Source organism: Glycine max, chromosome 16 (assembly GCF_000004515.6).
Source record: "Glycine max cultivar Williams 82 chromosome 16, Glycine_max_v4.0, whole genome shotgun sequence".
Lineage (NCBI taxonomy): Eukaryota > Viridiplantae > Streptophyta > Magnoliopsida > Fabales > Fabaceae > Glycine > Glycine max.
Window position 1 is genome coordinate 26,299,904 of NC_038252.2, and position 72,089 is coordinate 26,371,992.

The 72,089-nt window shown below is 35.1% G+C and overlaps 4 protein-coding genes and 1 long non-coding RNA gene across 9 annotated transcripts; all 5 read left to right on the forward strand.

Annotated features, from left to right (window-relative positions):
* Positions 1 to 4,000: 4,000 nt before the first annotated feature.
* LOC100819738 (heterogeneous nuclear ribonucleoprotein H3) lies at positions 4,001 to 6,065 on the forward strand. Its single transcript, XM_003547845.5, has 2 exons — positions 4,001 to 4,283; positions 5,096 to 6,065. The coding sequence occupies exons 1-2, from the start codon at positions 4,267 to 4,269 to the stop codon at positions 5,871 to 5,873; spliced, it is 795 nt and encodes a 264-aa protein (XP_003547893.1). The 5' UTR covers positions 4,001 to 4,266; the 3' UTR covers positions 5,874 to 6,065.
* A 13,644-nt stretch (positions 6,066 to 19,709) lies between these two features.
* LOC121173657 (uncharacterized) lies at positions 19,710 to 28,944 on the forward strand. Of its 3 annotated transcripts, none has more exons than XR_005888917.1 (6): positions 19,710 to 20,719; positions 21,015 to 22,633; positions 23,085 to 23,174; positions 23,883 to 23,994; positions 24,081 to 24,152; positions 27,693 to 28,944. It is a non-coding gene; the product is annotated as an uncharacterized lncRNA (long non-coding RNA). The 3 variants fall into 3 exon arrangements; XR_005888918.1 differs by having other exon boundaries at positions 24,121 to 24,152; XR_005888916.1 differs by having other exon boundaries at positions 23,883 to 24,152.
* A 2,479-nt stretch (positions 28,945 to 31,423) lies between these two features.
* On the forward strand, positions 31,424 to 41,642 carry LOC100815119 (uncharacterized). 2 transcript variants are annotated; one of them, XR_003264932.2, is made up of 17 exons: positions 31,424 to 32,627; positions 33,426 to 33,654; positions 33,766 to 33,813; positions 34,294 to 34,472; positions 35,631 to 35,697; positions 35,943 to 35,980; positions 36,082 to 36,217; positions 38,000 to 38,073; positions 38,999 to 39,162; positions 39,240 to 39,960; positions 40,037 to 40,127; positions 40,241 to 40,379; positions 40,526 to 40,683; positions 40,755 to 40,875; positions 40,977 to 41,147; positions 41,236 to 41,295; positions 41,387 to 41,642. XR_003264932.2 is itself a non-coding variant. In XM_041010227.1 (5 exons), exons 1-5 carry the CDS (start codon positions 40,568 to 40,570, stop codon positions 41,405 to 41,407), a joined length of 489 nt encoding a protein of 162 aa, XP_040866161.1. In that variant the 5' UTR covers positions 40,403 to 40,567; the 3' UTR covers positions 41,408 to 41,642. The 2 variants fall into 2 exon arrangements, 1 of the variants encoding a protein (XP_040866161.1); XM_041010227.1 differs by lacking the exons at positions 31,424 to 32,627; positions 33,426 to 33,654; positions 33,766 to 33,813; ... (7 more) ...; positions 40,037 to 40,127; positions 40,241 to 40,379 and having other exon boundaries at positions 40,403 to 40,683.
* A 7,355-nt stretch (positions 41,643 to 48,997) lies between these two features.
* LOC100305411 (protein kinase) lies at positions 48,998 to 54,051 on the forward strand. 2 transcript variants are annotated; one of them, XM_041010160.1, is made up of 6 exons: positions 48,998 to 49,305; positions 49,399 to 49,766; positions 52,019 to 52,154; positions 52,246 to 52,388; positions 52,801 to 52,924; positions 53,470 to 54,051. In XM_041010160.1, the coding sequence occupies exons 1-6, from the start codon at positions 49,233 to 49,235 to the stop codon at positions 53,844 to 53,846; spliced, it is 1,221 nt and encodes a 406-aa protein (XP_040866094.1). In that variant the 5' UTR covers positions 48,998 to 49,232; the 3' UTR covers positions 53,847 to 54,051. The 2 variants fall into 2 exon arrangements, with proteins under 2 accessions (XP_040866094.1, NP_001234995.1); NM_001248066.1 differs by lacking the exon at positions 48,998 to 49,305 and adding an exon at positions 49,876 to 49,899 and having other exon boundaries at positions 49,707 to 49,766; positions 53,470 to 53,846.
* Positions 54,052 to 54,932: 881 nt separating this feature from the next.
* Positions 54,933 to 56,256, forward strand: LOC106796437 (uncharacterized). Its single transcript, XM_014768716.1, has 2 exons — positions 54,933 to 55,088; positions 55,441 to 56,256. Exons 1-2 carry the CDS (start codon positions 54,933 to 54,935, stop codon positions 56,254 to 56,256), a joined length of 972 nt encoding a protein of 323 aa, XP_014624202.1.
* The last annotated feature ends 15,833 nt before the right edge of the window (positions 56,257 to 72,089 follow it).

The window sequence follows — 72,089 nt, forward strand, 5'->3', positions numbered from 1 at the left end:
TGGACTGGTCAAGCTTTATGCTTATTCATTTGGTTCAACCTATAAAGGAAGTACATGGTCATAACTTAGTTAAAGGATACTCTATCCTTTATGAGCTATTTCTTTTCTAAGGATACTTTATCCTTTATGGTCATAACTTAGTTAAAGGAAGAAATGGAAGCAACTACTCATTTGGTTCAACCTATACTGGCAGTGAAGTGCATTCCTATGAGCCCCAAGCAATATTAATTGAAATATTAACTACTAAGTAGTTTGCCAAGTATTTTTATGATTCATTCTAATATCTCATGCAAGTTGTGATAAAATAATGTTTAGTGTAGCCCAAAGTCAATTCAAGGATCTCGAGGTTGTGATTAAATTTAAAGTCCCTTTTATTAATTGAGAATTTGTGTTTTGTTTCTCTACCTTTTATGTTTTCAGTTTTTGAAATTTTATTGATGATTATGATAGGGTTTTGGGAATTGAATTAGTATTAGCATTAGGTGATAGAATGGCTGCTTAATTGATGACCAAAATGCTTATTGCTCTAAAGTTTGATATAAAACCATTTGTATGGAATAGTTGGTTCATCATTTGTGATATTATATTATAGCCGACCATGTGGCTTAGAGTTCTAAATAACTTAAGGTTTTGGGATAGTTGGTTCATGCTTCCAAATGCATTTCTTCACATACAGGCTCAGAGGTTCTAAGCAAACTACCATCATGCCAAATTCCCAATTCTATCATGTCAAATTCCTATTTCCTAGTTTAATCCATTAATTGCAAGTATTTGCATCTATCTAAGGTATGAATTTAGGTACAAGAAGCTGCAGATTGTTATTCATTGTTGTTCTCCTCTAATTTGGATTTAGGTACAAGAAGCTGCAGATTGTTATTCATTGTTGTTCTCCTCTAATTTGGATTTAGGTACAAGAAGCTGCACATTGTTATTCATTGTTGTTCTCCTCTAATTTAGGTACAAGAAGCTGCAAATTGTTATCTAAGGTATGAATTTAGGTACAAGAAGCTGCAGATTGTTACTCACAAGTATTTGCATCAATCATATTGGTCATAACTTAGTTAAAGGAAGTACATGGAAGTTGGCTTATATGGAAGCACATGGAAGTTAGCTTATAGGGATATCAATCATATTAGTCATAACTTAGTTAAAGGAATGAATTTGTATGTAATCACATAAAAGGCAATTACATATTGGCATTAAATCAAATAAAGTATTTAGCAAATAATTAGCATACATTCATGGCAATTTGTATGAAACAGTAGATATTCATGACACTATTTATCAAATATTTAACATGCATTCAGAGGTATCAAATAATATTTGGCAATTTTTGAATTAAAATCAAACTGTGAGTTTTACGGATCAAGTGATCCGTAAACATTTTCCGAATCAAGTTGATCCAGAAGATGCTTACGGATCACTTGATCCGTAAAGCTCCCAGCGATTTTCGACAGCGCTTTTCCCCATCGCCGACAACACTGGAGCAAAAAAAGGTAAGGTTCACGGTGCTTACCTCGACAGTGGACGCGCTAACCTCCTCAACGACCGTTGCTCTTCGCGGAAGCTTCCTCGCAGCACCACCGAAAGCTACCTCGGCAACCTCCTCAACAAAGAAGAAGAAGAGGCACAAAGAAGATGGGCAAGCAATGAAGAAGAAGACGTAGGAAGAAGAAGAACCAGGAAGCTGGTCGACTTGTTGATGGTTTCTCCAGAGTCTGCTAGGGCTGAGACAGTCCAGTGTTGCGGACCATACGTACGCCTGCAATGGGTACGTGATATATATGAGCGCCGATGCCAGGCAGGTCATTGGACAGCTGCGGCTCACGCATATCTTCTTCACCTACTGGGTTACACTCTGTTTGCTAACAAGAGTGCAACCAATGTCCATGTTGTCTACTTGGAGGCCCTTCGTGACCTTAGTATGACAGAGAGGTACGCCTGGGGAGTGGCTGCTCTGGTTCATATGTAGGACCAGCTGAACGATGCATCTAAGAGCCACAGTCGACAACTTCGTGGTCACATCACACTGTTGCAGGTAACAAATGTTTTTCATTCATTCAGGCTAAACAATTTGTTACACTTTCATTATTAATGTTTATAATTTTAATGTTACATCTGTAGTGTTGGATTTACGAGCACTTTCCCTCGGTCGCGAAGTCCACCGCTGATCAGGACTACAACGAGGCTTCTCTGCGTGCGTGCAGGTGGATTGCGACGAAGAAGATCGTGAAGAGCATTCGCACGACGTCGTACAGGGAGCGCCTAGACTGACTCCGGATTCCGAATGTCTGTTGGATCCCTTATGGGGAGCATCGGGAGGTCCGGGACTTCCACGTCAGATCATGCTATTCCGGTCTCTTGCGCTGAGGGCCTGTTGCTGTTTATTATTGACCGGAGAGGGTCGTGCGGCAGTTTGGCTACACGCAGACCATTCCTGCTCCTCCTGTCGATTCATGGGTCTCGTATGATGATATACACGACAGGTGGATGCACTACGAGGATCATATGGTACTAGTAGGTGAGGTGTGCGTTGTGTCAGTGGCGTGTTCCAGTGACTACATCGACTGGTTCTTCCGCATCTCCCATCCTTTCATGACACCAGGCCACACATTAGATCCTCTGCCTCATGGTCATGCCCTACATCCCCGAGTCATCCCTCAGGCCCCGCAGACGGATATCCCTCCCGTGCCGGAGCCAGGAGCATTGTCGACATCTGTGGAGGATCCCAGACATGCAGTGGTAAGTAATACTAATAATTTATGTCATTTACCTCAATATTTGCATAATAATTTGTGTAATTAGTTTGTTTTGTATGTAACAGGAAGTTTGTGATAACATTGCTGAGAGGTTGAAGCGCCATCTGAGTCTAGGGGTGGTCACGTCTGGCTCATCGACACATGAGGTGATCGAAGAATGCCTCAAATTGGCCAGGAGTGTGACACAAGACCATCTAGTATACGTTAGGTGTAGACACATGCGGCGCACTGATTAGACATAGTTTATGTACAAATTTTATATTGATATTCCTTGTATATACAGATATTGTACATGAACTCATTTCATGAGTATTGTTGATTTTATTTATTTTCATTACTAATGTTAGTTTATTTATTTTCATTGATTGTGTATTCTATTTGTGTCTATATACACGCGTGTTATTAAAATGGTCTAGTTAACTTAGTTATAGTATATGTAAATTATTATAAATGGTCTAGTTAACTTAGTTTACCAACTAATAAAAAATAATTTAAAATATAACTTTAAATATAATTGAAATAATAAAGAAGTTGAAAAAGATGTAAAAAAAAAATTAAACAAAAAATGGACATCATTCGTTATCTAAGATCCTTATTTTATATAACGTACTAATATTTTTAAATTCTCTTATAATTACTATTTTCCCACTTATACTAATGATCATGTAAAAAAATGTATTATAAAGTAGTTAGTATTTTAATTTTTAATATAATACTAATTATTTTTTTTATATTCTTTATAATATTAATAATGATATGATTAATTGTAAAAATAAAAAATAATTTAATGATGATAATATTAATTTTATAAAATTATTATTATCTTTTATGTATTTATTGATTTTTATTAATATGTATAAAATAACCTTAAACAATATCTTTAAATATGTAATTAATAAATTATTATTTTTCCTCTTACAGATCAACTTGATCCATAAGAGGAAAACTAAACAAGAACATTTTTGTCATTTTTATAGAATATTGGGTGCACCTAACATCAGTCTCTTTAGTATCTCTCAACTAGCCTGCTAGGTTTTTGTTTTCTTTTTCTTTCTGGAACTAGCCTACTAGGTGATACCAGAAAAGGATATTTATTTATTCTGACAAAGAAGGAAGAAGCTGTATACGTGTTTCCTAAACTACCCTTTCATCGAACGGTCAGGGATCCTCACAACGGAACAAATTCGTCATTAACCTCAAATCCAGCACCTATTTTCTACTAACTAGTAGCTAGTAACCCAGGACGAGAAAAAAAACGTGAATAAATTCGAAATCGAGTAAAACAAGAAAAAAAAAAAAACGAAACGTGAAAAGGAAAAAGGGGTTTGCAGTGTTCCACCCACACGCACGCAGAAGCAGAAGCAGAAGCGCAAGCGCGTGTAACCCTAATTAGGGTTTGCAAGCCGATTTGGGATTCGCCTTTCGCGTGATCGCAGCGCTGGATCCGTACCGTGTTCCTCCGTCTACGGAAGCGCCTTTTGCTCGATCCTTCGCCGATCTCGGAAGCATGTACGGTCCCCGAGGGTATGTCAACGCATCTTCATCTTTCTCCTTCTTTATTCCTTTTCCATCCAATTGTTTCTTTTCCATTTTCTCAATTTCTGGGGTTTGGTTTCTGTGCGGTGATGCTTGTAATTAGAAATCGCGTGTCCGTCTAAATTTGTTTAAAATTAGCATTTAATTAGGTTCGTGTGTAACAAATTGGGGTTGAGTATTGTATGAATTTGTGTTTAATTTTTTCATTTGAGTCATTTGGGCATGGAAAATGCTTTCTGATCTTTTCCCCCTTTTAAGTTTGTGTGTATTTTGAATAATTTATTGATTATATCCTATGTCTTGATGAGGTTTTTACATATTTTCTCAGCTATTTCCAATGAATATGGCTGAGAAAGTAGGGTTGTACTGTGTTGTTACGCACACGCATAAGCTTTTACTTTATTTTTTATTCTTTAATTAATTAATCTTTTGAGTTGTGCCAGTGATGCATTAGTTATGTTACTCCACTATTATTGACCTTGAGCTGCATCGTTTGTAATTTGTATGATTTTTTTGTGTGTTTTATTTTGTTTATATATGTTCAGCTTGATGGATTGTGTCTTGGATAGATTATATGGTTGTGGTCCATCTGTGATACTTTCTGTTGTTATAGGTGGTCTGATTGATATGTTGTTATTTTTTTTTTCATATTGTTTGGTTGTGGGAGTTGTGATGAATATGATAGATCTATGAGAATAGGAATTAAAATTAAGTGTCAGGGGAAAACAAGGTTGGGTTTGGCTTTATTAACGTATGTTGAGTGGGGGATGTTTTGTTTTTTTGGGTATGGAAATTTGAAGGGCAATGTTGGGAAGCGGGGGGGTTTCGGACGGGTACGAGGTTGGCTCAAAGAGACAAAGAATGATGGAATCCAATCCATACTTCGCAGTGAGCAGCGGAACAGGCAACTTACCTTATGGGTATGCTGGTGGCTTCCAGCCCCCTCCCTTTCCTGTGGTTCGTCTCAGGGGGCTTCCATTCAACTGCACTGACATTGACATCTTGAAGTTCTTTGCTGGACTGACCATTGTGGATGTCTTGCTGGTCAACAAGAGTGGACGGTTCTCGGGCGAGGCCTTCGTAGTCTTTGCAGGAGCAATGCAGGTTGAGTTTGCGTTACAAAGAGATCGCCAGAACATGGGTCGCCGATATGTGGAAGTGTTCAGGTGTAAGAAGCAGGATTATTATAATGCTGTTGCTGCTGAGATCAAGTACGAAGGAATATATGATAATGACTACCAAGGTAGTAGCCCTCCACCCTCCCGGTCGAAGAGGTTCAATGATAAAGACCAAATGGAGTGCACTGAAATATTGAAGATGCGCGGCCTTCCATTCCAAGTGACCAAATCTCAAATTGTTGAATTCTTTAAAGATTTCAAGCTGATAGAAGATAGGGTACACATTGCATGTCGCCCTGATGGGAAATCTACTGGAGAGGCATATGTGGAGTTTGTTTCTGCTGAGGAGGCTAAGAGGGCAATGTCCAAGGATAAAATGACCATAGGATCAAGGTATGTAGAGCTGTTTCCTTCTACACCAGATGAAGCTAGACGGGCAGAGTCAAGATCAAGGCAGTAATCGTGGCATTTTTCCTTGTTTGTTTTAGGTCTTCACCTTGTTCCTTCTGGTGCCTACTATAATGTTTTTGAATTTTAGATTATGTACTTTACTTTTACTAGTTCGACTTGCTGTTATATTTGCATGTCTGAAATGGATGCATTAATTGATTAATAGAAAGGGCCTTTGAATATATGGCTCGGTGCTGTGAAAGGTGAAAATGTGTAATATTTCAAAGTTCCTTCCTTTCAGTCATGGCCGGCTTGTCTCGATTTTAGTATTGTTTCAGCTGTGCTGGTCATGGATACTGACCCTTAATGACAATGCGCCATTTCCAAAAGTTTGATTAATTGGTATGTTTAATGGATCGGTTTTGGGGTATTTTTGGACCCCCGACTTTATGTTGGGATCAAAGAACTCGATTTGGGTGTCTATCCTGTCTTGCAAAGTACTGTACACGAGTGTATGTGTTTGGTTGAGCATTAGAGATCCACGTTCAAGGCAAAATCAAATAAAAAAACAATGCATAGGCAATTATTAGTTGTTTCTAGGCTCCACATCTCGCTGCAAGCAACATGTTACCAAACAACGCTATAGTAACTAATTTGTTGCTTCTTGTTTGTTGAATCTCGCGCTAATTTTTACGGATAGGGTAGTGGTGTTTGTATGGTTTCGCTTGTTGGGGAGTGTTCTGGGGCACTTTAGCATATATCTATGTGTATTTTGAATTATGATACCTGCGGGTAGCATTCGTTATGCTGTCACAGGTCTTGGTTTTCTATTAATAATATATTGACTTATAAAAAAGACTAATAGTTGCTTCTAGGATCATGTTCACGAAGAAGTTCAATATAGTTGATTAGAGAAATGCTAGAAATACACTCTCTAACATATTCTTATTGGCTAAAATTGATTAGAAACGATAAAATTTAGTGGAACTCACGATATACGTTTACATTTAATTATTTTTTCTTCTGATTTTATAATTTTAAATAAATTTTAATGAATAATTTTTTTTACCTTATTCTTAACCTATTGTTCAACACGTAGTTTGCGGGATTAGAGAAATAGTCCAATTATTTGAATTTGAAAAGCTTGATAGCCCATTTTCAAAGGGTTGAATTCATAAGAAAATACTGACCCTTGACCTATGTAGTCACTACTTCGTGGAAAGTTGGGGAAGGTCATGACTATAGTGTAGTCTAATCCCTTGATTCACCACAAACTAAAATCCCTTTCATTTTTGTCATTATTATTCAACAGGTCACATAAAGACTAGAGAGTGGTGCCTAAGGCTTTTTGGTGGGTGTTGCTAGGTGCACCCATGATTATTGCTAGTGCACCCAGCACTTAAAGGGGAAAAAATTGAAATATCCTTGATCTGTAAGTCTTTTACGGATCAACTTGATCCGTAAAAGGCTTACGGATCAAGTTGATCCATACAATTTATAGACCAGCACACCCATCACAAATGCAAAGAAAGCATAAGAACAATTTTGGTATTTTTAAAAAATATTGGGTGCACCTAGCAACACTCCTTTTTGGCGTAGTGATGAAAAAAGGCTTGCTCGGTCAATTGACGTCAAGTGGCTAACAAGGCAGCAATACCTGTTCGTTCAAATTTTCTCCATACTAATTGAATATTTAGTATTAACTATAAAAAATATTTAAAGTAAAGAAAGTTTATACATAAAATCAATTGTAATGTAATCTAAATTAACACAACTTTATAATTCTAAAATTATTTAAACACCTAGTGTTTTACTTTTAAATTTTAGATAATATGTTGCCCACTAAATGTGAATTGTCTTCCTTCTCTCTAGTTCCAATGGTCTTGGATCCCAGTATAAAGCATATGCTAATAAGTATAAATAATAACAATTATAAAACATTAAGTTAGTTTATAAGTAAACAATTATCATTTTTCAATTATCCTTGAAACCTCTTGGACTATCGCTGACATCCCATGCATTACGTAGTATCACACTTTGTGCTTCCTTTTTAGGTATTACACTAAATTGAATAGGATATTCAGATATTCAAAGTTTACCCAAAATTGATGTTGTTATAGCAGTTAACATCGGTTTTTGAATTATTACTAGCAACATCAATTTTTTAAAAAAATCAATGTTGTTAGTAACAGTTAACATCAGTTTTTAAAAAAACTGATGTTAACTTATTACAAGCAACATCGGTTTTTTAAAAAACTGTTGTTGTTAGTGGCAGTTTACATCGATTTTTTAAAAAAATCGATGTTATTTTTAGGAATTTTTTGAAATTCATGTCTGTACAGTATGCAATCATTTGGGCAAACATGAATATTCTGATACTCCAAACTCATTGGACACAGTATCTTCTTGGTCTGATAGTAACTTTTAGGCAACATATTTTCCTCTGAAAGCATATCGTGCAAAACTTGAAGCAGTGAACTAAAACTTTTGTCATTCCACCCATATCTGGCCTTCACATTAACCAGACTTAACACCGCCGACAATAGCGTCAATGAATTCTTGCACCCCGGATACAAAGGCTTCTTTGAATCAGTTTGCAGTGTATCATCCATAGGGCATGTGCTTGCTGAAAAGACTTTTACCCAAGATCACGAATCATATTCTCTAAGCGATCTCTCATTTCTACATCAAATGATTCATATTGAGACCCCCTCTACATGTCTGTCAATTCACCATGTCATATCCATTTGGTATAATTCTTCTTAATCCCATCACACATTAGATGATCTCGTATGTCGTCCAACATTTGTCATCTCATGTTCAAACAATTGATGCAATGACAAAAATATTTTTCGTCATCATCCGGTCAACTTCTTTCAGAAGCAAATTGCAAGAACTGATCAACGCCTTCCTCATATGTAGGGCTAATGCAACTTTTGTTCATCCAACTTCGATCCATCTAAATAATAATTTTGTGATACTTACAAAGCTATTCCATGCATCAAAATCTCACTTTTTCATTATAGGTGTGACCTTATCCCATTCAGGAAGACATTTTTTTATGGTAACTTCATACATCAAGGTTAAGTCTCTTGTGTTAAATTTGACAAAATTTCGGCAGTATTTTGCATTGGTCTCCAAGTACATGACATGAAATGGTGAGATTAATTCCCCGATAATCAAGTATGCATTCAGAGAACAACTAGAAATGCATTGTATCGAAATTTCATCAAATTTAACAAAAAAATCTTAACCTTAATGCATGAATCTACCATAAAAATATGAGTCTCCCCAAACTGTCCAAATGGACAATTCAAGATTCAATACAACGATTAATGCAAACTATCTGCAAGTATCATTGTATTGAATCTCAAATGGGAATCCAAGGTTCACTCATGATAAACATTAATTATACGCACAACAATAGTCATTAATAACATAAAACAACGTAAAAAAGGACTCTAACATAAACTAGGCCAAGAAAAGTATGTTTTGCATTTGTACTTGTGATAATGCTCAATATCAATAGTCTCCAACAATGAATACCGTCAACGATGAGGCAAACAACAAAATGATAAGGGTCTCCAAGCTTATGCTGTAGCAAATAAGGGTTCAGTATGTTTCTATAGAAATGACTCACATATAGATAAGACAAAAACATCAAATTTTCCAATCATAGGAACCTATGAACTAGAATGGAATAAACAAGTGAATAAGCCAAGTTCAATGCATACAAACTAGACAATTCGTTATTGGCATAAATAATCATTCCCTCTGGCTAACAAAATTTGTTGCTAGTCATTGCATTACTTACTTTTCTAGTATTGCTCCAATAACAAGCTTCCTGATATAAACTAGGCATTAATCTTCAACTAATAACTTAAGCTTCTAGCTGAGTTGGTTTGGTCCTTTGATGATTTTTGTGTATATTGACCAACTGCCCTATCTTTTACTTGTTTACAAATATATATTTGATGTTGGCATGCACATTTATTTAATGTAATTCTTTTGATATGTGTAGATAGAGAAAGGTGCATGCTACATATTGTTTAAAAATTTTAGAAGCCCAGTAATACTGCATGAGAAGGATGCAGGTCTTAAAATTCTAAGGAAAGGTAATGGTTAATTTTTCATGATTAACATCTTGCAGGCAATGTGATATTTGTCTATTTTTCATGTTTTATGTATGCATTTTTACAATTTTTTATGTTGGTCTCAAATGTAGTTGTTCAGGAGTTACAAGAGCAACATGGTGCTGATTCTAAGTCACTTAATGTAGTGAGATGTACATCTTTGAATCAAGATGGGATCATTAAGGATGAATGTAGTTTTTCTCCTCTAAGTGACTTACAATTTTTCTTCTATATTGCATATGGTCATTTGTTGTAACTGAGAGAGGAACAAGTAGTTGTTAAGAGAAGGTTAGTTGGCAGAGCTAGTTGTTAAGAGATGAACATGTTATGTTGAAGGCGACTTTGCTTTTGAAGAAGGGAGAGGTGGAGGTGGAACTTTGGAATATATATATACACACACACTTTTTTTTAAAAGCATTTTTTTTATGCTACATATCCACATATATGCACACCTCTTTTGAAAGGCCTTTTCTGGGTAGAAAGTGATGTGCACGTGGTGTCTCTTGCCTTAACTATGTCAACTGTGAGGAACACAATATCAATGTTTAAATTAAATAATCAGTGTTCATATATTACTGGATAGCAAAGCCAGAAAAAGGGGGGGGGGTCTAATTGTTCTCCATTTGAGACATGAATGGAAGACATTTATCTACCCCTTTATTTGTTCACTTGGGAAGTAACATTAGAACCACAACACAAACCTAAGAGGAGATTAATGAATGGATTGAATTACAAGAAAAAATGTGTGGACTAAATTAGTTGAACAAAATTGTTTGTAAAGGCCAACATCAATGCGGGGAATAGGACAAAATTCATCCTACATGGTTTACTTTAGACATAATAAAATAAAATCCCAACGGAAAAGTCATAAACTAGCATTTCAAAGATTAACTGCACTAATCATTTCCATGAACAAACGTCCCTTTTGAACCAAAGATTAATTGCACCTCTCTTACTTTTCCATGAAGAATCCTCAATAAAACTTCACATGTGTAATACACACACACACACACACACACACATACATACATAGATACACACATATTTTCCCCTAGCTATCCCTCTAATCTAGCTTATCTAATTAGATTAGCATCATTAGATTTTAGTTAATTGCAGTGAACTTGTGGTCAATTTTAGTCAGCACCATATAACACTGCTCTTATCATCAGCTAAAGTATCCAGTACCACTACCAGGTAAGAAAATTAGTGTCCTTTGATTATAAACAAAGTTGACAATTATGAAAACAACAAATAAGTAAATACACAACATCTGAATTTATGATAGCTAATTGATACAACACATATCATAGTTCAAATTTTACATTTATAGCTGTGTAGCAGTTCAAATTAAATTGGCACGTAGCCAATGGAAGAAAAAAGTGAAGGTTACAATCATTACTCTACTGATGGTGGTGGTGTAATTGGGGTTGCAGGTTATATATTTTGATTTATATTTAAGTTTAACACAAGGCTTACATTTTGCCGAAGGAGCAGAGACTGGTTGTGGCTTGCCTTCTATTGATGCTGGCGGTGTAACTGGGGTTGCAGGCTCACTTGGTTGTTCTTCCTGCAAAGAAATAAAAAAACAAGAACAATGGTTACCAAAGATTGTTCCTAAATGTTTGAGGAAACATACCAAATAATATTTCTACATGTAACAAAAACACTATGCATGTATTCTATGAGAATTGAAATTTGTGTTGTGATCCAGTACCTCAGCCATGGACCTAACTCTCAGGCCAATAACTACAATACATGATTGATACGACAGTTCTACACAAGTTTGACCAATAATGCATAACCAAGCTATATACTAAAGAAACATTATATTGTTAAAATATTTTTTATTAAAAACATTGTACTAAAAATATAACTTGATATCTATCATAAAAAATATAACTTGATAAAAATTAGAAGTGGAAACCAAAGAGATATGCATGGCACCTACAGGCTACAAAATTAATAATACTCTTTCATTCTTCATAGAATACATTTAATACCATATATGTAGAAAACTGAACTTGGCATTTTTTTTTCATTTTAATTTATCATTTCTACAGGTTCTTCTAGTAGACTTTTTTATGGCTGACCAACTAACTAGCCAGGTGATCTTATTATAGCTTACAAGTTGATTTTATTATTGAGGTTTTTTCACTTCTACTTATTATTGTGCATCTTAAGTAAAATTAATTTTTTTATGTGATGGTTGTGTTTACAAATTCCATTGCTTAGGCATTTGGAAAGTCCAGGTTATCACATTTTTGCTAGAGCATTCAAAACACACCACCCTGATACCTGCCATTCTGGAAGATTATAAATGGAAATAACTTACATCATCTCATTTTTACCATATTATTGACGTGCTTTGCAGGTAAGCCTAGAATGCAGATTAGTAATTGCACTTCTCTTTTGACATTGCAACCTAGGAAACTAATTATTAACTACTTTAACAATTGGAGACATGCTACATTGCTAATTGAATTTCTTTTATATTGTGTATTCCCCATTATTTCAAAAACTAACACGTGCTTATTGAATGATCTTACAAGTGTGCAAGACGGTGGTTTGATGATGGTGATGTGAACCATTTGGCTAACATGGAAAAGTATGTCTCAACAATGGTGGCAACAAGGGTTAGAATAACATACAACAGGCAAAATGACAATATATGGTTTGCTATAGTCTTAATCACTTTCGTGGTGGCCACAATGTATCAATTGTACTGGGATTTTATCAAGGACTGGGGATTTCTTAATCCAAAATCCATGGCTCAGAGATGATCTAATTCTAAAGAATAAAAGCATATACTATATGTCTATTGTAAGTTTTCTTTACCTCCTAATATGAATATCACAATCATAAGCATTTTATATAACAAAGTAATGTTGGATTGAAGGTCTTAAATATTGTCTTAAGAGTGACGTGGGTGGTGACTATCATGCACTTCAAGGTAGGGCCTGTTCAATCACGACTACAAGACTTTTTATTAGCTGTACTTGAGGTTATTCGGAGAGGGCATTGGAATTTCTATAGGTATATTTTATCATATTTTGAAGAGATGACTGAATTTTTTATCCTTTAGAATTTCCTTCTTCAATTAATCAGGACTTCAAAATGCCTATCTCATCCAATGTAACACAAACTATTTCACTATTTGTGTTTACCAATAAGCAAGTCCTATTAAAACCACATACTTTTAGGCACTGGCCTGTTAAAACTCAATGTTTCTAATATACTCCTCACATGAAAATCATGAGTTTAAAGCATGGGCACAACACATGCCTACGTAAACTTTGGGTCAAAACAATAATGTCACTACACTACTCACTAGAATCTAGGGTGACAATGAAAGAGCTCTAAGTCATAATAATTTTAGTTAGCACATTCTGCATACTCATTATATATATATTACTATGAATTAATAATACTTATTATTTCCATTGGCCTTCCTCCAAAAGATTACACCAGCTATAAATTGCTTGCACAATTTCTTAAAACCAGAAAGTAAACTGCACAAAAATTGAAAACATGGGCATTGCTAGTCTGAAAATGAACATAAATTATGGTGCAACAGTTCCTAAACTAAAATTAGTCAATAATCATGTTAAGAAAGATTCAAAACACACAAGCAAAGGAATTATTATAATAAATAAAAAATCCTAAATCTTAACCTATGTTAGATCATGAAATATTTTCTTAATGTTACAAAGCTTTTCAAGTAATAAAAAAAATCCTCAATATCCCCCAAATTTTCTCAAATAAAGAATTACAATATTCTAACCTGATGTTAGCATGTTTCTTTTGTTGTTTTGTTCAATTCTGAAAGAAACCTGGTATCTTGTTAGCATAAACCTGGTTTCTTTCTCAAATGACAAGATAAAACCCTTCTCAACCCCTCTTTCTATTCATACACAACTATTGATCTACTAGCATAAACCCACCCTTAATGGGCCTAATCAATTGCTGGCCCATTCCTCTTCTTTCTAACATAACCCCTTGTATTTCTTTGACTCAATATCCTAACTGCTAATCTGACCAATCAAAATCACTAATGGATGAAGTTGTATACTTCAACTACCACAATCTTGGTTCAAGCAGTGTTCCTTTATTTCTTGAAACAATGTTGCAAGCAAGTGAAGAATGAGTTTACACTTTGCGTATAAGATAATGTGGCACAAACAAGGAAAGAAAATGATCGATGTGACTCTAAATTGGTACTAAATAAAGACAAGATCAGAGAAGATAGGTGATGGCTTCTACAATGCACCCTTCAAAACCAGAGCATGGATTTAGAAGCTCTTATAATCATTGATTATATATACCTTTTTACACTTATGGAAATATCACCCTCATCTAACAATTGAGATAGAACAGAGAAGGTGCATGTTAAACAACACTAAAAAGATATGCTATTGGAGTATGATGTTTTGGCCAGGGTACCAAGACAAGATAAAAGGAGCTAAATGGCAATAGTAGGAAAATGGATGAATGAAATATTTTCAGTGTTAGGCCATAATAACATAATTTCATACAAGGATTCAAACTGTTTTTTTATGAGGGACTGCAGCTGCAAATTATGTTCATCTTTTCGCTACCCTTTTATATATTCTCAGTGTCCCATTGGTTCTAAGACACATATAAAACTTGGCTTCTAAATTCATTTTAAAGGAAGGTAGTGCTAGTGACCCAAAAATCATTTCCTATCTATTGTTACCACACAACAACAATTATATCTAAAGCACTTAAAAAAGAAAACAAAAAGAGGAAGAAGAAGTAAACCGGTGCGAAGTGAGGCAATGTGGGGATAAAAAAAGAAGTTAAAACTCAACTATGCGAGGTGAGCCCAACTCAACTATGCGAGGTGAGCCCAACTCAACTATGGTATTGAATACAAAAAGATGCAAAGAAGAAGATATAGTCGCGAAAAAGATGCAGCAAAATACCTGGGTACGGTGGCGAGCTGTCACGGTTGCGAGGAGAGGGAGATAGAGTCGTGAAGATGAAGCTTAGACGGAGAAGAAGAGAGCGCAAGTAAAATAGGGCTCGTGTTCTAATATTTTTAAATGTACCTTCAACATCAATTTTCAATAAAAAAAAATTTGATGTTAACAAAGCAATGTAAATGTTAACATCGATTTTATTAAAAAAACCGTTGTTAACTTATCATACGTTAACATCGGTTATGCAGAAAACCGATGTTAACGAACTTACGTTAACATCAGTTTTTTGTACTCTCCCCTTCCCTTCTCCTTTCACTCATTTACTACCACTAGACCAGCCTTAGGCAAATTTTTAGTATGCTTTAATTTAGACTTAAAGACTTCTTTTTATTAACCGGGAGACAATCACAATGGTAGTCATGTTGGAATAGATGTAATTAGAAAATATAATAAAACCAACAACTAATTGGTGTTGTAATTTATGAAAGCATTTCCTAGCTAATAGTACCTCCCTAGGTAACACTACTACAAAAATGGTCTTTTACGACAGTTCTACAAAAACAAATGTCGTAAGTAAAGTGATGGAAGCTTGCTTGTGGGGCTTCTATGGAGGCTGGATCTTTGAGCTTCAATGAGGTCCTTTAATGGTGATTTTCCACCATGGAGATGCAGTGGAAGACAAAGGAGAAGAGGAGAGAGGAGGCGCCATCCACTAGGGAATAAGCCTTGGAAGAAGGAGCTTCACCACCAAGATGAGCCTTGGATAAGAAGCTTGGAGAGGATGCTTCAATGGAGGAAAAGAAAGAGGGAGAGAAAGAGAGAGGGGGGAGCACGAAATTGAAGGAAGAAAAAGGGAGAGAAGTTGAGCTTTGTGTTGTGTCTCACAAGACTCTCATTCATCAAAGTTACAACAAGTGTTACACATGCTTCTATTTATAGACTAGGTAGCTTCTTTGAGAAGCTTTCTTGAGAAAACTTCCTTGAGAAGCTTCTTTGAGAAAACTTCCTTGAGAAGCTAGAGCTTAGCTACACACACCCCTCTCATAACTAAGCTCACCTCCTTGAGAAACTTCCTTAAGAAGATTCCTAAAGAAGCTAGAGCTTAGCTACACATACCTCTCTAATAGCTAAGCTCACCTCCTTGAGATGAGAATCTAGAGCTTAGCTATACACACCCTATAATAGCTAAGCTCACCCCCATGACAAAAAACATGAAAATACAAAAAAAAGTCCTTACTACAAAGACTACTCAAAATGCCCCGAAATACAAGGCTAAAACCCTATACTACTAGAATGGCCAAAATACAAGGCCCAGACGAAGGAAAAACCTATTCTAATATTTACAAAGATAAGCGGGCTCATACTTAGCCCATGGGCTCGAAATCTACCCTAAGGCTCATGAGAACCCTAGGGCCTTCCCTTGGATCTCTAGCCCAATCTACTTGGAGTCTTCTACCCAATGCCCTTACGGAGTAGGATTGCATCATAAAGCGGTGACATTTTTGTAAATAACTACAAATTTTTTAAAAATGATTTTATGAAAACCGTCTTTGGAAACACATTACGACATCAGTTCTTCAAGAACCGATGTAGAATGCGAGAATACAATGTTAGTTTTAGAAAACCATCTTCGAAGGGAATGCGAGAATTCCAACTCTCTCTCACTTATCCTTATTTTCATCTTCTTTTTAATCTCTCTCTCTCCTCCCCCAGCCCTACCCCTACTGCATCTGCGACCTCGACATCCACAACATGAAGGTCTCCACCTCATTCTCATTCATCACCGCACTCACCTCCCCTTTCTCTCCCTCAAACACATAGTTTTAAGAACCCAATGGGGCAACCCTATTTGGTCCACTCCTCTAATTCCTTCACGACACTGACTCCTTCTTCTTCATCAACCTCTACCCTTACAATCTTTATTGCCTCAACCCCGAGATTCCTCTTGGAATCGTGCCTTTTTAAGAACATCCGTTTAACTTCCGCAATGACTTCACCATCGGGGTTCGATATTGAAACCTCTTCGACGTCATGGTTAACACTGTCGTCTCCATCCTCATCATTATCGGCTACGAGACTGTGCCAATTATTTCCACAAAAACTGGTTGGCTGAGCTCCAGCATCGCCGCTAACGAGTTTGAAAGACTATGTAACAAAGGTTTTCATGAAACATCTTAAAAATGGTAGGACTCACAACTCTACTATGAAGTTGAAAATTGTCTTGTGGAATTGCTTCATCCACATGAAGATTGTAATGTGAATTCATCATTATTTTTCACTCTTCAGGTTTTCCTTTAGCTCAATAAAAATTTAAATCCTTATATTGGTCAGATCTATTTTTTACAAGAAAATAATTTGTCTCAGGTTTCTACTGCTGATATGTCGGGTTGAAGATGTTATTGTTGAAGACACCATAACTGGATCTGTTGTGCACTTTCACTGGATTAGAAATATAAATGTCTCTTATTCAGGAGTAATCAGTGTGTTTGGGTTGGGAGGTGATATAAACTCGTTCTCTTATAAATGTGCAAGTTGTTTTCTTTTTCTAGTTCTAGTTATCAAGTTTTGGGTGCATAACCTTTTATCTTTGCATTTTTTCATCAAGGTGTTGTTTCAAGTTTCAGCTATCTATTACTGAACTAATTACATTCTTGATTTAAAACTAATTGGCAATAACATCTAGGGCTATGCCTTCAATAACTTTGTTTAAAGTGAAATGGAAACAATAAAAACAATTAAAAAGAAAAGGAAAAGGTTTTTGTCCCATCCAAGCCATTCTTATTTTCATATTCTTTTCCAGGTATATTCCATCACCCCTGTTGATTTTGATTTTAAACTTGAAAGGTTAATGTACCCTATCAAATTATGGAAAAGTACAATAAAGTTATGGTGAGAGTATTTTGAACTTTGGAATAATCAACCATGTATCTGGTTAGTGATTTTCAACGAGAGGTTAATGAATAACCACTCATTGATTTAATAAATCATTTGTGTGGTTAAATGTTCCCGAAATGGAAATATTTTTAATAATAATTCCTTCTTCGTAATTTTCCCTTCCAAGGTTGGAATAAATACTCATAACAATATCATATATAGAATAATTTACATTTGAAATTATGCGAGTAAAGATTGACTACTAGATAAGGTGTTTTCAACAACAGCTAAATGACAACGGTTCCCCAAGAACTGTCTTAATATATTAGGTGATGACAATTTGTAAGTACAAAATTTTTCAACGAAGACGGTTGTATGAAAAACGTCTTAGAAGGTTGTAAAAACCATCTTAGAAGTAAGTGCCCTTAATTACTCTCGGGCTTCTTACTTTATCCTTCTCACTCTCACTCTTATTCGATGCTATGTTTTGAAAACCCTAATCACCTTCCTCTCCTCTGACCCCCACCTTCGCCTGGTAGTCCTCTCCTTCGTCCCCCTCCTCACCGGCCTCTACCTCTCTTGCATCCACTCCTCGGAGCCATTGTCCCTTGCGATCTTCGAATCCGTTCTCCTCGCCCTCTATGCCGCCGAGACCAAATCCTACAATGGCAAATCGCTGGTGGTCACAATCCCTGACATCTACCACGTTCCCCTCCATTAAGCCTCACCACACCACCCTCGATTGGACTCATTTTGCCCCCTTTAGAACCCCAGCTCGGCGTCAAATCCACCAAGCGTACCTCCAACATTGGCGTCGCGCTCCAGGTACTACCAAGCACACTATGCTCCTCTTTCTTCACTTAACCCTAATTACACTAGTTTCCTTTTCTTATGCTCTCTTGGGCCAATTTTGGGTTTCTCTGTCGTGTTACTTGTGGTGTGTAAATGGGTTTGTTTTGCAAGCCTTGAGTGTTAAATAGAAAGGATCAAAATCCAAACTTGTGTTCCCCATTTTTATGTTTAGATAATTTTTTAGCCATTGCATGCCTGTGATGAATGTTGAGGGGTGAAGTGTATAATGTAGTAAGGAAACATGTTTTCTCATTATCTCATGTGTATCTGGTTTTTTGGGTTTGAACAGAGCTTTTAGAGAAGGCCAAGTCTCAGGTTAATTTGTTAAAGAAGCAGAATAAGAAACTTGCTAAAGTTGTTGGAGGATGCCTTGGGCAATACTATAGGTGATTAAGTTCACTAAAGAGAAACTGTTTATCTTTTTTTTTTTTGTGTGTGTATGCAACTTTCTTTTTCTTTTTGTGTGTGATGTAGGTATCATGGTGATTGGAAAAGTGAGACACAGTCTGTAGTTTCAATGCTTAAATTTATGCACTGGCTCGAAACAAGAAGCCTTCTCGAGCACAAAGAGGCTAAGGAAAAACTTGGGTGTATGTTTTAATACTCTAGTGTTAGTTATTGGCATGTCAATCAATGTTTTATTCTTTAGGTATGTATGCATGTATGCATAGATTGATTTCATTAAGCATTATTATTAATGATTTACTAATTTTCTAATTTACTAGTTGAATACATTATGATGTCCTAAGCTTCTAAGTAGCAGGGGAATGTGAGTTTCAAACTGGTGTCTTTTGTAAAATAAGCTTCTGCATGCAAGCTGAGTTCTTGGCAGCAGGCTTTCTATCAAGCAATTAAGAACAATATATCTCTTGCTGAGTTGTTTGATAGTAATCGTGGGCAGCTCAATGAGAAGTGAATTTTGAATTTAATGAACATTGTTATTGAAGTAAGGAAGGTAGAAAATCCATAGTATTCAGGCTTTCTTTTCTCTTTGTTCTTAATTTTAGTAGCGCAAATTTTGTATTGATTGGTTCATTTTTGAAATAAAGATTGTTGTAATTCAATTGTGTGAAGTTATTTTTTCTTCCAACCAAGATGGTGCCTGTAATAAATATTACTTTTTCTTCCCACCAGAATGTAGTTACCTTGAGAAAGAAAAAGTGAGATCAGTTAGACGAATGTTATTGGTGCCATGCTCCTTTTGAGGTCTTGGTTGTCCCCCATCAAGATAGGGTGTTATCAAATGCCAGGCTTCTTCACTCTGCTTACACATATATCCCGCAAAGTAGAGCTCCCCCAGTATGTTGTCTCTAGTGTTGTGAATGCTACATCTAGATATGTTTACGTGCCTTGATTCTGTGCAGGTTTATGGAACATTGATACATGTTGTCTTTTTATTTCTTCATAATGATGTTTTTTTATTTTTTTATTTCAACATCCTATTTTATACAATTAAACACCATTTCTTGTTACCTATTATTAGGTAAAATTTCTTTGAACATAAGTTGGGAAGAGGTTATTTATAGGTATTGTTATCAACCATTTGCAAGTTTTGACATGTAATATTGTTATTGGCACTCTGCCTTTTCTTTTCTTTACAATATTATTACTAATATAATGATAAATTTTGAAACAATATTAGTAAGACTTTCAGCGTATTGGTTGTAAAAATTGTATAGTTGCAATGCATTAAAGTTTGTAATACGGCATATATAAAAAGTTCTAGGAAAGAATAAATTAAATTAATGACAATAATACAGTCACGAGACCATAGAAAACAAATCACCAACCACTCTTATCTCTGAGTTGTGCATGCCATGTGTTGAAAACTTAATTCTGAATCCAATCCAACACCACTCACTTACTCCTTGTCTCTACCTATAAATCAGAGCCTTTAAGAAAAACTAAGTTTCACAAACTTGAGATTAATTCATCTCCTTGTCCTACAAAAAAAACATGGTTTCAACCCCCTCACTCAAGTACGTTCTCCTCTATATATATTAGTACTTCTCATATATTTCTGCAGGGCAAAGAGTGCAGTATATGAAGCAGAACTAAAGCGTGAAGAGAGAGAACGGCATCCTATTAACCAGAGGGAGAAACACACCCTTTATCCTGTGAGTAAGCAGGCAATTTTAATGTTCCCATTTAAAGTGATTGATTTTGCACTAGTTCTTTTCTTACCTATACAGTTGTGTGAAAAATTCTTAGCACTTGGCAGCTATGAAGCTTAGGTATTCCCAAAATGTCAAAGATATTGGTGTCATACGCAAAACCAATACTGATACATATATGACATGCCTATTTGTAAAATTTAAGTTAGGCCATATTTGTAAAATTATTTTACAATTTTGTTTGCATGCTGCTGAAATTATATCACAGATATTCTGATTCTTGATGTGGATTTGGCAGCTATGCAGAACAGCTGAAGAACACCCTGAAATTTTTTTCCTCTAAGTAAATTTTGATGAGAATAAGCCAATGTGTAAAAGGCTGAATGTTAAAGTACTTCCTTACTTCCACTTTTATCGTGGGGCTGAGGGGCAGAATCATTTTCATGTTCACATGCCAAGGTAATTCTTTCTATTTAGTTCTGGTTATGTTAGCATTTCTGGCTTCATTGTAAGCGAAAATAGGTGAACTTAATAATTTGCTCCTTAAAACTTAAAAAGTATTTCCAATGCATAAAAAGCGCTTTAGTACATCGAGTTCAACACATGCACCAATTCTAAATTCAGTCTCACGAGACCTTATAATGGTAATTAATTAATAGTGTATATGTACCCATTTTACTTATTAGACATGCATGATCTTGATTAATTACGTGTTGTGCTTAATTAATTGTGAAACATATGCATATATAGTTTGAAGGTGCAGCAAATGAGGGTGCTAGGGGACCAAGTATATGGGATACCTTCACCCATAAATATCCAGCTATATATATTTTCTTTCCAAGATATATATGTATAAGGGAGCAGAGAAAAAGATGGGAAAGGGTCAAAGGGAATGCTTGACTTGTTATCTTTTATATATTGCTTGGCTAATATGTATGTACCATCTTGAATTGATGATATGCATAAAAGATACAGGACAAAAGCAATGTAGATGTGACCATTGATGCTTATCATCGTTACAAGGTATGGTTGCTAGCTTCAAAGTATTTGTATCTTCTAGATTAAAAAACCATGTACATTTAACAAATGTACGTGGAATTCATAATCGTTAAGACGTAATTGGATTATAAAAAATTGATTAAAAAAATATTTTCTATTTTTTAAATTAATGATATTACCACTTAATTACTACTTAATGATATTACACATATTTTTCTCTTTTCTAATACATTTTTTAAATTGATTATAAAAAATTGGATTATAAAAAATTGATTAAAAAATATTTTCTATTTTTAAATTAATGATATTCCACCTATATTTCTATTTTCTAATTTGGACCATGATCTTTTTTATTTTACTTTTCAATTTCTTATATATTCGCCTACCATAAATGCATAAAAAAGTGCAATTAGCTTTTTATACATTTATTTTTATTGTATAAAGTATCTTGTGGTAACATTACTTCAGTATACATTTGAAGCGGAATCCGTAGATAATTAATACTAGTATATGCTTTTATAATTTATAATAGTAGAATTTAAAAAAATGTATGTAATTAAAAAATAATCATATAACAATTAGTAGGTGAAGGAGAAGGGTGGTGAGTGGGCGAGTGGTGACCACTAACCTGCGTTGTAATATTTCTTGTTATTTCTGTATGCTTTTGATATTTCTTGTTATTTTTGTGTTTTTGCAGGCTATATTTCACAATATAGTGTGGAAAAACTTACTGCACAAAATTTAGCCCTATTATTTATATTGTCAATTTATGTGTTCTCATGCCTACATGGTAGTGGGGATTTCTTATTAAATAGTTTTTTTTCTTCAAAAAATTTGCTGATATTATTTTTGCTATTTATACACTAGGTAAGGTAGTGGAAGGTGTCATGACAAAAGCACTGCTCCTACTTGCATTGGGTAAAAACTGTTGCGCACCGTGTGTCTTGTATTATTTTCTTTCCAGCTTATTATGTCATTTTGGTGGCTACTGGCTATACAACATTTATGTTATGATATGTTAAACCATCTAGATAGTATCATGTTCTAGTGTAAGCGGCACCTGTTTTGCTTTCTACCTCATCAATGAAGACTATGGCCTCTGCAAGTGCAGGGATTTCAATGTTACTTAGGCTATTTTCAAATGTGTTGTTTGTCCTTGATATTGGCATTGGATTTCCTTACAAATTCTAGTGCGGGAATCAGTCTTATATCCACATTCTTTTTTAATAATTAAGTTTTGCTCTTTGTTTGAACTTAGGCAACAATTTTGTATACATCTTTTGTTGCATTCAATGTGTGTTTTCCTAGATTAATGCTGCTCATGTTCATATTGTTTTCCATTGTTGGTAACTTCTCTATAATTTTACAGGAATTTGAGTTCTAATTCTTTGGGAGGTGAAATACCACCGGGACTAGGTCAAAAATCCATGATACAAGTGTAAAATCAAATATGATCTCTGTTAGTTACAAATTCTCAAAAACTGTGCTGCCTTTAGATGCTATTCAAATGTTTTTATATTATTTCCTCATCAATTTTCAGTATCTTCACACATTAAAATGTCAAATACTTTTATCATCATATACTGAATACGATATATAATTAGTCTACATGTTTTTCTTGCACGATGTTTGGTAGATTAAAATGCATGCCATTTAAAATTCTGAAGTCGTTTATAATAATATTATGGAGTTCATCTTTCATTTGTCAATTTGGCATCTTAATGCCCACTTAGTCGCTTCAATAACTTTATTTATATAATTTTTTAATAATAATATTTTCATAATTTTATTTTTTTTATAAAAAATACATTGTAAAACGGATTTTTGAAAAATTATCTTTGAAACTTCCTAAGACGGTTATTAGAAAAATCATTTTAGAATTATTTATTTTTTTTAAATGATAACTATCTTAAAATTTTCAATCTTTTTTAATTTCTTTTAAAAAAGATATTCTAAGGCGGTTTCGGGACAAAATCATCTTAGAAATTATATCATTTTAAGACGATTTTTAGGAACCGTCGTAGAAAGCTTTTGGAAATCTTCTTAGAAATTGTAACTTTTTACAACGTTGACTTCTAAAACGGTTCAAAATCATCTTAAAATGCCTCCAAGAGTTGTCTTAAAATACACTTTTTCTAGTAGTGATTATAACTTGTTGAATTTGCAGTCTTGCCCAAAGTTTCTAGACTTTGTCTGATTTAGCAAAGCATCTAGCTACAACTGTGGAAATAGTATTTCTAATTAGACACGGTCAATTTGGTGAAGATGCTGACATTCAGGTCCAGTATATATACAAGGAATCCTTCTTGGATATAATGAAATTGTGTATTTATGAATTGTATTTCTCTGTGATAAATATTAATAGGAATTGTCGGAAACGTATAATGTTCCATTTGTTGGCACAGGATCAAAGGAGTCTTGCCAAGCATTTGACAAGGTACATGACATATGTATTGTGTTCTCTTTAACATAATTGGAATGCAGGCACACATTTGAGATCTAAGATTGGTTTACATTTTCTTGCCAAACATAGTTAGATTAAGTTCTAATTCTATACTTTTAATGACCATCATACACTAAGAATTAAATGATTTGAAAGCCTTATTTAGGATTTAGATTATTAAAACTTAATACCAGTTGGGACGCAAAATCTTGGTGCTAATTATGGTATATGATAAAGTTTGTGGGAAAAACTTCTGGAGACTTTAAAAATTGAGACTTCCTCAGTTTACTTTACATACAACAAGATTATCACCTTTTCCTTCTCTAGTAATCTTTTGTTACTTAGGTTTGACTTTGACTGTCCCTTTGGCACTGGTTTTTTTCCTTAAAATAATTGTCAACATAAAGCATCATTAGAGCTCAGGAAGCATGAATTCATAACACACTACTAAAAAATACACTTTCAACATCGGTTATTTAGAACATTCTACATCGGTTCTAAAACCGATGTTGAAAGTGACGATGTTGAATGTATGAATGTTAACATCGGTTTTGGAGAACCGATGTTAACATATGACTACATCGGTTCTTCAAATACCCGATGTTAAACACAATGAACAACAACAAAAAAAGTGTAGGCATGATGAACGTTGACATCGGTTTTCCAGTAAAACCGATGTTGATATGTTAGTTTAACATCGGTTTTCTAGAATAACCGATGTTAATGTATGCCCTTAACATCCGTTTTTCTAGAAAACCGATGTCAACGTTGATGATGCTTACACTTATTTGGTGTAGTTCTTTGTGTATAACATCGGTTAATTATAAATAACCGATGTTACTATTCAAATATTCACATCGGTTATTTATAATTAACCGATGTTAATGTACAATAGTTGACATCGGTTATCCACAGATAACCGATGTTAAAATACAAACGCTGACATCGGTTATACACAAAAAATCGATGTTAATATACAAATGTTAACATCGGTTTTCTATTATAACCGATGTTGGTTATGATATTAACATCGGTTTTTGTTAATAACCGATGTTGTTTTCAAATATATTTTTTATATATACTTTCTGTTTTTACAGTAAACCCAAAATTGTACCTGTCAAATGCAATTTCAGGAGGCCCAATTCACAGCAAATAAATATTTTATTCTGCTTTCAAGCAGTTTTAATGATAATAAACATCAAATAATTGATTTATATATTATAAAGAACAATCAACAAATGAATTCAATGTTCGTGTTACATAGAAAATGTAAAAAGTGTTAAAAAATGTCCCTAAATCCTAGGCCTGATCTCTAACTCGGAGATAAAACTGTGCCCACTGAATCCGCAATGCTTTTAATCTCTCGGGCTCCAATGGTCTAGGGTCGTTAAAATACTGCATGATTAAATAAATCATATTAAGTTAATAATGTAATACAAATTATAAATAAATCGATTTTCTTTGAAATAAACTTACCGCTTCCCAATTATTTCTAAAACTTCCTAAAATGATGGTGGACATCCAGTGCATGACATAGTAGCCGCACTCAGTAGTTCCTTTTTGTCTATTACACTAAATACATAATGATATTTGGATATTAATTAAACAACTAGTGTACAGACACATAAAGAAATATATATAAGTGGAAGTTTTATGTAAATGACATACCTTGACGACAATCCACCTAGCAGGAGCTTTTGATTTAGGCTGTGGAGCATCATCAAGACCCTTGATAGCACTGTTCCATATGAGTAACAATTAAAATCTGGTGTTGTACGTTGAGTTATTACAATGCAAATGTATTGAAAAGAACACTAACCTATTAATAATCCCCTTAAGGTAGTTGTCTGGCCTGTTATGCGATGTCCTTTCTGTAGAGAAGCTGTAGAGGAGGCATCTCATTTGTTCTTCCATTGCGTCTTCATCCAACCAATTTGGTGGGCATCGATGTCTTGGCTGAACTATCATACTGCCTTTCCTCTTGGGCCTAAACAAAATTTTCTACAGCATATCTTCACTGAGGTAAAAGGATTAAAGATTAAGAGATGGAGATATTGGTGGATGGCGGTCACATGGGCTATATGGAAACTCAGAAACAGAATTCTATTTTCGAATGCAGAATTTGATGCTAACAGATTGTTTGATGAGGCTGTTTTGTGGACTTGGACTTGGCTTAGACATTTTGAAAAACATTTCTCAACTCATCTAAACCAATGGGCAAGCAATATTAGTCAAGGTTTTTTCTTGTAATGGGTGTTACATTTAGAACAAAGCTATGTTCTCCTTGTATCTAGAATCCCTTAGTTTCGGTATCTAGATATCAGGTTGTATAGCCCTATGTACTAGTACCTCTGGTACTTTTGAATTATATATATAATATACTTAGTTTTGCTGATAAAAAAAAAAGGTAATAATGGGAGGAGCAACAGCAATAACCCAGGAGGAATGTTTTGTCAAATTATGGAGCATAAAGGTTCCAAGAAAAATAGAAATCTTTGCACGGAGACTAATTAGAAATAGACTTCCGACAAGACAGAGTTTGCAGTGGAGGCAAGTGCAGGTTGCTGACACGTCATGCCAATTTTGTAGGGACAGTGAGGATGATGCAATTTTCATTCTTTGGACCTGGCTTAGGAACTTTGAGAAAGACTTCACAGAACATTTTAATCACTGGTGCAGTAGTATTAGACAAGCTTTTCTGTACTAGAAGAGGATACAGTTTTGGCTACTAGTTTTGTACTTTTCTTAGGTTTCTATAGAGTGGTCCTCTAATCTGGAAAATGCCTTTATGTAATTAGAAAGGGAATGTACTGGCTGAGACCTCTTCCAAGAGGTGCAACACATATGTACTTAAGTCAGGGGTTGTAGCTGGTACTTAATTCATCTTGTGTACCAGCTATGTTCAAAATATATTTGTACTCACAGTACCTCTGGTACTCTTTCATCTATCTAATACATATCTATTTTTGCTGAGCAAAAAAAAATTATCTTTGCTAATAAAAAAAACAAAAATAAGTACATTGCCCCTAAAATACCAACATTATACTCACTACTGTTCAGCTTGCCATAATTTATATAAAAAAACAATATAATCCTCATACAAATACAATCATGCAAGCATATTTCAAAACTTAAAATAGGAATAAACAACTCTGAACAAATTAACTTATGTAGACTTGGCAAATTTGTTTTCACTAATATTAGTAGGTCATCACCACTGCAGTAGAATTTAAGTTAAATTTAGATAAGTACCTTATGAAGAGACCAACTACCTTGTCACACCACTGCAGTAGAATTTAAGTTAAATTTAGATAAGTACCTTATGAAGAGACCAACTACCTTGTCACACCTAATAAGTTACAATTGAAGAAATTTCTGCATGTATAATTGAACAAACTTGTTATCAAACTTTTGTGTGTGTGTGTGTGTGTGTGTGTGTTTGTATGATGAGTGTGTGTGTGTGTGTCATGAGTGTGTGTGTCTCTGTGTGTTATGTTTCTAATTTAAAGTTCTAAGCTGTTTATTTTGTCTCAGGATGATGATGATAACACTGTTCTCCATATAGCAGTAGAAACAACAAAAATGATACGTGAAAATCTTGATTAGCTCATTGTATGCTTGGGAATCCTAATGCTGATGTATTAGTCAGAAACTACTGCCAAGTTGCAGCTCTGTGCACTCATTGTCATTAGATTTTGATAATTTATATCACTTGCAAAGCATGACAGCAAGTTTTCTTTTGGATTGAATTTCCTTTAATTTCTATATTAGTAACACTGGAGGTGAAGTAAAAAAAAGTAATCAATTACCAGGACAGAAGAATTTATCAGCCAATTTCTCAAAGGGGGTCCTGTCGTTGTAAATATACCTGCATCATTATCAACACAAGCATAAGATTGTTGTGTGTTTTTTTTTATCAGCCAAAAATATAATATATTCATTAATAAGTACCAGAGGTACTAAATTGATACATATTTGTATAAGTACGAATCATAGCTGATTCTCTAACAAGCCTTGATATTATACAAGCTGAAAGAAAACTATGGAGCTGGGTAGCAAGAAATTTTTAAAATGAATATTCTGTCTTATAACATTAGAGGGCTTGGTAGAGGTATAAAGTGGGCCTCTATTAGGAGATTGGTTGGGAAACACAAGATAGACCTCCTCTGTTTGCAAGAAACAAAGAGGGACTCTTTGGATAAGGCACTGTGCCAGACTTTGTGGGGTCAATCAGACTTTGAATGGGAATGGGTCCCTGCTGTGAATACTGTTGGGGGTTTATTGTGTATCTGGAACAATAATAATTTCCAGGTTGAGGTCAAAACTGCTGAAAGGGGATTCATTATGTTGGAGGGGGTTTGGATGGCAGAAATGCAGAGAGTCGTGGTGGCCAACATTTATGCTCCTTGTGAGATAGAAAGTAAAAGACAATTGTGGGAGAAGCTGTACTCAAGGAAGAGCCAGTCCCAGATTCAGTCTTGGTGCCTGGTGGGAGACTTTAATTGCATTAGACACCCAGCAGAAAGATTGGGAAGTAGACACTCAAATTCAGAAGCTAACCTTATAGCTAAATTTAATGATTGGTTGGCTGAAATGGAGATAGATGATATCCCCTGTGTGGGGAAGCCTTTCACTTGGGTTAGGCCTAATGGCTCTTGCAAGAGTAAGCTAGATAGACTGTTAGTTTCTGATGACTGGCTATCTAAGTGGCCTGATAGCTCCCAATTCAATCTTGAAAGGAACTATTCAGATCACTGCCCCATCCTAATAATTCTAAATGCACTGATTGGGGCTCTAAGCCTTTTAGGGTCTTTGATGCTTGGCTATCTAACAAGGACTACACTAAGGTGGTTAGGGATTGCTGGTCTGCAAATCATAGGCTAAAAATGCAAACTTCAGAACCTCAAACATAGGCTAAAAACCTGGAGCAGAGATAATTGTGGAGACCTAGGCAACAAGGTGAAGCAAACTCAGAAAAAGCTGAATGATCTGGAGGATTCTCTCACAGCTCACCCCTCTGAACAGCAAATTCAACAACTTAAAAAAACACAGTCTGACCTTTGGGAGCAGTCTTTTCTTCATGAATCAATAGTGAGACAGAAATCTAGAAGTAAGTGGATCAAACAGGATGATGGCAACACCTCTTACTTCCACAGAATTATTAACTTTAGCAGAAGAAGGAATGCCTTGAGGGGGCTGCATATTGATGGCAATTGGGTAGATAAACCTGCTGTGGTCAAGGCTGCAATTCTCCAGCACTTCCAAGCCAGATTTGCTGAACCTTCCTTGAACAGACCCAACCTAGATGGGGTTTCCTTTAATGTTCTGTCCAATAATCAGAGAGAAATGATGGTGGAACCTTTTAAAGAGGAGGAGATTTCTAGTGCTGTGTGGGCTTGTGGGAGTGACAAAAGCCCAGGGCCCGATGGCTTCAATTTCAGGTTCTTAAAGCATTTCTGGAATGAATTGAAGCCTGAATTCCTAAGGTTTTTCTCGGAATTTTATGTGAATGCAGTTTTCCCTAAGGGTCTCAACTCATTATTCATTGCCCTTATCCCTAAGATCAAATAGGCTAAGCAAGGTCATGAATCACTTAATAGATGAAAGGCAACTAGCCTTTGTTAAGGGCAGACAATTGCTTCATGGGGTTTTGATTGCAAATGAGGTTGTAGAGGAAAGTCCAGAAGCTATATACGGGTGGTTTAAGTAATCAATTGCTTTATCGGGTGACACCGTACCTCCTACAGCTAATGAAAGTCCAGAAGCTAATGGAAATTCGAAGAAACCAGATGAAATAGACATCCAAGAGGCAGAGTCTCAATGGGAATTAGCAAAAAGCATAAGAGTTCATACTTAGTTACAACAGCCAGCAGTCATCAGCAAGATAACGGAGATGGAAATCAGAGATAAGCAGGAGGTTGCAGAGATGGGAAAAAGACAAAGTGGAAAAAATATATTGATTCTATGGGATGCACTTAAGCAGATAAAACAACAAGACCCAGACTGTATATGGTGCTTTATGGGTGACTTCAACAATATAAGGCATCATTCTGAAAGAGAGGGTATATCACCTAGGGGAGCAGAAGCTAGTATTATCAATGATTTCAACGAATGGATTGCCTTTTCTACTGGGTTAGCTTGGGATTTCTTTTGGAGGGCAACACCAGAGGTGCTTGTATTTATTTTAATTCAGTACCACTTGTACTGCTTTGATTATCTTAATAATATAATATATTTTATGCCTTCCAAAAAAAAAAAGGAAATACCTAATAGGACAAAGGGAAAAGTCATCTGAGCTCATCATATATAATACTATTGATTTCTACTGTGCAAAAAAAAAAAAAAAAACCATACAAGAACAAAAAATGCTATTCAACAAATTGAGGCAGCTACCAGATTTTTAGAACATACAACAAAGATTCATATTCATCCACATTCAGTACATTGCAGGAAACGGAGAGCAGAACCTAATGGATACACAACAAGGAGTGCATACCTTTTGATGCAAGGAGAAGCAACTGAGGAAAATAGTGACCAGAACCTAATGGATACACAGCTTTCCAAGCAACACTACCTGCATTCGAAACCCTAGCTAGTAGTAGTAACTATTTAAGAAACTAACTAACAATCTATAAGAAGAAAGACCACAAACACCACGTACTCGAAAGCACAAACTTACAATGAAGACATGAAGCTTACCTCGAACACAACAGCGACAATGCCGACGAGATTGTACCTCAGGTGAAATGTACCTCAGCAGACCACAAACACCACGTACTACTAGTCAAATGTACCTCAGGTGACCACCAATTCGCCAATCCTTGCACCAGAAACCAAAAAAGCTCCTTAGCTTAACCAAGGGTTCCAGAAACAGACCTAGCACGAAAGGGAGAACAACAGCCTTCGATAGAACAACACAGGTAGATGAAGCGTACCTGTCACGGTCTTCAGTGCAATGGAGAACAACAGCCTTCGATGTTTATAGTGCAATGGAGAAGAGAGCGCGAAAGGGTTCACAGAAAAGAAGAAAGCGAGAGAGGCTAGGGTAAACGGAGAAGAAAGGAGCGCGAGCGAAATAGGTCGTTTCAATAAATACAATTTAAAATGTAAGTTTAACATCGGTTTTCAATAAAAAAAACCGATGTTAACAAATTGATGTCAATGTTAACATCGGTTTTCTTCAAAAAAACCGATGTTAACTGATTATATGTTAACATCGGTTTTTTGAAAACCGATGTTAACGAATCGCCTATAACATCTGTTTTTTTTCAAAACCGATGTTAACAAATTGACTCTAACATCGATTTTATGAAAACCGATGTTAACGTCGCTTTGTTAACATCGGTTTTCTTGAAAACTGATGTTAGAGTCACTTCATTAACATCGGTTTTCATAAAACCGATGTTAAGAAATACACATTATTTACAATTATGCCACCGCGTTTACGTTAACATCGGTTTTTGACAAAATCGATGTTAATCCGCCGATGTTAAATTAGCTTTTTCTAGTAGTGACAGTACCCAATTCATTAGTTCATGTATTATAAATTGTTCTAGGCAGGCTATTGATTCACCTTGTAATGGTGTCTAATTATGCGTTACAAAAGTTTGTATGGGCTAATGTTAGATAAGTGGATGTTGCATTCTTAATGTTCATCTATATTTTTGTGTTAGATGTCATCCCAATTTTTTTTGAAGTGTTTTATGTCATTAAAATCTATTCATCTAGATGTTCTTATTTATGCACTATATTGTAATATGATGTCAATTAGGGGTATGAAACAAAAAAATCAGAAGTATCATAATGGTTTAAAAAGCACCAGCAGGACCCTGACTTAGGGAAAATTTTTGTAAGGAACTTGATTTAGTTTAGTCATTAGACTTTCGATGTTAATTCATTGTGAGGGAGTTTTTTATGCTTAATGATGTTATAAAATTTGATGCTTCAAGTAAAACCAACAAGAGGAAGGTCAAGCATTGGAGTTAGAGTTGCATATGGTGTGAATGATTCTCTTGTAAAAGCCAATGAAATTATGTATGAGGTATTTTCAATATATTTGTCACTTGAATGGGACCAAAAACTTTTACAATGTGACTACTTTCATTTTAGATGCAGACACAATTATTATTGTATATAATGTGAATATATCGAAAAATCAAGGAGAATGATTATGGAGGAAACTAAGAAGGAATACATTTTGACTAGAAGTATATTAAGGTCCTGTTTCAATAAACTTCTCCATAAATAGTTCTCCATTTTGACTAGTTGTGTGTATTATTCTTAATCATCAATAGTTTTGGAATGGAGTATGTTAACTTTTGGTATTGATCATTTTTTCTTATGTGATAGGGAATCGACAATAAACTGCTAATAGAAATATTTCTTGAAGGAGGGAGTGAGCTTGCAACCATTGTCCTTGATGTTGGATTTGATTCAGATAGTTTTCTTGTTGTACTACTTTTAACTGAGGTATGTTTTACCTTTTCTCCTTTAACATTTCTTGTTTATTCACTGCAATGCTAAAATATACTTGTTTACATCAATTTGGAGGAGACCGAGTATCTATAATGAGACAAAAGAAAGTATTAGTTGTTGTTTGATTCAATGGAATGAGAAACTGAGAATGAAAAAGGGATCAAGAATGGACTAAATCTGTGTTTGAAAAACTCTTGAATCATTTGTTAGGGAATGTGAAATTCTATATTCCCTCTAAAATTGAATGGAATGGCCATTCCATTCAAATTAGATTAATTTCCTTTATATATTGTCTTTTCTAAAATGGTAAAATATACTATGTCTCCACCCTGCCTCCACTTCCGCCACAACCACCATGCTTACTGAATTGTAATTTTGCTGAGTAACAATATTTTTTCCTATTCTTATCTAATTTCATGTATCAGTTACCTAGTCATTCTTTTCTAGACTGAATGACACATGCAAAAGATAATGACTTTTCCAATCTTGTCCTTCTCATTCCGGTGAATCAAACTAGACCCTACTAAATTCCTGTTTCAAAAACATAAAATGAAAGGAATTTTTAACTGTGCACATATGATGTATTATTGGATGCAATTCAAGGCCATAAATTAGACATGATTCATGACATAAAATTCAGTGACAATAGTTGGGATTGGTTGTATTTACAAATTCTGTGGTTGCCAATGTGAATGTGAAATTACTCAAACAATTTGTACTTGACAATTGCGATTTCCTTTTGCCCAATAAATATTTCATACTCAGTAGTGATAGATTAATTTTGATGAATAGGTGGAGCTTCAATTCCGTGGTGCAAATGATGTGAAAGAAAATGACACAATATTTAATTACCACAAGAAGTACCTTCCAATCTATGTTATTTCAATGGCTTTGCACGCAAGATTTTGAACGAATTGATGGATGGTTTTTGCCAAATTCAAGTTCCAAATTGTTGTCATCATCAAAAAGTGAGTTTGGAAGGATTGAATCTGGTGTCATAATATTCACTGACACTAACTTGGTGAGATGACTTTCTTCCTTGGAAATAATACATATGATATCTTTAGTAGTTTTACTACTAATGTTGCTTGTTCACTAGTGTGCTGAATGTTAAAGTCATTGCTTGTTTCAGATAAGTAGTATGGAACAAATTGGTTTTCTATTTCAGCAAGCTTCTAAGGTAATTTCTTATTTTCTTTTAAATTGACCTTTTTATCTTAGGCAAAATTGTATTTTTGATCCTCCAATTTATCTTCAGTTTCGGATTTGGTCCCCTAGTAATTTAATTCATGAATTGGGTCCTCCTATTTTGTAAAATCGTGCAATATTGATCACCCAGGCCACAATTGGACGTTGACCGTTAGCAAGTGATGTTGACTGTCACGTTCTTATTAGATGATGACTGTCAAGTATCGTTGTTCTGTAAAGCTATCTTATATGTTGAAAGCATGATGTTCTACAAACATGACACCAACCAGTTAAATCACTTCCACATGATAAAAGTTGATTATTTTTGTTTTTCTTATTTATGCATGGATAATTCTTATCATTCACTACTTGAAAAATGCTATAAATGTTATTCAGGTTGATTTTTCTCATACAAACATCCTTAGAAGCATTATTCACCATGCTTGCTTGTGATTTCTAAATCTTGCTTCAGTTAGTGGTATATCAGGTTAGCTTCCAAGCAGGTCAAAATCCTTGCCACATAACAAGTCATTTTCTCGCCATGAAGGAACTCGAAAAGTGTCTGTCATTTTTGGAGGTAACACATCAGAACGACAAGTATCTCTTATGAGTGGTACAAATGTCTAGCTCAATTTGCTAGCCTTCCATGATGTAAGTGTCCATAATCAGGAAGACCGAAAACTTATTGTAAATAATGTCATTTATTTTCTTTATCTCACTTATGTTGGGCTCTTCAACTATATACTACATAGGTGTAAATACTGTAAATAATGTCACTTATTTTCTCTACTGCACCTTACATTGCACGTTTTGGGTTGTAAGGTGGAGAAGTTCTTTTGTTGACGGTGCTTACATAGGCATTATGTTCAGATTTTGATAATTAGGAACCCACAAGCCCCTCTGGGGGGTGGCAATTTGCGTGGTAGTAGTACCTATAATATGCATCCTTACCCAGGAATTTTCCATTGAAAGCGATTATCTACCTGGTGTTGACTTTTGTTGAGTACCTTTGAGGATCTGTAAATTGTATGAAGGTTTTCAACCGACTGCCAGATTTCTAAATTAACTCTTTCTCTAAAGCTGTTGTTATCATTGAGTGTTTCATGATTCATGGAGCTAATATATTTCAATATGTAATTGACCCCGTTTAGAAGTTGTTGTGCATTTCCTGTGTTTTGTCATAAACTCTGTGTATGATGTTTCTATTTTCTTGAATTGGCCAAGGTACATAATGATTGTTTCTCATTCATCCAGTAGGTGGTTTCCTAAGGATGTGTCTCAATTCCTTTATTTCACCATCTTATTTATTTGATAATGGATGTGTGACACTAAATGTGGAGGGGATTTTAGTCTTTTGGATAAAAAGAATAAATTACTAATGGGAGTGAAGCACCAAGCAGAATTGATGTTGAAGTGCTACTGGCATCTAAGAAACTTGCACCTGTAGTTATTCTAAATAAGGTGATATTGTAAAATTAGTAACTTCTTTTTGTGATACCGTTATGCTTGTGATGTGTGAGGTGTGACACTAATGAGGTTTAACTTATTCTCCTAATTTATGTTAAACTTGTAGATAAGGGTCCCATATAGACAATAAATGCTAAGATTAGTTCAATTTCAATATGTTTAATTTACTCTCATTTCTTCCTTACTTTGAAGTGTTTTCTAAAATGCCATTTTCCATAATCAAGTTACCTTACATTCCTAGTTTCTTTATTCTTTTTTGTTTCTAAAGAGGCCACTCTTACTGACAATTTGTTATGAGTATTCCTGAATTCATCAATTCTGATATTTAGTACATGTTTCCAGGTTTTCAAGTCAGAGTTATGTTTCTAGGAGGAGAAACCATGCTTACTAGACTTAATGGTCTATGCAGGTAGAATGCAATGCTCATAAATGCATTTATCTTTTATCTGACAACTTTCTATAATTTAGATTTAGAACAATGTCATTAGTATGTTCATAAATGCCTATTTAGAATTTTGATGCTCTTGTTTTTCCTTTGTTCCCTTTCCCTTACCACCCAAACTTTTCCGGTTATTTGAATTTCATGTTTTTCCTTCTAAGTTGACCTTATATACATCAAAATTTGGTGGATTTTTATTATCATGTGTATTGCAGGTGTCAAAGCTTAATGAAAAGTGTGATTCTCTTCAAAGGTCACAAATGTTATAAATTATACACTTTTTATATTATTGTTCTCATTCACAATTTCACACAGAAATTGACATACATGTTTTTCAATCACAAAATATGCTAGGCGGTAATCCAGTAATGGAGATAAGGATTATATTGTCTATGCAATTTGATTGCATATTGGACCACTGAGCATAAAAGAGTTGCTAATTCTTGAGGAGCAGCTTGAAATAGATTTATCAAAAGCTAGGCAAAGGAAGGTACGTGTAAATGTATAAGTCCTATGTGCACTTCTATAGCTGTAATATAAAAAGTAGGATCTTGTTCTCTTAATACAATTTTTCATATTGATTTATTAATATTTCATATTGATCCTTGTTTGAATTTTATCAACACTATTACCACAAATGAGGGACTTACGTTGAAAAAGTGGCATATTGTCTATAATATTCATACGAAACAGAAAATATGATCTATTGATGTTTTTAAACAAAAAGTGATGATATTAATTAAATCTTTCTAAAACAGTTCTTAATTAAGAATTATGAGTTATATTTTAAGATAGTTCTTAGCTAAGAATCATATTTGAAAAACAACATTTTAAGATAATTTTTAAAAAATGAAATTATCTTTAAATGTAAAAAAAAAAATCATCGGAAAAAAACCTTTCTCCAATAGTGCAATGTGCAAATAAATATATAATTATAAAACTTTGAATTTAATTAGATTAATAATTAGTGTGAAGATTATTTTATATTATAATTTAATCATAAATTATGAAATGATTAAAAGTTATTAATTTTTAAAATAATTACTTTTAAAATCATATTTAAAATAGTTTCTAATTATTTAAACGTATACTTTTTTTACATCATCACCACTTCTATAAAAATTCAATTCTTACAATTTTCCGTTTCATTGAGTCCTCTCATATGGATCCGGTTCCTCTCTCTTTATTAGAGAGTTCCAGTATAGTGACGGACTTATGGGATCAAGAATTTCTCTCTCTCCTACGGGACATCTAAAAAAAGAGTTTTTTTTCTCTCTCTCTCTCATATATATATATATATATTCAATAATCCAATTGCTTCCTTGTGTCCATTAGAGTCAAAAAGGCCTACCATTCATAATAATTTCATAGTTGAAGATTTAGTAATGTGAGTGCTTCAATTGATGTGTAACTCCACTCTAGCTTTGACAAATAAAATTAATTTCTCACTACTGCGGTCAAATTTTAGTCAAGTACTGCCTTGGTTTCCCCTCTTTTTGAATTTGTTTCTAAAACATAAAAATAGAGAAGACAAAATACTCTTCCACAAGTTGACAATTATCTAGCCGTGGAACAATGCTACAAAGTTCCCTTGCATAAACTTTTGCTAAAATTGTCTCTCATGTATGAACATCGTTGCTTCTTTTGGTTTGAAGTGTTTGTACTGCGTATCCTATGAGAATGCTAATCTATCTATACAGTTGGAATGATAGGAGTATATATGTTATTTTTTGTATAATCTCTTTTTCATATATTATAAAAGTGTTGTGCGGTGGAAAGGTTCCTGTTTAAGCGGGTCCTCGGTGGATGATGCTTTTTGGAGTCATTTGGGTCATCTCCGAAGGACAAAGTGGTTACTATTATTAAGAAATACTTGGTATTGTAATCAATATCTATATATAAAAGAGAAGGAAATTGAAAATACTGAAATACCCATTCTGAGAGGTTGACAGCTGTCTAAAATTTTGGTTTTTTGGTCAAAATGCCCATGGCTGAGAGCTAGACACCTGTCCAAGTTTTTTGTTTTTTGGTCATTTATGCTCTTTTAGGTTGGGTTGGTTTTCTGCCACCTTGCTTCCATGTGTTATTTTATGGTTTTATGATTATGGTTTTAAGCCACGTAGCTTGGTATGTTGTTGAGTGATTAGATTGCCGTTTACAGTTTTGGTGGTTGGTGGTGTACGTGGCTTCTTTGTAGCGTTTTTTACTTCTTTCACTAGCAAGTTGCAAGTTGCTCATTGCATTTGTTTAACTTTTTTCATTTGTTTTTTAGCTGTTCTGTTGTTTAGGATTTTGGCGTGAGACTGTGGTTTCCAGTTCGTGATTTCCGTTCTTCTGTGGTTGAAGGTTCGAGTGCATGTTTATGTTCTTCTAGCACGTGTTCTATTCTATTCTTTATTGTACACAAATTCTTGCTTTTCTTTTCGTTGGCCTGCATTTGTCAGTTGTTCTTTGGATTGCTTGTACATGGTTTTGGATTGATCATATTATTCCTTTAGAGCTATAATTGTTTGGTTCTATTTTTTTGCTTTTTTGCTGAGTTGCCTTTTTTGTTTTTTGTCTCTTATCATTGGCTTCGATGGTTGGATTGTATTTACATGGTTTTTCGTTAATCATATTATTGTTCGTCTGTTGTGCATGTGTGTTTTTTGATTAACCATATTATTGTTTGTGTGTTCTGCATGTGTGATTTTGTCAGGTTTTTGTTGTTTGGTGATTTTGGTTTCTGCATGTTTATGTTGCTCTGGCACGTGTTCTGTTCTCTTTTTCATTATTTACAAACTCTTAGTTTTTTTTTTTTTTGTTGGCTTCCATTTGTCTGTTATTGTTTGTTGGATTGATTGATAGTGTAATACTTTTTGTGGTATGTTGGCATTAATGGAAATCTTATTACATGTGTGGTTTAAGGATGAGTTGGTATTCTGTTTTCCAAAAGCTGAACTTTGTTCTGTTTGTTTTCGGCCTTTCTATTTGTTTGTTGATGGTTGCAATATTATTTGTTCAGAGATATAATTTTTGTTTCTGCTTCTCTGCTATTTGCTGATTTGGTTTTTTTTTTTTGTTCAGGTTGTTGCATGTATTGGCTTAGTAGTTCAACGAATAGTATCATAGTTTTTATGGTATTTTGTCATTGATTGAAATGTTATTGCATGTGTCATTTAAGTCTGTGTTGCTGTTCTATTTTTTGTTAGCATTATTTTCTATTCTAAATTGACAATCATTTTTTACATAGCATTTGCATGGTTTTGAATTTAGTACATTTTTTATTTAGAATTGGAAGGTCTATGTAATTTTATGGCGAGGATTCCTGACAAGATTAGGTCTATTGATGGATCAAAAGAAACGCTTAAGCTTGCTGTTAGGATCATCGATCTTTGGTTCGTTGGGACTCCTAACAAGTCTGAGCAAGCGGAAATGGTTTTTGTTGATTCTGAGGTATATTTTGTGCTCTCTATTTGATTGTTGGATTGTTGTTGATGTCATTTATTGATTATATAGTTTGCATGTTTCAGGGTGATCAAATTCATGCTATTTGTAAATCGGACCACCTCAAGTCTTGGAAAGCTGATTTGAAAGAGAATTGCACTTATGTTATGCATAATTTCAAAGTTGTTAAGAATGATGGTCAATTTAGAGTGTGCGAACATGAGTACAAGTTATTTTTTATTGGAGTGACGGTTGTTAGAGAAGCTGATTTGCAAGAACTTTCTTTTAAGGAATTTAGATTTGTTGAATTTGCAAATGTTGTTGCTGGCAATTTTGTGTCTGGCCTGTTGGTTGGTGAGTATAGTCACAATTTGTGCTTTCATTTTGATCATAACTTCTTTGGGGTTTTTCCGATGACTTATTTTCGTTTGTGGTGGTTTAAGATATTATTGGGGTCATTGATCAGGTGGTCTTTCAGCATGTTTCATCGAAAAATACCAGGGTTGTTTTTAGAATGAAGGATTTGAGGTTATGGTTAATCACAGTTTTTGCTATCTTCTGTGTATATTTGGTTATTTAGAGTTTATATTGTTGATAATTGTATTTTTCATTTTGCATGGTGCTTATGTCTATCTTATCCTTATGAGGTGATGGATGTAATGTTGTTTCTTTGCTGTAGTGGTGAAATTTTGTCTTGCACACTTTGGGAGAATTACTGTGCTCAGTTCCTATCCTATTTGAATGAACGTGGGGATGATGGGCCAATGGTTATTATATTGAAGAATGCCAGAATAAAAGATGCATAGGGTAAGTATGATATTTTATTTGTTGATTTGGATACTCAATAGCTGAGTTTTGTTGTTGCTGTTGTTGGCATTTACAGGAAGTTATCCAGCTTCAGTGAGCAATTCCTTCAAGGCGTTAAAACTATTGATTAATGATCCTATATTAGAAATTCAGGAATTTAAAGAGAGGTATTTTGTTTATCATCTTTGCTCTATAGTTGTTAAATTTGTGTGACAATCGTCTTGACTGTTTTCTGTTGTTTTATTATATTTATTCGATTGACTTAGGCTTTTAGATTTAGGTGTTGAGGTGAGTGAGTTTTGCTACTTGGCGATCAAGCAAGCTCACAAGTTTCAAGGGGGAGTCAGCTATCATCAAAGGATTCGTTTCTTTCAAAGGTTGAAGCCAAAACTATTTTAGAAATCAATGCCATTTCTGAGGTGGACCTGCTATCTATGTTTATTTTATATTCATTGCAGTTGGAAGTCGAATTTGGCTAGATTTGTTAGCATTGATATATTATAGCTAATGTGTCTAACTATGACATTTTATTGTTGGCAATTTGATTGTTATGGTTTTTTAAAAGGACGCTGTTTGTGTTACCGTGGGGACTATTAGCAAAATAGTCATGGATAACCATTCATGGTATTATCCAGCCTGTGCTCAATGTCATAGGAAAACTGACATCCAAACAGGACCATTCACATGTGGATGTGACAAGGATAATGATCAACCTGTTCTAAGGTAATTGGAGTTTTAGTCCATTAACATGTTTTATTCAGTGTTTTGTTTTTTACTGACATCTAAATTGGTAGGTATAGAGTTGAGGTCATGGTTACACAAAACAATGAGAGTGGCAAATTTTTGCTCTGGGACCGTGAATGTGCTAAATTGATTGGCCAAACAGCTGATGGTGTGAATAGGGTCAAGATTGAAGTATGTTCATGCTTTATGATATGCTGCTTCTCATTTTATGTATTATATTTTGTTCTTCGAGTTGTAACTGGCAGCTGGTGAATATGTGTTGTTTCTGGCAGGATGGTGATCTTGATTTGAATGCTTTCCCTCATGCACTCGACAAATTGTTGGGTCATGTGCTTGCTTTTAAGGTCAGGATTCAATCAAGATTAAAAAATGTAGTTGTACTTAAATACTCAAAAGACCTGGATTTGATCAATGTTGTTCTGGAGATGCTGCCTGATAGTGAGGTGTTCTTTTCTGATATCTATTTTAGTCATTGTTGTCATGATGATATGATTCATGAGTTTGACTATCATCAACTTATATATGGTGCAGGCATGTTCCAAAATAGATGCTTCCAATGTTGATTGCAATGATGCTACGCATGCTGAATGTGTGAGTTAATGTTGCTGTCATGAACATTGATATCTTATATGTTTTTTATTTACCAGTTTATGCTTTATGCAACAATTTCTATCTGCCACAGTTGACCATGATCCCGTTGTGAGGTTGCCTTTAACACCCAAAAAGCGGATGTCATCTGATGAAGCCGATGATGACTTAGGGAGCTCTCAAATTTCGCCAGCTCAGCTATCATCTAACAAATTAACAAGACATTCTCATAGGAGCTAATTTAGCTGATTCCAAATTCTTATTGTTGTGTTTTCATGCTGCTATTAAAATATTGACATATTGAACAGACAATTATGTAGTTTTTGTTATCACTGCATTTGCATATTTGAAAATCGGTTTTTTTGGATTCATGCTTTTAGACGTTCTAAATTCATGCTTTTTGATTATGTCCTATCACTTATACCCAATCACGAAAAAGAGTATTGCAGCGCAGATAGTATTGATAAATTAGATGAATTGCTCAATCCTGTTTTTGCATTATTGCCACCTGAATTCCTATATTCATTGCAAACATCAGGTATACCTAATCATAAATTAAAACTTAAGGTTGGAACTCCAATCATGCTATTACGAAATCTTGACCAGACTGATGGCCTGTGCAATGGAACTAGACTCATTATCACCAAACTCGGATCTAATGTGATTGAGGCTGAAGTAATTACTGGGCCTAATTCAGGAAATAGGACATACATACCCAGAATAAATATGTCTCCTTCTGAATCTGCATGGTCATTCAAACTTATAAGGAGACAGTTTTCATTCATAGTTTCTTATGCTATGACTATAAACTAATTTATTTAATTCTACATTATATTCTCTTTTACTCCTTTTGTTTAGTTTAACATATGACACATATATCATGCATGCTGTTGCATTCCAAAATTCCTATACTGACTTCGGGGAATTCAATCCAACTTCAACAAATTTATTTAATGCTGCAAATGTTATCTGAAAATTTATATTACATGATCAATATCAAATTGTTATTTCATGGTAATTTATTTATATAACTACAAATCATACAATAATTTACGAAATACACGTACAAATCCATATTATGGTTAATTAAATTGAAATCATTTTTTATTTAATGTGATTTAACGAAAATGTTTTCAAGGTACCTGGGCCACCCCTGCACATTTTGTATTCGTGCTTAAACTCCTGTACAATTGGTTTTTACACTTCCACTTAGTCTACAAATAAATCCAACTTCAATCCTTTAATATTTAATATGATGATATGATGAATATGAATGATATGAGATATCATATGATTTAATTTAATGGAAATGTTTTCGAAGTCCTTGGGGTGCTCGACCAACCATCCACAGTTTGTATTCATGCTTTCAGTCCTATACCATAAACTTTTGAACATCCACTTACTTTACAAATAAATTCAACTTATGTTCACTGTCAAATTATAATTACACCAACCAATCCCTATCGCTAATAAATACACTGCACAACTGCTGCTTAACCCTTACTTTTCCCGATACCTACACGCCTCCTGCACGCTTCATATCGCCGCTTGCTCTGCTATCAGATTGTCTTCTGAACTTCCAAAAACCGCTTTCTCATCCCACATAAAACTTACACCACTAAGGCACTATCGTAATAAATGCACTAAGACAATTACTACAGTTGTATCTCCCTATACTACATCAGATGTAATCATTATCAAGAGACGTCAGCGCTGTATAGGGTTGTGACTCTTCACAACTCTTTTTTGCATCGTTCCACAACAAAGAGTCACCATTTAATTTAATTTCTTAACTAAATCAATCATTATATCAATATAACACCACCGCCACTTACAACACTTCTATAGAGATATATCTACGTATAGTACACATCTCTTCATCTTCTTCACATTCTGGCAAACCAAATTAAACTCCTTATTCATCTTCTTTGCATCCAAGAGTCACCATTTAATTTGTTAATTAAATCAGTCATTATATCGATATAACACCACCAACACTTACAACACTTCTATACAGATATATATACCTATACTGCACTTCTTATTCATCCTCTTCGCATCCTGCCAAATTAAAGTAGACTCCCTATTCATCTTCTTTGCATTCTTATGGCCACTTCCGCATGACGCTCCGCTATTGTAATTTATTTCTTCTTCTTCTCACTTTCATCTTTCTTATATCTGTTTCCTCTATTCCTTTGGTTACTTAACATTTTCACATTATTCGTATAGTTCCCACGCGATACAATAGACAACATAAGATTCACCGCACCTTTCAGAGTTCAAAAGGTAACATTTCACATAAAAAAAAGTTTTCTACTTAACTGCATTTCCATTTTTTTTCAACTGCCTCGCCTTACTTTCTTTGCCTGCAGAACCTTCTCCAAGTTCCTTTTACCTATCACAGGCAATGGCTGCGCAACTACCCCAGATACGTTTTATTCCACTACGATGGCGAGATACATTTCATTAGGGTAAGAACGCTTGGTACTAAATTCTTTTTTGCTGATGGCTTGAATGATTTTAGACAGGCACACAACCTCCACGAAAGCGTGATTCTACATTTGGTCGCCGGTGATAAAAACACGACTTTCACCGTTCATATTGACGGACCTGCACACCACCACTCTAACCTAAAACCCATCATTTATAGAAGGAGATACATCTTTACTGTTGATATCACAGATGATATGCTACAGTAGAACCTACCTTTAGTGTGTTATACTACACTTTTTTCAGTCTATCATACTTTGTGGTTTCCTCATCATTTTATTTAACCATTCTTTCTTTTGATGATACAGACACTTCCTGCAACGGCTTCCAAATTTGTGTATGGCTCCAAAAAAAGTATTACCATCCACCACGGACTTTCAAAATCCACCAAATGGCCACTCACCATCCACCATGATGTCCCTGCCATTACACAACCATGGTTCAACCTGATTCATGAAAAAAATTTAAAAGTCGGAGATGAGGTAGTCTTTTACTACCGTTTTCATGACCATGCATGGGAGCTGCTGATAAGGAAAGCCATCGAATGGAACAACAGCAACACCGACCCCGACTCTGATGATTAAGTTTTTTTATATTCATCTTTTTTTAAAAAAAGTTTAATATTTTATGTTTCCTGCCACCACCACCAGACAATTTGCTCGCTTCAATATTACAAATATTTACGTTCCATTATATTTTCTCAACGCTTTGTTTGTCGTTTTATTTTTATATTGATTTTGCGAACTACGTTCAACCGATAGGTCAATATTGTTGGTATTTAAACGAAAACAGAGATAGGTCAATATTGACTTCTAAATTAGATTAAATAATGAAATCAAATGAACATTTAAGTTAGATTATTATATTATTCCATAATAATATGATGGTTCGAATTTCTGTTTCAAATAAATGGTTGCAATTAGTAAAATTGTTTTGATCAAAAGTGTAGCCGCAGGATTAAACCTTCTATTTGTATGCTGCTGCCATTCGTTGTATCTTTACCTTTTTCGATTTCCTTGGCACTGAAATACTAAAAACATGTGTCAGGTTTGTCTGATTTCGTTCTCATACACACTATTGTTTCTATCATGTTTTTTTTTACCCACGTCTGTGTGCAGTCCGTTTTCGGCTTTATCCAAAAAACCACATAGCTTAATACAGCTGCCACCACCTGTAACACATAACTACAAATTTGAATTTTTTTTGCTGAATTAAATTAGATTTTATTTTGGATCAGAATTAAATACTATTATTTATAGAGATAACAAAATTATTTAACATCACAACAAATTATTTGTATACACTGAAACTTTTTTTTAAACAAAGACTAAAACATAGTTTTTTATGAGTCTAAATTATCTTTTATAATCTAAATATTATTTTCATATGCTCACTAAACATTTTTACAAAATTATTTTTAAAATTTAGTCCCTCTTCACAATTAAATACATCTAAAATAATTTCTTTCTAGAAAAACACAATATTTCTTATTTATTTCCCATGTTTCTTTTATATAATTTAAATCAACTCTAAAATATTTTCAAGATAATCAAGTCTTCATGCAAATTATCTTTATGTTACATTTTAACAGATAGTATTTACATCACTTACATTAAAAATATACAAACAGCACCCTGACAAATATTATTTTTTTCACTTACAGTCTCATGATATAAACGGCATCTTGACAGATAATATTTATAGCACGGACACTCTATTTCATCAACATTATAATTATATATCTATTTAATATTCAATTATGCTGCTGTGCTTGTAATTTTATTAACCAAGTGACCCGTGCATACGCACGGGTTACAGACTAGTATATGTATATGTTAAAGTATTAACTATACACACTATAATAATTCCCTTATCAATTATAATTTGGTATTAACGGGAATTGAGTCTAGTGAAGAGATTAATTTCTTACAATGTAGAAAATAAAGATTTGAATTCTTGTTGGAAGGAGTGTTTATATTTAATGTTTGAGTGTCTCAAACAAAATTGTTTCGGAAGAAGATGGTAGACTTATGAAAAAAATATCAATTATGATGGGTGAATCATGAGTGGTTCAAATTTCAAGTTTATGACCTTTGGTAGTCCACAATTGTTGTAGTTAACGTTATTATCTTTGCAAAAGCAGGCTCTCCTTTTTTTTTTTTTTTTTATGTCTCCACAAAAGAAAGAAAAGATTATTTTGATTGCAAGATAATGGCTTTATTTAGGGGCCTCTCTCTTTGCATTGCATCTTTATATATACTTACAAATAAGCATGCACTTGTGAGCATGTGAAGGACTCTGTCCATGTCACCTTTCCCACTCATGTTGCCATCGGAATTAACGTGCGGTGGCTAGCTATTTTAGTCACTTTAACAGCAATCCCGTACTCCAAACAGAGTATATATATATAATGCAAAACAAAGCCATGGACACTTGAATCTATTGAATTTGATCACTAATCCAAACAAAACTAAAAACGAGAAAAATAGAGTGGGAGAAAAATGAAAAAGTATGGAAGTAACGGCCTAAGGTTTCGTTGTTTTTAGATACATGAAATTCAGTAAAAAAATTTATGTTTTATTTTATTCTATATACGAAATTTCCTTAGATCAATAGTAAACACACATCTCGAATAAAATTAGTTTTTGATTCAATGGATTGAGAAAAATTGGTCATCTTTGATTTAGATAAAAAAATCCTATATTAATAATTATTTATTATTTTTCATTAAATTACTATATTTACTTAAAAGTATTTAGTACATTCTTAACATTTTAAAACATTAAATACTTAATCAACTAGAGTTGGGCTTTGTGGAAGGGGCCAATATCTTACACAAGGTTCAAATTCTGGTTTAAAAAGTGTTCATATTTAATGTTGAAGCATATTTTGAATAGGGCTACCTCAATACCTTGAAAAGAGAATATTTATGGAGAACCAAAAGAAATGTTAAATACTTAATTTTATATTTTTTTAAATTTTAAATTCATAATACATGTCTTAGGGAATAAAATTTTAATATTTTTTTTTTGAGTGAATCTCAATTTTGACCACTTTAATATACACATGCATAGCACATTAATTCTTCATTTATTAGAAAGAGCAATAAGTAGAGCTATTAGGTTAACATACTAAAAAAAATAGGTTGTGAATTTAAATTCTTGACTAAAAAAATTAACAAACCAACAAGTAATATTTACTAATAAGAAAATGGGTCGTAAATATATTTACTTATAATATTAAGAAATTTATAATATTATTTAATGACAAATCATCTTATATATTAAATTTAATTTATTGACTTTTATAATAAAACTATCATAAAGTAATGCTACCATACTTTTTGATTGATTAACATTGTAGTTTACTAATTTACGTTAATAATCTATAAAAATTAACCTCTATTAAAAAAATGAACACGAATTTTATCTTTTTAAAAGGTCAAATTAATTTAACTCTTAATCGTATACTAATAATTTAACCTCATCTTCAATGAAAGCATTTTTAGTGACTATTTTTAAATGAGAATATTTTTAAGAGTTGTTCTTCAATGATAAAATTTTTAGAAATTATTCCAATCTTATAGATTGAGTATTTAGTTTTAGATTTTAAATTTGATATATATATATATATATATATATATATGTATATATTAAAAAATATAGTTCTTAATTATATATTCAAATTTAGTTTGATTTAATAACTAGTTCAAAATCTTTTCTCTCAACCGTTCTAAAAACCCTCCTTGCATCTTTATTTGCATACTTAATTTCTTTAATTACTTATCATTACTAATTTACTACACTCTTTTCAATTTTCATCTTTTATTTCTAAATTGAAATTCAATATTTTTTTAAAAATTATCGCTAAATTAAAAATAATATTGAATCATAATACAAGTTAATTCACATGTTAACAATATTTATTTATTATAAATATTAATTAAATAAAAGAAAAACATTTATCTTATACATTATACATTCTAGTTAATGATAATTTTGTTGCACAAAATAGTAGAATTGATGACCACACTAATGTATTGGTTTTGTTCATTCATTGCATGGAATGAGGAAGGTGGTCGAAGGTGAGTTTAGGCCAACTCTCCTTACGCGGTTGTTGACTTGTGATGTGAACTCATCAGTGTGAAACTTCCTCACCGTTGTAATGGCGGCAGAATGACAAGCATGGGTAAATGATATATATATATATATAAATTTTCATCTATCAAACACTTTTTGCAGTAAGAAATGATAACTATAAATAAATGCACATAATTTTTCAAAGTAGTATTTTTTTATTTATCTTTTATGTTTTTTAAAATTTTATTTTTTTTATTTTTTATTTTTTTAAAATATTAGTGTCTTGTTAAATTTTAAATTTTAAAATAATTAATTTAAATAGTGTCGATTAAAAATTGTTAATGTGTCTTTTAAAAGTAAATTATGTAAGAAACATATTTGTGATGTTGGATTAGATTGCATTTATTTGAGTGATGAATTAAGTAATTTGTTTTTAAAAGACTCAATGATGATTTTTAGTTGTTATTATTTTAAATTAATTATTTTAAAACTTAAAAATTAATAAAACAATAATATTTCTAATGAAAATTAAAAAATGAAATAATTTTTTTAAAATTTAATGTATTAAAATTAAAAAACACTAAAATATAAAAAAATAAAAGATGCCATTTAGCCTCACTTTTAATATATGATTCATATATGATTATATGGTCACATTTATATTCTCACATACGAAAATGTATTGTTAGAGTCGACTCAGTATATTCTTAGACGTAAAACAAACTCTGAGGTAAGGTCTTTTTAAAATTAATAAAACTAATAAATTAATTAAAGGCCTTACAAAAATTAAAAATAAATTTTCCTCAGGCAGAGTATTCAGACCCCATTTACTAAGGAAAAAATAATTTAGTTACCACTATACTTAATAAAAGGTTATATAAATATAACAATATTAAATAATTTTTTTCAATAACTTAAAGCAAGGATTTTAACTACCTTATGCTTAGGCTGACCTTGTATATGATATAAGAATAACTTTCTTATAAAATAATAATTAAGAATGAACAATCTCAAATTAAAAATACCAAACCAGATCTTTTGAATGCCATAACATTGAAGTTTCAATAGAAATACAAGTAAATAGCCAAAAAGAAAAATACTCAATTACGCCATGTGGTTGAAGTTGAGCACAGAAAATCATAGCCCCGATCAAGAACACAACGAAATTGACAAAGACACTTCTCTCTCTCTCTCTCTAACATAAAACATAATATCTCATTATTCATTTGTCTTCTCTCTTTAGTTTCTAACTATTCAACCCACCAATACAACACAAAACCAATCCCCACAAACACCAACCCATCTTTTCTCTCTCACAAATTTCCTTGGTCAAGCAAGTGGCAACCACGCCAAACAGAAGAGCTTCCTTACATGGGTCTCTGCTTCTCCTCCTCTTCATCCACACCTCACTCCTCTTCCCTCAACCGCCCTCAGCAGTACTCAGGCAAGTCTTCCCCAAGCACACGTCACATGTTCCTGCTGATTCTCCTTTTTCTTTTATAACCACTTCGGTTCGGTTTGGTTCGATTTTTTTCAGGCTCAGCGAGCACTGACACCAAGAACGTGGGATTCTCCGCGACCACGAGCAGCGCCGGGAAGAGCCAATTCTCGGAGATCGCGAGTGGGAGCATCAACAGCAGCCAAGGCTCTCTTCCTCTTCCTCTTCCTTCTCCCGATGGCCAGATTCTAGAAAGGCCGAACCTGAAGGTGTTCAGCTTCGGAGACCTGAAATCTGCCACCAAGAGTTTCAAGTCCGATACATTGCTCGGTGAAGGCGGGTTCGGAAGAGTTTACAAGGGATGGTTGGATGAGAAGACCCTCTCCCCGGCCAAAGCAGGCTCCGGAATGGTCGTTGCCATCAAAAAGTTGAACCCCGAAAGCACGCAAGGCTTCCAAGAGTGGCAGGTAATAACTTTATTTTCATCTCTTCCATTGACTTTTTTTTTTCAAGAGTAAAGATTGAACATACTACTATCTCTTAACCAAAAATTTGAAGCACTTTACTCTACTTTAGAAATCCGAGGACTCAATTGTATGGGTACGTAAAATACAAGATTTCCAATAGTTTGAATATTTTCATCACATGCATCCAGCAAAATTTAATTATGTTACATGTGTGTTGGATGTATTCTATGTGTTCGAGCCGTCCAACAAATGTATTAGAAATGAAACCTGAGACAGATGTACACCTAAACAAATTGCTTTCGTCCCCAAGAACAAAGGAGTGTGTTAGTTGTAAGAGGTGTGAATCTGTCGCACGGGAAATTACTCAAATGTTTCGCCGCTGAACCAAACTTTCCTAAGTTTCTTTCATTTACTTTTCTTACTTTAATTCTCAAGGCACTAATTTTTACATCTAAATTAATAGAAAATGAATAAATAACATGTACATCAATCTTGTAAAAATTACACAGTCAGTCATTTCGCTACAAATTATTACATATATATAATAAATTTATTGATTTTTATAATAAGTATATCTCAAAAGTTATAAGTTTTAATTGATTAAAAGTGAAAAAGTTCATGAAAGTTTATGGATATATTCTAATTAAAGTCTTATTTTTTCTTGTAATTGATAGTACTTTTTAATTTTTTTTTCAATTGAAGTTTATCTAGTTAATAATTAACTGGGTTATCATTATTTATTAATAAATATTGCACTGTTAGTGATGCTATGATCTTTTACATAATTATCTGTGGGTCTTTCTTTCTGTTTTTCTAATCGCCTAGTTAATTAATTGGCAGTACTTTATTTTTCTATTTTGTTAGTGGTTGAAGAAGAATTGAGAAAAATTAAGAAGAATTTCCAATTCAAGTTTTTGTAGTAATTAATGCTGTTCAATATTGTACAGTTAGCAATGCTATGTCCTTACATCATTATCTACTGGTCTGTGTCTTTTTTGCTGTTGACTGAAGAGTTAGTTTTGAAGATAGTTTAGAATTAGAGTGTTAATTAATATGGTGGTGGTGGTGACGGTGATCTTCATTTGATTCTGCAATGTGGAGTCACACCTGTGGTTGGTGCTGGGGGGTTTGATATTCCACAGGAACTATAGTATTAAATAATCGAGTCTGAAAGAATGTGGTTGGAAATTTTGTTGTGGGGCCCACTTACATGACCTGTTTTTCTTCCATTCATTGGATATCCACAAGTGAAGATGGGTTATTAAAATACGGTGCCTTAAATTCCGCACCATTGAATGCTTGACTCATGGTATGATATGGTACTACTCAAAATGGGCGTTTACCTTTCACTTTTTAAATTGGATCGTTTTGGCTGTTTGTGCTAGCTATTTTTCCCTTGACTTTTTCCTTCACATAAGGGGAAACAAAATTATTCATGTTCCGTACATCATGTTTGAAAAGTATGATGCCATCACATTACCATTTCGCAAAGGGAACTACTTTTTAAGTTCTTGTACACGTGGTGATCCAGCCTAACAATTTCTTATGAAAACTAGTTAATAATAGTATGTTTGCTTTGAGATGTGAATTGGGATTTTTGTTAAAGATTGTTTTTGGTATTAATTGGACAATGCTAATGAATCTGAAATAGATTGCTGAGGTTTCCAGAGTGGACTGTTGTTGAGGTATCCAAAATGGACTAAGATGATTTGTCCGAAGTCTTCTAGTGATGGTGAACTCTTAGCAAATTTGATGATCAAGTTATTAAATATTCAACCAGAGTGATGATGTGTAATAAATGAGCCGCTCATACAATGATGCTAGTTGTATTTACAAGAGCCTAACACGAGTTGGATTCCTTGATATGGAGTAAGGCCTCTCAAGGGCAATATTCTCTTGTCATGATTTCATCTTGAAAATCTTACTCTTGATTATTAATCTAGGTTGATCCAACTTTTCAGTTGAGGTAATCCGTTATATGGATTGAAACTTGAGCCTAGTTCGGAACGAAGATGAATTATTGAAATACTTAATACAAGCTTTTCATGACAATGTTTGTAAAATTAGATGAACTCGTTCTATTCTAAAGGACATACTAAATCAAAATGTTTGCCATTCTATCATGTGTTTCAGTTGGCGTATTGCATTTAATTTTACAGTTTTACTATCAACACAATATAGTACCTTCCAAGTTAAATTCAGTCTAGCTATTTAATTATCTAACATGTTTTTCTGTTGATTGGAAAATGCAGTCAGAAGTGAACTTTTTAGGAAGGCTTTCTCACCCCAACCTGGTCAAGTTGTTGGGTTATTGTTGGGACGATGATGAGCTTCTTCTTGTTTATGAATTCTTGCCAAAGGGAAGCTTGGAGAATCATCTTTTCAGAAGTATGTAAATTGAAGACCATTAAAATGAATATAAGAAAACTCATCCTCATGAATTTGAGTTTAATTCATTCTCTGTCATTTTTCTGAGCAGGAAATCCTAACATAGAACCACTTTCTTGGAACACCCGGCTTAAAATAGCTATTGGTGCAGCTCGGGGATTAGCTTTCTTGCACGCCTCCGAAAAGCAAGTCATATACCGAGACTTCAAGGCCTCAAATATACTTCTCGATTTGGTCAGTTATTTTTTCGTAGTTGATTTTCTTATGTTGTTTGTTAGTCTACCTTTTCCCTTTTTCTCTTAGAGATGGAAGCTAAAGGAAATGTAGTATCAAATAGGGATGAACAGACAGCTTACAAATTTGGACCCCATTGTTGTTTTACTACCAACCTCATGCGGAAAAGGTTAACTTAATCTGTTAAGAGAATATCAACTGAAAAATGCAGTATCTTCGTTCTCATTTTCTCTTGTTTTTTTAGTGCTGTCAATATATATTATAGACCCGAATACTGGATGTAGTTGAAGAATATTACATGATGTTATGTGTGCATACTGCATAATTATAATTTTAAAGTAAGAGAATTGATATTTATTTATTGTTAAATTCCTCAGATCATTTAGATAACCGATTGTTTTGTGTCCTACAGAATTTCAATGCAAAAATCTCAGATTTTGGCTTGGCGAAATTGGGGCCTTCTGGGGGACAATCACATGTAACTACCAGGGTCATGGGTACGTATGGTTATGCTGCTCCAGAATACATAGCAACAGGTAACTATATCTTGACATAATTGACAATTAAAGGAACTTGAAATGTATGTTTTGACTATTAATGACTCACGAGGCATAATATGACCCAAGAATTACATGCCATGCAATATAAGAAGGAAATGGAAGCAAAATCTAGGACAAAATGAATGGTTTATCTGGTTTGAGAATTTCATTTTTTGTTTATATTTCCTATTATCATATCTAATTACTAAAATGCCACTTGACTTCTTGATTTCAAAGATTTGTACGTGAAAAGAAGGAATTGTGCTGTTTTCACTATTTATAAGAATAAGAAATAAACTAAAAATAAGTCAGCATATTAGCATTTTTGTAACTATAAGTAAAAACAAGAAATGAAAACAGACAAAGACAAAGCTTCCTTAAACCAAATTGACCTTAATGTAATATTCTAAAGCAATCAATGGTTTGTGGAAGATGAGGTAGGGGAAGGTAGACTAAAAATAAGGAATATTTCAACAGGTCACTTGTATCAATATTTCAACCACAAATTAACATGACTTTGAATTGTATTAATATTTCAACAGGCCACTTGTATGTGAAGAGTGATGTCTACGGATTTGGCGTAGTGCTACTTGAAATACTGACAGGCATGCGGGCACTTGACACAAAACGGCCAACAGGGCAGCAGAACCTAGTTGAATGGACCAAGCCTCTTCTCTCTTCCAAGAAAAAGTTGAAAACAATAATGGATGCTAAGATAGTGGGTCAATATTCACCAAAGGCAGCGTTTCAAGCAGCACAACTTACTGTAAAATGTCTAGAACATGACCCCAAACAACGTCCTTCCATGAAAGAAGTGCTTGAGGGATTGGAAGCCATTGAAGCTATCCATGAAAAATCCAAGGAATCCAAAACCCGCAATTCTTATCAATCTCCTCGGCAGAGAGTTGTGAGAGTATAAGTAAATTTGTATACAAAAGAAGACCACTAGAGAGTGAGAATAGCCATATGGTCCATTGAATGTTGGATCACTCACCTAATAGATGTGATTTCTTTCTTTCTTTTTTCTTGTGTTGCTTGGAAGGGGAGAATTTTACTGGGCTTTTACATGTATGATTTTTTTGTGAATTATTCACATTTTTATAAAATGGGAAAATATTTTGTAAGTGCAATAAAGTAACAAAATTTTGATGCCAATATGTCACTTTTTTATCAAGACTTTTTCTTTCATCAATGGAAAGTTGATCGGCTCAAGTATATCTTTAATAGTAGAATAGTTAAGAGTCTTATTTGAGCATTATTATATATCATACATGTTTGTTTATATATATATATATATATATATATATATTATCCAAGACCCACAAAATATACGTGGCATCCTACTTTTAGATCCATGCTAGCTCTGCTAAAAGTGCATAAACGCTTGACCATTAGCAGTCGGGTTCCTCAAGTTTATCTCTAACCTAACTAATATTCAAATGTATTTGAATATCTTACCCATTGGCAGGTAATTAATCATCTATAACACCACACATTATCTATAAGGTACAATTATCTTCTATCTTTTATCTATAAGCAAATGTTTATCTCTAACATTATCTATAAGCTTCCGGTTATTATCTACAAGCCAAAAATTATCTACAAGGCTATAACAACCCCTACAAACAAGGACCAACATCCTCGCTCAACTAATATAAATATAGGTTCCATCGAACTCCTATACATGACTTGCTCACACACTCAGCACACAACAACAAGCCTGTGCTCCCTTCTCTTTCTCGCCCATACGAGCTTACTTCAGCATATACTTGCTTTGCTTTTCTCACACATATTCTTACTTGAGCGTCAAAGTCCTTTGTTTTGCAGGTCCCTCCTCCTGTTAAAGGCACCTCTCCAAGCTGACATGTGAAGTTCAGGACCCCACTCAACTACATCCATCTTGACATGTCATGATTTCAGATTTTAGTAAGAACATTTGGCGCCCACCGTGGGGCCGCAGTAAAACATTCCCCGTGGCCTCTCATTAATCCTCTCACATTCATCCATGGTTAGCACTTGGTCTGGTCTCAGGCGTGAGACCCCCCTCGCATACTCCCATCCTCCTCTGGCGGCTATGACCGACACAAACATTGTACAACAACTCCAAAACCACGTCGCAGAGATTGAGCGACACCACGAGAAAGAGTTGACAAAGCTAAAGGTTAACCATGACTAGCTAAAGGCTTGTATCAGACACCCCCGCGACGACGAGCAATCCGCCCACACCTTGGCTAAACGGACTCAAGGGAAATCACACCCTCGACGCACAGGCACCATTGCCGATGATCTGAGCCTCTTCCACATGCTTCGTCGAGTGCAAACTGTGCGTCAACATCTATTTATCAATTGCATTATGGAGGGAGACATACCCTTGGGGGTGGAAACCACTCAACCTCAAGTGGTACGATGGGACAACAGATCCAAACGAGCATCTGGATGTTTTCCTGAAATAAGTGAACCTCTACACCAATGACAATGCAATTCTATGTCGTGTCTTCCCTACCTCCTTCAAGGGGGTAGCACTGACCTGCTATGGTGGACTTCCACCTAGGCCCATAGACAACTTCGACACCCTCATCGAACGATTCAGTGCACAGTATGCCACTATCAAGTCTCATCGCATGAGCTCGACCGCCTTGGCCAATCTGCGACAAGTAGATGATGAGTCCCTCAGAAAATTCATGGACGGATTTGGGCTCACAACTGTCCAAATTCGAAATCTCAATCCCGAGATATCGTTGCATTCCATGCTCCTCATCTTACGCCTTGACAAGTTCGTAGACAATTTGTTCAAAAAACCACTTGGTAGAATGGACGAACTACGCGAACGAGCCAAGAGCTACATACAAATAGAAGAAATGACCAGATTTAGGAATGAAGTCTGGCAAGCCGGACAGAAGTGCGACAAGCGCAAAGCACACACTAAAGGCCCCAAGTACGAGCATTACACACCCTTAATGACCAATCATACTACGATTCTCAAGGAAGCATTGAACCTGAAGGTACCCATCTGGCTACTCCAGACGAAACCTCCCAGGTCGGGGTTAGATGTAACCAAATACTACAGATATCACCGAGGTATTGGTCATAATATCGAATACTGCTGGGCCCTAAAGGACAAGATAAAAGAAATTATACAAGCTGGGTACTTAACTCAGTTTGTTAAAAGACCAGACAACCACCAAGTAGGACCAAGACTCGGAGGACATCCAAAAGAGCAGCATAGGAACCATGAAGCAGACAAAAGAAGAGCAGAAGATCAAGGCAGACAAAGACACCAACAACAGCGGCGTGGGCGACAACCTCCACCAGAACAGGAACCAGCCTAAACACATCAGAGGTGTAATCAACACCATCGCTGACAGTTTTTCCTATGGAGGATAGTCTAGCCATTTTCAAAAATGACATTTACACGCCATTTATGACATCCACATTAACTTTGTTGATGCACCCTTATAGTGAAGTCTCCCTCTTATCACCTTTACGGACAGGGACTTCAAGGGCATCAACCTCGTCAACCAAGACGACCATGTGGTTGTCTCCATCATCATTCTGATCTTCATAGTGTCCAGAGTCCTCATCGACCAAGGAAGTTCCGTTGATATCCTATACTGGAAAACCTTCTAGAGACTCGAAGTCTCACCCAACACTATCCACCCTTACGCCAGTCCACTCCTCGACTTTGTAGGCGAGAGAGTTGAGACCAGAGGCTACATGGTCATTGATGACCACTTTTGGTCAAGGCAAGCTCTCCAAGAGCTTTACCATCACATATCTACTGCTTGACCTAAACACATTATACTTTGACTTAATTGGAAGGAAGACACTCAACGAGCTTGGAGCCGTAGTGTCCATGCTCCATCTAACAATGAAATTCCCTACACTAACAGGGGAGATTGTAACCATTAAGGCTGACCAAAAGCAAGCACGATAATGCTATGCAGAGAGCCTAAAGGTAGCACCATATCCTCCCATCTGGGAGCCTGCCATGCCTCACCCCACAATGGTTAAAGACACTCAAGATATGACAGTGGACAAAGGGTCTCAAATTCAAGCCCTGATTATGTACCAAGCACGTGGCTCAGTAGGGACCTTACTAGTCATGAGTATTGGCGCATTGCGGAAGTGCTACGAAGAAACACAAATTTATTTATCTAGTAGCCATTTGACATGTCGAGGATCCATCCCGGTATAATTTGCCATAAACTGGCTATCTGCTCGTAGGCCAAACCTGTATCACAAAAGATAGGAGAAGAGTGACGTAAAGTCATCAAAGAAGAAGTTGACAAGTTCCTCCATGAAAATTTCATCAGGGAAGTTAGGTTTTCCACTTGGCTCGCCAACGTCGTCATGGTAAAAAAGGCCAACGACTAATGACAAACGTGCACTGATTACACTGATCTGAACAAGGCATGCCCCAAAGACGCATAATCTCTACCTAGCATCGGTAGGCTAGTCGATGGAGCGTCCAAATTCCAGGTGCTAAGTTTCCTGGATGCTTACTCTAGATACAGACAAGGAGAAAACGGCATTCATCACTGAAGATGCCAACTTTTGCTATAGGGTCATGCCATTCGACCTAAAAAATGCAGGTGCAACATACTAACGACTAATGGACCGAGTCTTCAAACAAAAAATCAGATGAAATGTCGAGGTATATGTAGACAACATGGTTTTCAAGTCTCAAAGCATACCTCAACATGTGGCGTACCTGGAAGAAGTCTCTAAGCATACCCTGAAAAATGTACTTTTGGGTTAGGCGATGACAAGTTCCTCGACTTCATGATCACACACCAACATTCAAGAAGTCAAGAAGCTCTACCAACATTATACTGGAGATGTGTAGCTCCACCAACATTCAAGAAGTCAAGAAGTTCAACGATAGGCTAGCATCCCTGTCCAGGTTCCTCCCAAAGCTCGCTGAAAAGGCAAAGTCATTTTACAAACTGCTCAAGAAAACTAAGCCCTTCTCATGGGACGAGACTTGTGAACAAGCCTTCCTGGCTTTCAAGAAGACCATTGCCACACCGCTAGTTTTGAGTCGACCCAAGCCGGGAACACCCTTGCTCCTGTATGTCTCGGTAGTCGATGAAGCCATTAGCTTAGTCCTCGTATAAGAGAAATGGAAACACCAATTCCCTATCTACTTTACCAGCTACATGCTCTATGACCTCAAGAAGCGCTACCAAATGATCGAAAAGGTGGCGCTAGCACTCGTCACCTCAGCCCGACAACTTAGGCCCTACTTCTAGAGTTATCAAGTGGTAGTGAAGACGAACTACCCTATCAAGCAGGTTTTGAGAAAGCCTTAACTCGCAAGAAGAATGGTGGCTTGGTTCGTCGAACTTTCAAAGTTTGACATCCAATACGAGTCATGCATCCCCATGAAGACACAATTCGTGATTGACTTTCTGGCAGAATTTGCTGGAAATGACATAGCCACCCTAGACTGGTGGATCTTTTATGTCGACAGTGCGACTAACGTAAAAGGAAGCAGGGTAGGGATCATCCTCAAAGGCCCTGACAATATCACTCTAGAGCAAGCCCTCAAACAACCAGGCAAAGTACCAGTCCCTCATTGAAGGTTTGAAGCTAACAAGAGAAGTCAGAGCCAAGAGGCTACGATGCTACACAGGCTTGCTACTTTTCCAAGGACAGGTTGCCAACATATACCAAACCAAGGAAATAGTGTTGCTCAAGTACTATTACATAGAAAAGTTTTTCATTGATAATTTCAAAAGTTTCGAAATGTACTACATCCTAAGGGAAAGCAATACCCGAGTGGAGCTACCCTCCAAGCTGGCCAGAACCAAGAAGGTAGGGCACCTTAAGACCATTATACAAGAGACGCTCCAAACTCTTAACATAGATGTTGAGGAAGTTATGGCCGGAGAAAAGGAGGAACCAAACTAAATGACCCCCCTAAAAAACTTCCTAATATGGGGGGTCCTGCCACCAAATGAGGACTCAAACAAAAGGATAGCTACTACGCCATCCTTGATAGCGAGCTATTCAAAAGAGGGTTGACAGCACCTTTACTAAAATGCCTAAAGATTCAAAAAGAAGACTACGTCATGAGAAAACTTCATGAAGGAATCTACGGTCTCCATACCGGTGGACGCTCCTTAGCCACTAAAGCGGTATGAGCTGGCTACTACTGGCCAACACTCAGGGCAGATGCCCTCGACTTTACCAGGAGATGGAGATGATGTCAAGAATTTGCATACGTGCCATGCAACCCTATTAACAATTTTCACAGTCTGAGCTCCCCTTGGCTCTTCGCAATGTGGGAACGAACATCCTGGGACCACTGCCAAAGGCCCTAAGAGCAGTCAAAATACTTACTAGTCGCCATCGACTACTTCACCAAGTGGATAGAAGCAGGACCACTTTGAGAAATTATGACCAGCGAGGTGGAAAAATTCACCTGGAAATACCTTATATGCAAGTACGATTTCCCATACGCCATTGTCATCTACAACGACACTTAATTCAAAGCTCAGACTTACGAAAACTTCCTGACAAGGCTAGGCATCAAGCACCTAGTCACCTCTATCGAACATCCTCAGATTAATAGACAAGAAGAGGCAGCTAAGAAAGTCATCCTCAGGGCCTTACGAACTAGACTCGACAAGTCTAAGGGCCTATGAAAAGAAGAACTCTACAGCATACTCTGGGTGTACCACTATACACCCTAGACAACCACAAACGAAACTCCTTACCAACTCACATATGGAAAAGATGCCATGATCCCTGTAGAAGTTGAGGAACCGTCGACAAGGAAACTACTATTCTAGCAATAGCAAAATGAAGAAAATATGAGAGTGGAACTTGAAACCACCAAATAAGTCCGAGAAATGGCGAAGATTAGAGAAGAAGCTGTCAAACTTTGAGCAGCTAGAAGATACAATACAAAGATTCAACCACGAGCCTTTCAACCTAGCGATCTCGTATGACGAGTTCGAAGTGAAGCCAGAAAAGATCCTTGAGCGGGAAAGCTTGGCCCCAACTGGGAAGGTCCTTTCAGGGTTACATCCAACCTTGACAACGGAGCGTACCGACTACAAGAGCTGGATGGCAAAGCAATCCCACGAATGTGAAATGCCACCCACCTGAAGTTTTACTTTAGCTGACCTACACTCGAAACCCGATGTTGTACTCTTTTTCCTACTCAAGTCTGTTGTCCCAAAAATAGAAAAAAATAGGGTTTTGGCTTGAAGGCTTTTTAACGAGACACATCTAGGGTAATGAAGGGAATTTGTACTCAATTACTTACATTGAATAAAATTCTACATCTCTTCCTTTTCACATTTCTGTTATCAGGACAAGAGTATCCATAGTCGTACCTCTGAGGCTCTTAAAACCCAAGGTTTGCCCTTGATAAGCCCTTCTTCTAACATACGACTCCAGTACATGCCACCCATAACGAGTGACATGTATGCAAGAATGTACTACTAAGTCTCCAGTGTGTGCCACCCACGACAAGTGACACATATGCAAGAGTATATCACCTTGGTTGCTCTAGTACATGCCACTCACGGCAGTGACATGTGTGCACGGGCACCCCACTAAGCCTTCAGTGTGTGCCACCCATGGTGAGTGACATATATGCAAGAGTATACCACTATCACGACTCCAGTGTGTGTCACCCATGGCGAGTGACATACATGCAAGAACATATCACCATGGTGACTCTAGTACATGCCCCCCATGATAAGTGACATGTGTGCGCGAGCACCCTACTAAGCCTCCAGTGTGTGCCACCCAAGGCATCCCTTTGGTCTGCTCACATGCAGCAACTATGATGATGACCGTCAAGGGTCCAAGTTCCACCAAGCGAACTGCCACCCCATTATGTGGCAAGACCTTTAATCACGTCGAAGCCCATACTTACTCCTCACAAATATCAGAGGGGTACTTTTGCAGTTCAAGATGACCCACCACCTGATTACATGACAAGACCTTCAGCTTACACTTACTCCTCATAACCATCAGAGGAGGAACTTAGCAGGTCAAACGACCTATCCCTACACTGGTTAGGCAAGACCTTCAACCAGGGGCAAGTCAAACAAAACTCCTCACAATCATCAGGGGAGAAGCTCCACAAAGCAAAAGGAAGCCCCATTAGAGGGTGACAAGACCTTTAGTCAGGTTAAAATCAAACCTGAAATGACTTCAAGTCATTTTACTCTTTACAAGTCTACCACGACCCTATCTCTACATCAAGAAGGTCTTGCTTCCTATGTTGTCTACATTACGACGACTTATTCATACGACTACAAGTACAAAGCGTTGCAAAGACAAAGGCAACATACATACATACAAGACATGCATACACAGTTCAAAATTTGTCATCAAAGGAAAGCTTGTGCATTGAAGAGAAATAAAAATAATTGTCATAGTTACAAGGCTTATGCGGCCAAATTTCAACAAAAAAGAAAAAAGATAAAGACAAAGGCAGCCTAGACATAGACATCATTGCCTTGCTCCACAGCACCTTACCCTTCATCAATAGCCTCCTCTTCCGCAACAATCTCCTCCTCATTAAGCAGGACACCATCCTTCACATCCTTGAAGGGATCAAAGAGACCTAAGTCAAGGTCCTTCGCAAAGAAACCGGCTTGCTTGACGGCCTTCTGAAACCCTTTCTCATGTTGTTCCACGACTTCTTTTATAGAATAAACTCTTCCTCAAGCTCCCTGTTAGCTTCCCTCTCCTTGGCAGCCCCTAACATGGACTCCACCAGCCTGGACTCCGACTCCTTCAGCTGGGCCTTTAGATAAAAAAATCACCTTGGCAAGCCCGTCTTTCTCAGTCGCCATGCTCTCCACTTTTCCACCAAGGTCCATCTTCTCAGCCTACAAGTCCTTGTAGCATCTAAACAATTCGTCACCATTTAACTGGGTGCGCAGCAACTTGGCCAATACACCACCAACTTTAACAGACAGTTGGCGGTTTGACCTTAAGGCCTCAGCAAAAGCAACAGTGGCATTTGCCACCTTAGGGCGCTCCACTCGCCAAAGAGTACGAGTAGTAGCCCTCCACCTCCAAGGATGCCACCTTCTACACAATCTCTTGGTGTCGCAGTCTGTTCTCCTCCAAAATCACCAAACTACTTTGGAGAAAAACTTTGGTAGAGTCAATAGCATTTTGCACCCCCAACCGACCTAATTAGGTTCTTGTCGAAGGCTGACACAAAGCCAACTAGAATCTTCTGCTTTGGCTTATAAGTTGCACCCCATAGTGAGTCAGCATCACTAGAGGTGTACAGCTGATCACGCAAGACATGATGGCGAGAATACAAAGAAGACGATGCCACCGCCGCCAAAATAGCATAAGGAGAAATCACTAGGGATGTAGAGGAAGAAGGCAACACTGCGAGAGCACCAGTGGCCACCATGCTAGTGCTTAACAAAGGTGCCACGACGGTGGACAACCGCGCCACAGCAAAATCAGTCTGAGTGGCTTGCACAACAGTAGTAGAAACAGCCTTCTAAACAGCAACTGTGGGGGAGGTGAAGAAGCAGGAGTAGCAAGATTTGCAGCAGAAGCCTCGACGGTCGATGGAGCCGGAGGCACATCTTGCACAATCGAAAGATGACCCCCAGTGGGCATCAACCCTGCAACTTGCCTCATGGCACGAAGACTCACGGGGCCTTCGACTTTTTGTGGCTAGATGACCCAACATTATCCCTCTAGTATGGTCAAACTGCTAGTAGAACTGAAAGCAGGGCTCCCCATCCCTGTTAAGCATCCATGGCATGCCATCAACTAGGACCTTGAAAAAATGGTTCTTGAAATAGGGAAAAATGTTTGAATCAAACTCAAATAACTTCTTGGACACGCTATTCAACGTGACCCATCCAATCTTGCCAGACAATTTCATGTGGAAGAAAAAAAGAAGACCGACACACTAGGCTAGATGTTGAAGAAAGGACACAAAACTTCAAAAGCCTTCACCATTGCCCAACTGTTTGGGTGAAACTTGGAAGGGGCCACATTCAAGTGCTCCAGCAGAGCACACTGAAAAGAGGTCAAGGGTAGAATGACACCCAAGACCTCAAACAAACATTTGTACATAAAGAAGAAGGGCAGATGACCAGGCACTGCCCTAAAAAATGGGAAGTCATCACTCCTGCAAGCCTAAACAGCCAGTTTACAAGAGTCCTTAGGGTTCGCCAGCTTCACTTGGCATTGAAACGCAGTGACATTCGACCCCGAGGTCAGACAGGACTTGTACTTCAACACGTCATCCTTCACCCACTCACAGCTAGCAACGATTGAGGTGGACGATGGCGACCCAACACTTAGGCTACATTGCACGCGGGGAGACACCCTCACATCTCCACTGCCACTACCTCTCCTCACACTCCCAGAAGAAAATGGGGGAAGGATCATAATAACTGAGACAAACTCCCCAATAGCAGTGAAATGTCATGCCCCTCCACGAGGGCGAGAAGCACCCCCACCTGTTCGACCGAAGCCCTCACCCTCTTAGAAGAGGAAGACTCATTATCGAAGGCTCTTAGTAGAGTATCATCAGACGAGGAACCTCCTATCGAGATGACCTCCTGATCCATGATGGGTTGCTCAATCAAAACCCCAGAGTCACTGCCACTCAGACCGATGGCAGAATCAAATAGAAAAGAAGACATTGTGTAGTGTTAAAAAACAATTATGCAAACGATGTTAAGTGTTGTTAAAAGGTTGGGTACTGATGTAGTATTGTACCCAATTTAATATAATTTTCTTCTCTGCTGATAAAAAAAAATATGGATGCAACATATTAGAAAAACAAAGAGTTGTTGACTAAAATAAATTTATTCAATGTTATGAGCAAAGCTGTATTGAAATTCTTTTGAAGAACAAGTTAATTGACTGGTATGAATTGCTCACAAACGACTAACGAAAGTGAAACAAACATGATGAAGATAAAAATAGTTCCATTTATCGAAATAATAATTGAAACTTGTTGTATAACATTAAGGTTTAGATATCTTTTTCTTTCTACAAAACATTAGTTAATTTTGATTTTAGATTTTATTAAAAAATTTATATTTCATATCTAAAATTGAAACATGTTTGAGTTATTGTAATTAATTTAACTTTGGTAAATAAAATTAATGGAAATATTAGTTATGATAAATGAAAGTACTTTGTGATGTCTTTAGTAAATGAAATAGAACTAATATGGTGATTCAAAACATGTATTTCGATCAAATTAGAGATCAAATGAAAAAAATATATTATAATTACTATTTTGTCTTTTCTTTATTTCCATTTTTAATCTTATTGCTTTTCGTCTTCTTATTTCTTTTATGTTGGATTTCATTTTTTATTTTTTTATAGACCACACATATTAATTATTTACTTGGAGGCAATCTTATTCGAGCTTAGTAGGATCATTATGGGTATCAGAGTTATACTTTTAAGTATTTAATACAGTTGCATATCTAACTACAACTCAAACTCGAGACATTTGTTAAGTTAGAACAACTTTCTGTCAATTGATGTATGTGCCCGCTAATTTTCATTTTTTGGTTTTTCTCCCTCATTCTTTACTTGATCCATGTAATTGATTTTCAAACATTAAATTGACATGTTACCTAAATTAACTATTTTTTTGTGTTTGATATTCCTTGAAAATTACAATCAAACTTATGAATTCATAGAAAAGGAAGTTCACTTATCAAAATGATAGTTGAAATTTGTGCGTGTAACAACTTCTAATAATTTTTTTAATTAGTAGATATCTTGTATATTCTTAAAAGAATAAATAATATATAAAAGGTATAAATATATTTTTTTAGACTCTTAAATGTGAGTCTTTTTTTCAGTCCTCTAAATTTGAAGTTGTTTTTTGTAGTCTTTGTAATCCAAAAAGTTTTCTTTTTAGTAGGATGACAATGCACGACAGTGTGGAGACTTCAGCCCATCCTGCCAACTCGACAGGCTACAAACGGGTCGAGGTAGGTTGGTCGGTCGACCTGTCTATATTTTTTATAAAGAAAATATATGTATGTATATATATTATACTCTTTGTCTCTATTGCTATTATAATTAGTTGTTAAATGGGTTGGCAACTTAAAGTTAACAACTAATTATGTTATAATTTCTATGACAAAATAACTAAAATAATTTATTAATTATATGCACTTTTGTTCTGCAATAGATTTTTAGATAAACAATATTAACTTTTTTCTATGAACAATGTAGCCATTGAATTTACAAACATGGGAGTCTTAGTTTTTTTATTACATCCAAACAGTCATGTAAAGTTGTTACTCATATAATATTGTATTAATATTAATATTAATTTAACTTTCCTTTTCTACACTTTTGAGTTAATATTAATGTTAAGCTTGAAAGTATACCTTATAGTTATTTTGTTAATACACCATTTGATATATTATATTCGTATAGTCACTTCTCATTCTCTTTTGTATTTTGCTTCTTACTACCTACTTTACTTGTCAAGATATGATGTCACTTGTTAAAATATGTATTCAATTTTCTTTCCTTTTAAAATTTAAGCTTTAAAAATTGATTTTTTAAATGTAATCTAGCAATTTAAATATAATTTAAATTTAGTTTAAGCTTTCTAAATACAGCGGTCCAACTCATCAGCCTGCTGACCTACCTATAGGCAGGGTGGGCCAAAACGCGGTGGGTGGGGGGGAGGGGGCTTGCCTTCCCACTTTTTAGTCCTTCTGCAAAGTATGAGGCAAACAAAAAATAAGAGGATCACAATGTTTGCATTTTTTACCGCAAAAAATTTTTGAATTTCTATTTTATACTTTAAAGTATGATTTTTTTAACATTTGAAACGACCATAATCAAGTCAATAAGAAAATTAACCGGATTAATAGGTTTTAAAGTTTCGTTTTACTTGAATATGACAGTTTTTAACCGCCAAAAGAGTACTTTCAAATAGAAAATAGAAAATCAAATTTTGGTGGTCAAAGTTGTTACAAATTGTGAATCTCTTATTTCATATTTGTCTCACACTATTCATAAAGACTAAAAAGGGTATTTTGTGAATTTCAAGGAATAAAAAAAGCACCCTTAAATTTGGAAGACTAAAAAAATGACTTAAATTTGAAAGACTAAAAACATATTTAAACTCATATGTAATTGCAGTGTAAAGATTTTTTACATTGTCTAATTACAAAATATCATTTATAGTAAGTTTATAAAATTTTATAATATTTACTTTAAAAGTCAAACCAAAATTAATTTACACCGATTGTGAATTCCTATTAAATTCTTAAAATACTAAATATATATTGTCATAATACTTATTAGTTAAGTATTAGAAGATCATTAGGGTTTTTTTGGAATATACAACTAAATTTGTAATGTGGAATTCTAATTCTTACAAAATTGGAATAGGTTCAAAATCGTATTTTTTTATATTTAAGTTTTACGAATCTAGAGATATAATTTAAACTGAATTAAAATTTATTTTGACAATTGTAATTAGGTATTAAGTATGGATAGGATAACATGAAAAAGCTTTGGCCTGACGAGGATGGAGAGTGATCATCCGTGCATAAGAGATGTGGCACGAACAAGGAACAACTTATGAAAGGCTTCCCGTAGAAGGGATACATGAATGAATTGAATACACACCTAAATGAGAGGAATCCAAAGGATGTGTGTAACATCCCAATTTTCCATGTGTGTGTAGTAGATAGTGTTAATGCTTTGTCATGCGATTGAGTAGTGTTTTTAGACTATTGAAATGGTAAAAAAATGAGATGTTACCATAAGATACCCAGGCATAGTTAAACTCTTAATTTTTAAGGTATAGTCTAGAAAGAATAAGAATAATTCAACGTTTAGTGATTAATGTAAGTAAAGTTAGAAATTAAGTGGGGATAGTTAAGGTTGATTAATGGTGATCTAGATTCCATATAGTTATAAAAGTGGTAATTAAGTCATAAGAGTTTAGAGTGGAAGATATTTTCGTAAATGACTATATAACTAGTTTTAAAATAGAATTTTAGTTTAATTAGTTGGTGAATAATTAAAGTGTATAATTATACAATGCATAATAATTAAGATAAGTTAGAGTTGTGTGTGTGAGTGTGTATGATTGATTTAGTAAAGCTTGACAGAGAAATAGAAATTATTTAAGCTAGATTTCCATATGTGCAACTGTGCATTGAGTCGTAGTGTAATTCGTCTCTATGTGAGTGGACTCTATGCAAGGTTCAGTCTAGGTACACACATCCCAAGGGATGTTAGCATACTAATATAGGAAGTTAGCACATTAATCTAGAAGATTATGATACGATTTATTAGTTTTAGCAAAAACAATTTTTACCATTTTTGGCAAAACTCTACTTTATCCTTTTATAGTTAGTTTTGGAAAAGTGCAAGAAGCCATATAAGGCATTGCTGAGCTCGTGGAGAGCACCTCAAGGGCTGTCCAAGATGCCAATTACTCATATTAATGGTCATTCAAAGTGCTTAAATTAAGAAGATAAGGATTAGGCCTTGCAATCTCATTGGTCCAAGCATTTCACCTACAATACGTGTTGTTTTTAAAAGCCAAAGTCTTGCCCAGTTCTCCCATATTTTTGAAGGTTTAAGAGAAAGAGGAGACCATATTTTTTTTTTCTTCTTTCAAGTTTTACCAAGTGTTCTTGAGCCGTTCTTCCATCAAGCTTAGGTAAGTGACCTCCATTTTCAACTCTAAGCTTGATTTTCACTTCATTTTCTTGTTCTATTCTCATTTGTAGTTTCAAAACCTTATTTTGCACTCTTGAAGGTAGGAAACTTGAATCTAAACTCCCTCATTCTTCCTTCTAAATTTTGTGGATCCTACAAGAGATAAGGGGGGAGGGGTCTCTCCAACTCTTGAACCATGTGCTTGTTGTTGAACTTTAACATGTTATAGCTTTGAAATTTTTGAGCTTGTTGTCATGTTCTGAATCTGTGTGTTGAGTTGTTTTCTGAGTTTTTCTATGCCAAAATGAGTTCTTTGAATGTTAAAACAAAGAGTTAGCCTAAAATTTAATCCAAATCAAAGTTTCCTAGCAAAAGTTACAAATAAAACAAGTTTAAGGACCTTAAGTAAAATGAAAAATTTGTCACAAATTTGGACTGAGAGTTACAGAAGTGTGGAATTTTTTTTATTAAATTTTTTACCTCAAAAATGAATTTCTTAGGTTTGAAAATGTAGGATAGCATATAATATTTGCAAAAATCCGACCCCAAAGCACCGAGAGCGCTAAAAATAAGTTAGGAGCAAAACTATGAAAAATTGAGCTATAATTGCAAACATTATGTTGCCCGTTACTTGAGAGTATTACCTAGGCCTAAGCCTTAACTGTCTTTCTTATTTGTTTGTTTGTGCACGTTCATTGATGTACATGTTGGATCAAGTGGCCTTGGAATAATTAAGAAGGGGGATTGAATTAATTATTAGTGAACCTTCACTAATTAAAAATCTATCCTTCTTAATGTTACTAGATTCAATTAGGCTTTTACTATAATGTTAAGAAAGTAAAGAACAGAAATAGAAACTTAACCAAAAGTAAAAGCGATAATTAAAGTGCACAGCGGAAATTAAAGAGTGTAGGGAAGAAGAAGACAAACACAAAAATTTTATACTGGTTCGGCAACAACCCGTGCCTACATCCAATCCCCAAGCAACCTGCGGTCCTTGAGATTTCTTTTAAACCTTGTAAAAGCCTTTACAAGCAAAGATCCACAAGGGATGTACCCTTCACTTGAACTGATCCACAAGAGATGTACCCTCTCTTGTTCTCAGTTACAATAGCCCAAGTAAATGTACCCTCTACTTGTACTACAAAGGATGTACCCTCCAATGTGTTAAGACAAAGTTCTCAGGCGGTTAGTCCGTTGAAACTTTGTGAAGGGGAAACAAAAGATATCTCAGGCGGTTAGTCCTTTGAAATCTTTTGTTTAAGGGAAAGGAAAGAATCAAAAGAATTCTTAGACTATGTATTTTTGAATTCTTTGAAAAGGGAGAAGGGAGACAAAAAATAATTCAGGTGGTTAGTCCTTCGTTCTTTTGGAAAAGGGAGAAGAGAAATACAAAAAGAATTCAGGCGGTTAGTCCTTGGCGAATTCTTTTTGGCAAAGGGAGAAGAGAATGAAAAGATATATCACACTTTTGTTTTCTGTGAAAGAACAAGGTTTAGAAACCAGAAAACTCATAAAGCTTTTGGCAAAGGAAGAAGAAGAAGAAGAAGTTCAAAAAGATGTTCAAAGAGATTCAAAGGTTGTAAAAGAATATGTGAAAAGTTATTTTCAAGTACATAAAATGCAAGTCAAGGTCTTGCATTTATAGACTCTTCATGTCTGGTCAAGAAAACCATTGGAAGAGTTATAACCTTGAGAAAATCTTGAGAAAACCATTGGAAGAGTTACATCTCTTGATTTTTATTCAAAACTTGTCACTGGTAATCGATTACCAAAACCATGTAATCGATTACACAAAGCATTTTATGAAAAGATGTGACTCTTCACAATTGAATTTGAATTTCAACGTTCAGATACACTGGTAATCGATTACCAATATATTGTAATCGATTACACCATTTAAAAAACAATTGGAATGTTGCAAATTTAGTTAAAAGCTTTTGAAATCAAACTTTGCCACTGGTAATCGATTACAGGAAACTGGTAATCGATTACCAGAGAGTAAAAACTCTGGTAACTTAGAAAATTTTGAGAAAAATTCTTTTGAAAAACAAAACTGTGCTATGTTTGTTTTTTGAAAAATCTTTTCAACACTTCCCTTGTGAAGTCTTCTTGATTTCTTCTCTTGAATCTTGAATTCATCTTCTCTTGAATCTTGAAATCAAACTTCTCTTGATTCTTGAATCTTCTTGATTTCTTCTCATGAAACTTGAAATTAAACTTGATCTTGAACTTGTTGACTCAATCTTGAATTCATTCTCTTGGGCTTTTTGTCATCATCTTTGTCATCATCAAAACTACTTGAATCAACTTGATTCATTATCATGAAACTTGTTTCTACAGTACATGGTACAAGAATTGCGGACACGATTTGGAGACAAGATTCAAGAGGACTAGACAGAGAGTAAAAGAACCAGTGATTCTATTTCCTTTTGTAAAAAGGTGAGGTTGCATTGAAGAAATGGATGACAGAGATACACTGGGGTGTAGTGGACGGAGAGGTTCGAAGAACCTAGAGGAATTAGCGAGTGGTGACTACCCGACATTTCGTGCATTTATTTAGCGTGTGTAACTCACATGCCTCATTTTGCTATTCCTAATGGACTCAGAGACTAAGCTTTTTGAGTTGGGAGATGAGGGGTCGGTGTACAATGTATCCGTATGTAGCGATCACTCCCAACTATCATCCACATGATTTTGTAAGACCACCAAGACCTGGGAGGATTGGTGGTAGTGATTGGGCCCTATAGTGAAATAAGTGTGATAGTTACGCACTTAGGATGCGAGAGTGTTGTTTCTTTAGATAATTGCATGCAATGGTTACATAGATTGTATGTTTTAGTTTTTGTTTTGCTACTGCCTATTGTTTGTGGCATTTGAGGAGCGGAGGACTCACCCCTAGAAGCAACAACTTTCAAGTACTGACAATGCCGAGTACACCGAGGCGTCTTACAACATCAGTTCTACCAAAACCGATGTTGTATAGTACTCACAATATCGGTACTCATCATTTGTGCTTTTTTTAGGGGATGTTGTATAGTGAATTTCAACATCGGTTTTATAACTGATGTTAAAAGTGACCAACTTTTAATGATGGTCATTTTCTCATCGGTTCAAAACCAATGTTGAATGTCTAAAATAACCAATGTTAAAAGTGTTTTTTCTAGTAATGTGAGCAAATAACAAATACCTCACTTAATTTAGCTCCTACAATGTGGAAAAAATAAAAAGAAACTACCATAGCCAAACTGAACAGGCCACGTGGCATACATCCAAATAGAATTGGCTTAGGGTAAGTCTTGTATGGAAAATTAATCTTGAAAAACAAAAAGATTATTTTCAAACTAATCTATTATAAATATGTCTAGAGTATGGGTAATGGTATATTTGTTATTCAACCACATATTGTTAGACAAGTGGCCTCAGAAATCTTAAGAAGAAGGGGTTGAATTAAGATTATGCTAACTATTCTTGTAACATCCCATTTTTTGTAAGCTAATTTGAAAGGAGTTGTTATTTGTAAATTAATAGAGTTTTATGATAAGGTTTTTGTAATTAAATAAATAAAGAGAAATAAGTGTATTAAAATAATAGTTTGAAAGAAAATAAAAAGGTATTTTATTTATGCATTTGATAACAAATAAAATAGAGTTTGTTTTTATAAAATAATAAATAAATAGATTAAACCTAGCTATAAATAGAGTTAGGTCAATTTTCACACTGACGGATGCCTCTTCTTTCCCTCATTTTCGTTTTTTCCCTTCTCCTCTCAAAATCCTCTCTTTTTCCCGTAGACCACCAAATCTGTCTTAGAAAAATGACGATCTTGGACTCATTCACCATCAGATCGTCGTGAAATTTAAACATCATGTTCGCAACTCAATTCCAAGAATTCTCACCGTTTTAAATGTTGAAATAATGTCGAAGATGAGAGAAATACCCTTCGCACTCTAGCTTTCTCTTTTCCTGCAGAAACCGAAAACGGTATCAGTAAAACTACAATACCGGTTTTGTCAACCGTTCGATGGATTTTCATGAAATTTTGATACCTAGGTAGAAATTGATTTCTTCACACTTTCACCGTTGGGATTTGCAAGATAATATTCATGGAGATAGAAAAAAGAGTCGCACGAAGACAGTAACAATGGAGGCTTCAATCCCTTCTCCCTCTCTCTAACGTTTGGGAACTCTATCGGAGCAGTCGGAGGAAAAACTGGAGGAATCTCAGGGAACCGCTAGAGATGCCACTATCGCTGTCGAAAGAAACGTGATTCCACTTAGAGGTCAGGGATGAGTTATTCACAATTAGAGATTAGTGAGAACATGTGTAAGGATCCTTAGAGTATCAATTGGAATGAGTTTTGGGGTGTTTCCATCATTTTTTATTCTATTCTTATAATTATAATTGTGAATTATATATGTTTGACAAACCAATTGTTGTGAAATTGATATGCTATTGTGTCGAATGTGAACCCTATAAATCGAG

Bases quoted from the DNA above. Each gene is read 5' to 3' on its own strand.
- LOC100815119 (XM_041010227.1), top strand. From the start codon at position 40,568: ATGGATAACCATTCATGGTATTATCCAGCCTGTGCTCAATGTCATAGG. The intron at 40,684-40,754 runs GTAATTGGAGTT...CTAAATTGGTAG, and splicing joins AATGATCAACCTGTTCTAAG to GTATAGAGTTGAGGTCATGG. The intron at 41,296-41,386 runs GTGAGTTAATGT...TATCTGCCACAG, and splicing joins ATGCTACGCATGCTGAATGT to TTGACCATGATCCCGTTGTG.
- LOC100305411 (XM_041010160.1), top strand. From the start codon at position 49,233: ATGGGTCTCTGCTTCTCCTCCTCTTCATCCACACCTCACTCCTCTTCC. The intron at 49,306-49,398 runs GCAAGTCTTCCC...GATTTTTTTCAG, and splicing joins CCGCCCTCAGCAGTACTCAG to GCTCAGCGAGCACTGACACC. The intron at 52,389-52,800 runs GTCAGTTATTTT...TGTGTCCTACAG, and splicing joins CAAATATACTTCTCGATTTG to AATTTCAATGCAAAAATCTC.
- LOC106796437 (XM_014768716.1), top strand. From the start codon at position 54,933: ATGGTTAGCACTTGGTCTGGTCTCAGGCGTGAGACCCCCCTCGCATAC. The intron at 55,089-55,440 runs GTTAACCATGAC...ACCTCCTTCAAG, and splicing joins AAGAGTTGACAAAGCTAAAG to GGGGTAGCACTGACCTGCTA.